The sequence below is a fragment of the Phaseolus vulgaris genome, chromosome 6 (assembly GCF_000499845.2).
Source record: "Phaseolus vulgaris cultivar G19833 chromosome 6, P. vulgaris v2.0, whole genome shotgun sequence".
Lineage (NCBI taxonomy): Eukaryota > Viridiplantae > Streptophyta > Magnoliopsida > Fabales > Fabaceae > Phaseolus > Phaseolus vulgaris.
Genome location: NC_023754.2, coordinates 12,973,127 through 13,043,331, shown reverse-complemented (window position 1 = coordinate 13,043,331; position 70,205 = coordinate 12,973,127). Strand labels below are relative to the sequence as shown.

The 70,205-nt window shown below is 30.8% G+C and overlaps 6 protein-coding genes across 10 annotated transcripts; 2 read left to right on the top strand and 4 right to left on the bottom strand.

Annotated features, from left to right (window-relative positions):
* Positions 1–13,126: 13,126 nt before the first annotated feature.
* Positions 13,127–13,882, bottom strand: LOC137831150 (GCN5-related N-acetyltransferase 1, chloroplastic-like). Its single transcript, XM_068638708.1, has one exon. The coding sequence runs from the start codon at positions 13,851–13,853 to the stop codon at positions 13,269–13,271; it is 585 nt and encodes a 194-aa protein (XP_068494809.1). The 5' UTR covers positions 13,854–13,882; the 3' UTR covers positions 13,127–13,268.
* Positions 13,883–14,858: 976 nt separating this feature from the next.
* On the top strand, positions 14,859–22,070 carry LOC137831148 (ruBisCO large subunit-binding protein subunit beta, chloroplastic-like). Of its 4 annotated transcripts, none has more exons than XM_068638704.1 (14): positions 14,859–15,231; positions 15,297–15,422; positions 15,918–16,055; positions 16,295–16,390; positions 16,560–16,802; positions 17,022–17,256; positions 17,617–17,786; positions 17,909–17,986; positions 18,093–18,164; positions 18,245–18,349; positions 18,526–18,618; positions 19,307–19,399; positions 20,812–21,031; positions 21,122–22,070. In XM_068638704.1, the coding sequence occupies exons 1-14, from the start codon at positions 15,073–15,075 to the stop codon at positions 21,142–21,144; spliced, it is 1,851 nt and encodes a 616-aa protein (XP_068494805.1). In that variant the 5' UTR covers positions 14,859–15,072; the 3' UTR covers positions 21,145–22,070. The 4 variants fall into 4 exon arrangements, 3 of the variants coding, with proteins under 3 accessions (XP_068494805.1, XP_068494807.1, XP_068494806.1); XR_011084354.1 differs by having other exon boundaries at positions 14,881–15,231; positions 20,674–21,031; XM_068638705.1 differs by lacking the exon at positions 18,526–18,618 and having other exon boundaries at positions 14,947–15,231.
* On the bottom strand, positions 21,289–21,998 carry LOC137831149 (GCN5-related N-acetyltransferase 1, chloroplastic-like). Its single transcript, XM_068638707.1, has one exon. It carries the CDS (start codon positions 21,996–21,998, stop codon positions 21,414–21,416), a length of 585 nt encoding a protein of 194 aa, XP_068494808.1. The 3' UTR covers positions 21,289–21,413.
* Positions 22,071–25,857: 3,787 nt separating the features above from the next.
* On the bottom strand, positions 25,858–27,623 carry LOC137831147 (HVA22-like protein f). The gene is made up of 5 exons (XM_068638702.1): positions 27,501–27,623; positions 27,040–27,066; positions 26,754–26,876; positions 26,187–26,439; positions 25,858–26,080 (listed from the first exon to the last, which is right to left on the bottom strand). The coding sequence occupies exons 1-5, from the start codon at positions 27,545–27,547 to the stop codon at positions 26,054–26,056; spliced, it is 477 nt and encodes a 158-aa protein (XP_068494803.1). The 5' UTR covers positions 27,548–27,623; the 3' UTR covers positions 25,858–26,053.
* Positions 27,624–28,098: 475 nt separating this feature from the next.
* On the bottom strand, positions 28,099–31,975 carry LOC137831146 (large ribosomal subunit protein uL14mz-like). 2 transcript variants are annotated; one of them, XM_068638700.1, is made up of 4 exons: positions 31,780–31,975; positions 31,605–31,665; positions 28,873–28,964; positions 28,099–28,656 (listed from the first exon to the last, which is right to left on the bottom strand). In XM_068638700.1, exons 2-4 carry the CDS (start codon positions 31,636–31,638, stop codon positions 28,282–28,284), a joined length of 501 nt encoding a protein of 166 aa, XP_068494801.1. In that variant the 5' UTR covers positions 31,639–31,665; positions 31,780–31,975; the 3' UTR covers positions 28,099–28,281. The 2 variants fall into 2 exon arrangements, with proteins under 2 accessions (XP_068494801.1, XP_068494802.1); XM_068638701.1 differs by having other exon boundaries at positions 31,605–31,693; positions 31,780–31,909.
* A 6,496-nt stretch (positions 31,976–38,471) lies between these two features.
* On the top strand, positions 38,472–42,327 carry LOC137831145 (zinc finger BED domain-containing protein RICESLEEPER 2-like). The gene is made up of 2 exons (XM_068638699.1): positions 38,472–38,652; positions 40,165–42,327. Exon 2 carries the CDS (start codon positions 40,174–40,176, stop codon positions 42,163–42,165), a length of 1,992 nt encoding a protein of 663 aa, XP_068494800.1. The 5' UTR covers positions 38,472–38,652; positions 40,165–40,173; the 3' UTR covers positions 42,166–42,327.
* Positions 42,328–70,205: the final 27,878 nt, after the last annotated feature.

The window sequence follows — 70,205 nt, the reverse complement described above, 5'->3', positions numbered from 1 at the left end:
CTCAATATGCTTAGTCCTTGAGTGTTGAATCTGATTTTTGGTAAGATTGATGGCACTTGTGTTATCACACATTAAAGGGACCTTGTTGATTTGCAATCTAAAGTCTGCAAGTTGTTGTTTGAGCCACAGAATCTGTGCACAACAGCTTCCAGCAGCTATGTACTCAACCTCAGCAGTAGAGAGAGTTACACATGCTTGCTTCTTGTTATGCCATGACATAAGGCTTGAACCAAAAAGGTGGCAAGTGCCACTTGTGCTCTTTCTATCTAGCTTGCATCCTGCAAAGTCAGAATCTGAATAACCAATTAAATGAATGGGAGAGTGAGAAGGATACCATAACCCAACAGTTGATGTTCCTTTGAGATATTTCAGAATTCTTTTTGCAGCTTTGATGTGTGACTCCTTAGGATTTGCTTGATATCTTGCACAAAGACACACCGCAAACATAATGTCTGGTCTACTTGCTGTTAGATATAACAAAGAGTCAATCAACCCTCTGTATTTGGTTTGATCTACTCCTTTTCCAGCAGCATCTGCATCCATGTAGCAGCTTGATGGCATAGGAGTGCTTGCTTCTTTGCAATTCTCCATTTCAAATTTCTTGATAATTTCTTTGCAATACTTTGATTGGCATAGAAAGATCTCATCCTTTGTTTGCTTAACCTGCAATCCAAGAAAGAAAGACAATTCTCTCATCATAGACATTTCAAACTCACCTTTCATAGCAGCCACAAATTCTTCACACAGACTATCTTGTGTTGCACCAAAGATGATGTCATCGATATAGATTTGCATAAGGATAATTTCAGAATTTGACTTTTTGATGAAGAGAGTCTTGTCTATCATTCCCCTTTCATAGCCATGTGACAGCAGGAAGTTGCTAAGCCTCTCATACCACTGCCTTGGAGCTTGCTTCATTCCATACAAAGCCTTTTTCAAGTTGAAGACATGATTAGGATGTTGATGATCTTTAAAGCCCGGTGGTTGATCCAAATACACTTCCTCATTGATGTAGCCATTCAAGAAAGCACTCTTGACATCCATTTGGAAGAGTTTAAAACCACTCATACATGCAAAGTCCAACAGCAACCTCACAGCCTCCAATCTAGCAACAGGAGCAAAGGTTTCACCATAATCAATGCCCTCCTCTTGATTGTAGCCTTTGGCAACTAGCCTTGCTTTGTTCCTTATGATCACACCATCTTCATCCAACTTGTTTCTGAATACCCACTTCGAACCTATGATGTTCATCTCAGCTGTTTTAGGGACAAGAAACCATACCTCATTCCTTATAAACTGATTTAACTCTTCATGCATAGCTTCAACCCACTTTTTATCCTTGAGAGCTTCATCAATTGACTTTGGTTCAATTTGAGAGACAAAAGCAGTGTGCTTGCAGAAGTTTGAGATGGAGCTACGTGTTGAGATACCTTCCTTTATCTGCCCTATGATGTTTTCCACTGACAGATCTCTAGGAATCCTCCATTCTTTGGGCAACTCACTCTGTTGCAGAATTTCAATCGGTTGTTTCTGCGAATCAATCGGTTGTTTTTGCGAATCAACCGGTTGTTTTTCTGCACTGATGCCCAGCTTTTCCAAACTGATGTTTTGCTCATCTTCTTCAGCACTGGTCTTCGGGATTTGGATGCTTTTGTGATCTACCTCATCAAAGACAACATGAACAGACTCTTCTACAGCCATTAGCCTCTTGTTATAGATTCTGTATGCATGACTTGTGAGAGAATAACCTATGAAGATGCCAAGATCAGCTTTTTCATCAAACTTCCCTAAGCTTTCCTTTCCATTGTTGAGAACAAAACAACTGCAACTGAAAACTCTGAGAAGATTGATGTTAGGCTTCCTTCCATTGAAGAGTTCATAAGGACTCTTCTTAAGAATTGGCCTAATTAGCACTTTATTCATCACATAACAAGAAGTGCTAACTGCATCAGCCCAAAAATACTTAGGAAGAGAAGATTCACTAAGCATTGTTCTTTCTAGCTCTTCAAGGGACCTATTCTTCCTCTCTACCACTCCATTCTGTTGTGGTGTTCTTGGAGTAGAGAAATTATGCAGAATTCCCATCTTTTCACAGAACTTGCTGAACTTTTCATTTTGGAATTCTTCTCCATGATCACTTCTTATTGAGCCTATGTTGTTGTTCTTTGTGTTTTGCAACCTTTTTGCAAGCTTCTTGAATGCAGAAAAGGCATCACTTTTTTATTCCAAGAAGAGAGTCCAAGTGAACCTAGAAAAATCATCCACAATAACAAGAGCATAATAATTTCCACCAAGGCTCATGGTTCTTGAAGGTCCAAAAAGATCCATGTGAAGTAGCTCAAGAGGTTTTAAAGAAGAAACAACATTTTTTATTTTAAAAGAGTTTTTCACTTGTTTCCCCTTTTGGCAAACTTCACAAATATGATCCTTCTCAAACTTGAGCTTTGGTAGCCCAATCACAAGATCCCTTGAAATTAGCTTGTTCAAGGGATTCATGTGAATATGAGCAATTCTTCTATGCCAAAGCCAAGACTCATCTTGATTGGATAGAAGACAACCAATTGAACATAGTGAAGAGATATCTAGAAGATAAACATTATTGATTCTTTTACCTACCAACATTACCTCTTTAATGTTGGGGAGACAGATTTAACATGTGTTTGTTTTGAAGATAACTTGAAATCCCTTCTCACACAACTGACTAATGCTCAGCAGATTGTATTTTAAACCTTCTACATAGAGCACATCATGGATGACCAAGATATCTTTGTCTCCTATGGATCCTCTCCCAAAAATCCTCCCATTGTTGTTGTCCCCATAGGTAACGTGCCCTTCTTGCTTAAAGGAGATGCTCAGGAACTTTGAATTGTCCTCAGTCATGTGCTTGGAGCATCCACTGTCCAAGTACCATTGTTGCATACTCTCCTCCAAGTTTTCCTACAAAGAAGATTTTCAAGTACAAAGATTTGGTCCCCTTATGAATGTGGATCCATTTGGTTTACATTCATCATTTGAACCTTTACTGCACTTAGGAATCCACTTCATAAAGCCCCTAGGAACAACATATTTCCTGATTTTACAGAACCTAACATAATGGCCTTTTTTCATGCAGTAGAAGCATGTAACAACCGGTTGTTTCGATGGTCCAATCAGTTGTTTTTCTGGCATTTTCGAAAATGACTTTGAAAATCTATCTTGCTTGTTTTGCGAGTTAAAGCCCAATCCAGCTTTTCCAAAAACAAAATTTTGAGATGCCAAGACATTCTCAAAGTTGGATTGACCTTTAGAAAGCTTATCCACAGTTTTAACAAGATAGTGGACTTTCTTTTCAAGATTTTCGCAATTTTCACAAACAAGAGTGTCACACTTGCAAGAGGAGTTTTTGTAAACTATTTCAAGGTTTTCAAAATCTGTTTTTGAATTTTCCAATTCCGGTGTCTTGACTCTGTTTTCAAGCCAACTATTCATTCCCTTTAACCGGTTGTTCAAGAGGGCCAATCGGTTGGCTTCTTCATGTGTTTCTTAAAAGGCTTGAAGCAATTGACTATAGTTTTCAGAGTTTGAGGAGTTAGATGAACTTACACTACTTGAGTCATCTTCCTTTCTGGACATGAAGCAGAGGTTGAGGCTTTTCTTGTTTTGCCTTCTTTTCCTTCTTGCTTGACTTCTTGACCTTACTTCCTTTGATTCATTGATGTTCCCATGAGTAGCTTTGAGTGTGTCCCACATCTCTTTAGCAGTTTTGCATTTTGATATCCTGAAAAACTCATTAGTATCTAGTGCAGAAGCTATTATGTTTTGAGCAGTACAATCAAGCTTGGCCATTTTACATTCTTCATTGGTCCATTGGGACCAAGGTTTTGCAATCAAAGAACCATTCTTTTTAAACTTTGGAATGAAAGGACCATTCTCAATTGAATCCCAAATTCCTTGATCAATAGATTCCAAAAAGATTTTCATTATGGCCTCCCAAATACTTGTAATTCAATTCACAGAATAAAGGTGGTTTGTAGATGGAAGCACCTTCCTCAAAAGATAGTTTTCCAGCCATAGAAAAAGATTTTCGGATCAAACATGATTAACTTTCAAGTACCAAGCTCTTGATGTCAATTGTTAGAATGTATGGCTTTAAACTAGAGGGGGGTGAATGGTTTAAAGAGGGTTTTCGCAAACTTTTAAGCCAAGAATGAAATTACTTCGAGAATAACTTGATTAAGAAATCAGTTTGCCAAAACACAAAGCAAAAAGCACAATACAGAAAAACAATCAGTTGTTTCACAGAAACAATCGGTTGTTTATACCAGTTCACAAATATAAAACTGAAAATAAAGAGTTAAAGGATAGAGAGAATGCACACAGAGGTTTATACTGGTTCACTCTTAACCAAGAACTACATCCATTCTTCCGAGAAACCACTGGGGAATCCACTAAGTAATCAACCCTATATTACTTACAACACAACCAAAGAAGTGACATTGATCCCCTCAAGACACACACTTCCTTTGGTCCAACACAACACCACTAAGAATGCTGATCTTGATCCCCTCAAGAACACACAACACTTCTCAGCTATACACACAGAGTTTCTTTCAAAAGTACAAAGGATTACACTTGTTACAGAACAAATCTGAAATCAATACAAGATCAAAATCCTATCTCACACTCTTTGATCAATGCAATCTCTAAGCAATTCTCAACTTTTCAAAATCTTAAAATCAGTTCAAAACTCCAATCTGTTTTTCTGTATTTAATCAAAGTTGTTTGTTGCATAATCTTAACAAACTATTAATTGCATTTAAAGATTGGTCAAAGCATTAAAAACTGGAGCGTAAACAGTTAGAAAAACATTTATTGCTCAGTCAAAGCACAAAACAGTTTTCTGTTATGGTCCCAAAACAAACAATCGGTTGTTTCCACGAATCAATGGTTGTTTTGGTTTGACAACAAGTCAACCATCAAAAACAGTTTTCAACCTTTCTAAAAACACCTAAGTATAAAACAATCGGTTGTTTTGACAAAACAACAGGTTGTTTTTCACTTAGTTTGAAAAACACTTTTCAATTAAAAGGTTTGAGAATGCTTATGCTTTGGATTCAATCAAGAGTGGATATATACAATTAATCTACCCCAGATCCTATCTACAGACAGTTCAGCAACAACAAGCACATTCATCCTTTCATCAACCTTCAAAGGGTTTGGATTCTTCAAAGCTTGAACATACTTGGTTCAACAGTGTCTTCATCAAAATAGCATATTTTGGTTGAAAGTATCAAATCTCCATGCTTAAAAACATAAAATTTTCAAACTCCTAACTTCTACGTCAAAGTGTTTTCATTGATAGAAAAACAAAGAATCATACAACCTCTCGAACACCTAATAATTCTTACTTCAACCCCTTATTCTTCACAAGCAAAATTAACAAGCCAAAACTATTAACAAAATTTTAATAAGTTTGAAAAAAAAATATTTTATCATTTATTTTATTATATTTCAAATCTAGTAATATAAAGTTAGTTTAGTTCTTAGTATCACATTAAAATTTTGATAAAAAATATTTATCATTTATTTTATTATATTTTAAATCTAGTAATATAAAGTTAGTATAGTTCTTAGCATCACACCAAATTCTTGTGAATTTGATACTTTTACTTACTTTTAAAACTAGTGACAACAATGATAAGTAAAAAAAATCAATATAAATTCCAATTAGATTAGTTTTAGAATAGATTTTGAAGTATCAAATTAATATCAATCAAAAGATTAAGAAATTAACTAATATATAAATGATATTAAAAAATATTCAACAACTAATATTCAAGGATAATATGGTCGAACAAGGTCATTTGGTGTCTCCAAATCCAAGTGGAATGCATGAAGATCCTTGTTGTTGGTTGTGTGTGTGTCTAGAAGTAGTTCAATTTATTAATTCATTCCCTGTGATGATCAAAGGTTAAATGAATCTTAATCCATTTGAAAAAGATGTTTTCTAAAGAAAGTGAAAATTCAACCTGTTGAAATGTCGATTCAACCGGTTGTTTTACACTTAGTGGTTTTTCAAAAGGATTTGAATATCTTGATTTTGTTTGACTTTGTTGTCAGGTCAATTCAACCGGTTGATTCGTGATTTCAATCGATTGATTTTCTGAAAACCTTAACAGAATTTTGCTAAGCTGTGCAAATCTGTTTTATATGATTCAAACTGATTTTGGTTCTTGAATTAAATGCTTTGACCAACTGATTGGAGTATAAAAATGTTGTTTTACGCTCCTTGTCATTAACTAACTAAGAAAGATCAATCAAAATCAGTTTTCAAGATTTCAAAGAGCTTTTGGATCATTCTCAAGTGTGGAATATGATTCTCTGTATTCTCTGTACTTTAATATTTTATTGTACCCAGGTGTATTCTATTCCTTTCTTTCTTAATCACTGTAATTAATTGTGAGTTGGTGTTGTGCAGTTTCAGAGGTGTTCTGAAAATTGTGTTGATTGTCAAAGGTGGTGTGTGTTCTTGAAGGGTTTAAGATCATCACTTTAGTGTCATGTTTGTACTCAAGGTTTGATTACTTAGTGAATTCTCATTGGTTAGTTGAGGACTGGATGTAGTTTTTGGTTAAGAGTGAATTACTATAAATATTATGTGTGAATTTCTATTTCCTTACACTCTTTAAATTGCTTTTTATAAACTGCTGGTATAAACAACCGGTTGTTTCACAAAAACAACAAGTTGATTTTCTGCAATCAAACTAAAAACAATTTTCTAATTGGTTGAACAGTTTTCTCATTGATGGATTCCTCATAGTCTTTCACTTTACCTTTTATACTTGCGAAAATCTTCCATAAACAATTCACTCCCCCTCTTGTTTAAGGCCTACAATTATAACGATTAGCATTAGGAGTTGGGTTCTTGAAAGTCATTCAAGTTTTCCATCCTTAAACCTTTTTCATGGCTGAAAAACTACCCTTTGGGGGAGGGTGCTTCAATAAACAGGTCACCTCTATTTTGTGGATTGAATTATCAGTTTTGGAAGGTCAAAATGAAAATCTTTGTGGAATCAATTGATAGAGGAATCTGGGATGCCATTGTAAATGGCCCTTTTGTTCCAAAATTTGGAAAAGATGATGTTTTCATAAAGAAACATTGGTCCCAATGGACTGATATTGAAATCAAAAGAGCTCAATTTGATTGTATTGCTACAAACATCATCACATCTGCCCTAAATTCTTATGAGTTTTTCAGGGTCTAACAATGTGTTTCAGCAAAAGAGATGCGGGACACTCTTTAGGTTACCCATGAAGGAACCACTTATGTGAAGAGAGCAAGAAAGCATGCTTTAATTCAGGAGTGTGAGATGTTCATAATGCTTAAAGGGGAGACCAATACTGATGTACAAAATATATTCACCCACATTGTAAACCATCTCATTAGCCTTGACAAGATCTTCAAAAGGGAGGAACTTAACATGAAGATCCTCAAATGCTTGGACAGATCTTGGCAACAAAGTCACTACTATCTTTGAATCCAAGGATTTGACAACCTTGACTACAGCCTCCTTGTCTGGTAAGCTAAGGGAGCATGAACTGAGATGAACCAACTGAATGATCAAGAGCATGAAGAGAAGCATGTGAGGAGCATTTCTTTGAAAGTTGTTGGTCATAGAGGTGGTCAAGAATTAAGTGAGAGTAGTGATGGAGAAACTCTAAACTTGCTTACCAAAAAATTCAGCAAGTTCTTGAAGAAGAACAACAACAAGAACCAGTCTTCAAATAGGTATAACAGTAAGAAATTCAATGATTTTAATTCTAATAATTATACTTATTTTGGATGTGGTAAGAAAGGTTATATTAAGGCAGATTGTCCCAACAATGAAAGCAAGGAGAAAGGAGCAAACAAGAAATTTGAGAAGAAGGGAAAAGTTAAAAGAGCCTACATTGCTTGACAAGACAATGATGTTTCTTCCTCTAGCTCATCATCAAATGGAGATGAAGAGGCAAATATGTGCTTAATGAAAAAGGGAGAATCAGAAACAAGCAGTGTAAGTTCCAACACCTCAATAAACTTTGAAAATTATAGCCAACTTCTTGATGCTTTTAAGGAGACTCATGAAGAAGTTAATAGGCTGACTCTTTTGAACAACCGCTTGAAAGGCATGAATAATTGGTTGGAAAATAGAGTCAAGACATTGGAAGAAGAGTTGAATAATTCAAAAAATGATTTTGAAAATCTGGAAGTGATTTACAAAAACTCTTCTTGCAAATGTGACTTTAGCTATTGTGAAAATTGTGAATCACTTGAAAAGAAATTTCACTATCTTGTAAAAACTATGGATAAGTTTTCAAAAGGTCAATCAAACGTTGAAACTGTTCTTGCATCTCAAAAATGAGTTTTTGGCAAAGCTGGATTGGGTTTTAATTCAAACAGTAAAAACATATCAATTTCAAAGCCATTTTCTAACTTCTTTGAAAAATAACCGATTGATTTGTTGAAACAACTGGTTGTTTCGTGCTTTTACTGAATAAATAAGGGTCAATCTGTTAGATTTTGCATAGTAAGGAAAAAAAAAATTCCTAAAGGTATTTTAAAGTGTGTTCCTAAGAATTCCAATGATCCTAATGTTCCTGTTAATGCCCATGGACCCAAATTCACTAGGGGACCAAATCTTGTCTCTTGAATCTTTCTTGTAGGTACCCTTGAAAGCCAAGAATCAAATTGGTGTGAAGAATGAAGCCTCAAGGGAAAAGATCTAAAGTACGCTCTTATGTCTGCAGTTCAAAATTACACATAGCAGGATTCAAGTGATAATCTTGGCTCATGAGAAGTGGTTGGATAAAAGAGAAACTTCAACACCAGAGTTGTTGTGACTGCCGACTTCAATTGTCGCATGGCTGTCGTGCTTTCTGCTGTCCACACAAAGTTTCCCTTTTTTAACAATTGTGTCAGGGGTCTAGCCATTCTTCCATAGTTATAAATGAACCTCCTATAGTAACCCGTGAGGCCCAAAAATTTTCTTAAAGCTTTCAAGGATTTGGGTACTGGCCACTGCAAGATGACTGAAATTTTTTTAGGATCCATTTGAACCCCCTATCCCGAAATGATGTGTCCCAAATACTGCACCTCCTGCTTGCAAAACACATTTCTTGTGATTTGCATAGAACTGGTTGTGTTGCAGAGTCTTTAGAACCTGCTCTAGGTGTGTCAAGTGTTCCTCCCAGGTTCGGCTGTAAATCAGAATATCATTAAAGAAAACCAAAACGAACTTCCTCAAATACAACTGTAATATGCCATTCATGGTGCACTAAAAAGTGGTTGGCGCATTAGTTAGTCCAAAAGGCATGCCAAGTGTTTCATAATGATCATGGTGAGTGCGAAAAGCAGTCTTATGTATATCTGATTCATGCATGCGGATCTAGTGATACCCCGCCCTAAGATCCACCTTGGAAAATAGTGTGCCCCATACAATTCGTCTAACAATTCTTCTATTAATGGAATAGGGAATTTATCCAGAATGGTCGCCTTACTCAAGACTCTATAGTCCACGCAAAATCTCGAGCTGCCATCCTTCTTCTTTATGAGGATCAGTGGACTCGAGTAGGGGCTATTACTTGGTCTGATTATCCCGATCTTCATCATTTCCTCCACCTGTTTTTCTATTTCCGTCTTCAGTAGATGGGGGTATTTGTATGGTCTTACATTTATAGGATTTCCCCCTGCTTTAATGGGAATTTTATGGTCAATTTCCCTGTTGGGAGGTAGTTGTTTGAGTTCTTCAAAAAACCCATTCATACTCCTTCAAAATCTCCTCCAAATCCGCTACTTCTGACAACGTCAAACTAGGGAGCTCCTGGTGAATCGAGGACTGATTTGGGCTTGACTAGTCAACGTTTTCCATCCCCCGTACAAAGGACACTGCCTCGACCTCCTTCCCTCTTTTTTAGTGCTTCCAGAGTTACCAACGTTCTAGCTAACCCGTGGTCTCCTCTAATGTGCACCTTTTTACCTTCCATGCAGAAATTCATGGTCAACTTCCTCCAATTTACTTTCACTTCCCCCAAAGTTGCCAACAACGCCGCCCCCAATATCTCGTCAACCCCCGTAACTCAAATAGGAAGAAGGTCTCCCTGACCATATAGTTTCCCAGTTGTACCTCTACCTCAAGACAACACCCGCTTACTATCTTTTTATGGTCATCCCTTAGCCTCACACTATACGTAGGTGTGTGTTCCACATGTAATCCCAATTGATTGACCAGTGTTGCGGAGATAAAGTTGTGACTAGCCCCACTATCAATTAACACCATTGTTGATCTACCCTTCACAGTCCCATGTAACTTCATGGTATGAGGTTATGTTAGTCCCCCAGCAGAAAAAAGGGATAAATCCATTTATTGATACTCCCTCTCCTCTTCTTCCTTGTCTACATTTTCCTCAATCTGCCCCAGCAACCCCTAATTCTCCTCCATTGGCCCTCCCTCATCTTCTGCACAAATAATTACCCTCAAATTCTTCTTTTGACAGCGATGCTCTGGATTGTACGCCCCTCCACAGTGGAAGCATCTTCCTTCTTCCCTTCGTCTCACATACTCTGAATAAAGGAGTGTCCTGGAACCCTTGTTCCTTGATCCTTCTCTTGGTCGAAACTCTCTGTTAGCGGAAGTAGTCTCCTTCCTCGCATTGCTAGCCACACTAGACGTCATCGCCCATTGTTTCCCCTATACAGTTCAGTACAACCTGTTATTCCCGAACACCCAAATGAAACCATACTTTTGTACCCATTGTTCCCCCCCTTTTCTTCCTTGAAAGCCTTTTCTACATCAAGAGCAATCTTCATTGCTCTCATCACCTCTTTTGGATCGTGAGGTTTGATCTGATTCTAAATCTTGGGGTGTAATCCAACGAAGAAATATTCAACAATTTCTCCTCCCCTCTCTGTTGAGCCTGTGACACTAGCCCCTCAAATTCTCGAATGCATTCCTCCACTCTCTCATTCAGTTTGAGTTTGGCCAGCTTCTAAAAAATGGAACACCTCTCCTTTCCGCTAAACCTCCAGTTCAATGCCATGGAAAATTCTTCCCAATAATGGTTCTTGGAGTCTTTCTCCAAAAAGTGAACCACGAATTGACACTGCCCTCCATGCCGATAAAAGCTAGTTGCAACCTTTCTCGAACTGAGACACTCTACACTTGAAAAACTTCTCAGCTCTGGCGAACCATCCTACAGATCCGCACCCTCAAAACTAGGTAACTCCACCCTCCTAGTCCAGGGTTTCCAGTCCCCTTCCTCTTCCATATCTGATTTGTTCCTTTGTCTGGAGCGGTCTTCCCTTCTTTCTTGCCCATTCATCGAGCTTTCACCTCTATCGGGCACTTTATCTCCCTTCTTGAGGTCCCACAACAATTCTTTTATGTCCAAAATGCTCTCCTTTATCCCAATAATGTTTGTCTTCATCTCCACCATTAACCTCCTGATGACTCTCTACGGCAAGTGCACCGCGTTTGTCAGAAGTAATAATTATCCCTAAGGACGGATATCGATCCCACAAGGAACAGTGAATTATCAAGTACAATATTCGTTAAATATAACAACAGAACAATAAAAAGAGTTTTTGAAGTGATTGTGTTGGCAGTGATCAATAAGAAAACAAACAAAGAATTAGTTGCTTCAATTGGAAATATAGGGATTAGGTTTCATCTCTCTCACTCTCATGTGTTTTGATTAGCATGTTAATATTGAGTTCTTTGATTGAAATTGATGCCCGTAGAAAATACATTTATATCGATCCTCGCATATAAAATCCTTAAAAATGTTTCTTAAATATCGATCCCTCGCATATTTATAAAAGCAACTTAGAATCACACTTATACGTTAATGGCAATTAACATTTCAAGTCTATCCTTAGCACCCAAATATGTTAAGTATTGTTGTTCAGGTCCGAACCCTAAAAATACCTCCCGGTCAGATTTAAGATTCTCAATTTGTCACAGAAAGTTAAAAGTAAAACATCAATACTAATAATCAATCAAGAACTGAATATTAATATATAAGATATCACCTCAATACATAAGAGTTTGAGCAAACTCTCAATCCCAAAGGTAGAATTAGTCACGCATACTTCTACTAGCACCTTCCATTCTCCCAATTGGGTCACGATTCACTATATGGTGTTTTCCTCTCAATCTGGCACACTAGGGTTGAATCTCTAGCCCCTTATTTATCCTAATTTTCTAGGGTTAGGTGGCTTCCTATGTCACGCTAATGGGCTAAGTGATAAAACATAAGAAAGACTCAATCTTTCTTGCATCATTTTCCATTCTGGACCTTCCAGTTTTCTCTTTTTAGCTCAAATTATTCTCTTTTACTCTTAATCTTCAATCCTCCCTAAAAATCTACAATTAACACCAAATTTGAGAATAAAATGCTCTTATTCAAATAAAGCTCATAAAAAATGTAAAATGGTATAAATTCAAAAATTAAGAATTATTTTATATGTAAATTAACAATAAATCCTCATAAGTACTTATATTTAATATGAAATATTACTGAAATTAGACACATATATGTTCGTTGTTTGCTCTTTCTAACGCCACTATCCTCTATTTCATCCTCACTTCCTTTTCTTGAATTTTCTTTTGGATCCGACAAGTCAGACCCATTTGTTACAAAGCAAGAAAACACACTAGAGATAAACCAAGAGCATAGAAAAACTACTACATAACTACATGACCATTGTATTATTGCTACTACACTTTACACTCAAAACATCAAAAAAAAAAAACTGATTATTCCTTTTTCACGAAACTTTTCCTATTTACAAAACTGTACTAAAAAAACGTAACCCTTTACTAACCCGGACCAACCCTGCCTAACAATTAACCGCTACCTTATTCTTTACCATTTATTCTTTACATTTTTCTTATAATATAGCTTCCAACTCCCTTCCTTATTTGTCCTAACATAATGACTCTGGTTTGCCACCAGAGGGCTTCTGAAATGGAAAATTGTAGACTTTCAGAATCATGGTTTTGCTTAGAGTGGAAGCCTTCAGTATGAGCAATGAACAAACACTGCTAATCAATGCACAGATACTTTGTACAGATAAAGGCATTCATCAATCCTAGGAACCACAATGAAGTTACTAAAACCTCACATTTGTAATGAATTTTGAAATTTTGAATATTGAAGCACTTTTACAAAGAAAAAATGTGAAAGACTGTGATACATGGAAAAGGGGAAAAAGCTTGTTGAAAGACAAGTGAATTACAAAAATAAAAATCCTATTTTTTTTTGTTTTGTCTTTTGGAGTAAACCATTCCCCGGATGCCATCGGGATCGGCAATGAAGCCCAACGGCCGGTAGAATCCGAGAACGCGGGGCTCCGAATAAAGGGCAATATTGGAAATTCCTCTTCCCAGAAGCTCCTTCACCAGCCTCTCGATCACGGCCTTGCCGAGCCCGATGCCCTGGAACGACGGGTCCACCACCACGTCCCATATGATGGCGTTGAATACGCCGTCTCCGGTGGCCCTCGCGAACGCCACCGGCCGCTGCGTTCTCCTGTGCTCCACCCATAGCACCGCCTGCGTGTGCTCCAGCGCCAGGCGGATCTTCTCCGGGTCCCGACGTGGGAACCCAACCGCCACGAACACCGCGTTCAGCTCCTCCAGGTCCAGCCCCTCCACGCCGCGCCGCAACAAGAAGCCGCGCGACTCCAGCGCCGTGTCGGAGACCGAGAGCGGGTAGTCACCGCCGTAGGGGGAGGAGGACGCCACGGAGAGTTTTCGGGGAAGGGTTGGCACCCGGACTTGGCGGAAATTGAGACACCGTGGAAGAGGAACGGAGATGGCGCCACGTAACAACATCTTTTTATAGAAAGAATGAAAAAGTGCTTTGAATTTAATTTATGATGAAAATTTTGACTTTGAATTCTCTTCTTCTCTCTCAATTTTACTTTCAAACTAAATTCATTTTGATATTTTAAAATGGAAAAAAAAAATGATTCACTACACTATATATTTCATTTTTAATATATAAAACAATAATTAAAATAATTAGACAGTGTTTAGTTTTCAGTAATTTTTTATTAAACAGTAAATTAATGTTAACATGTAATTATTTTTAAAAGAAAACTTTTATTCTTTGTTTTTATATTAAACTTAATACTGATTATTTTTTAAATTAAAAAAACAAAAAAAATCTAGCTTAAATCATATTTTAAAACTATTCTAACTTGCTAAAATAATATGCTTTAATAATTTTCTATTTCTGTCTTGAATTTGTTTTTAAAAATCTTAGGGTAAATAAATAGATGAAAGTATATTAATTAATGTTTTTTGTTTTTAAAAAACGTATGGGTAAATTAATAGATGAAATTATATTTTTTATTTTATTTTTACCTTAAGTTCATTAAAATAAGATATCATTTTATTGGTAAATTATCATATTTGATATATTATTGTTTTGAAGAAAAAAAAGTTCGAAAATACACATTTGTTTTCTGTTTTTTATTTGAAGGATGTTTTGTTTCAATACGTTTCAAAAATCTTAAAAATAATGATGAAAGTGAAACTAGTATTTCTATAAAACAAATTATACAGCGGTTAATAATAATAATAATAATAATAATAATAATAATAATAATAATAATAATGATGATGATGATAATAAAATGATAATTATTATTATTATTTTATTTTTTTGCATTCTGATGGTGTGGCTGGTTTGTGGCTGAGAGAAAGCATTGGATAAGGTGGTTAGATGCGAGTTTTTGTTTTGTTGATTAAAGAGTGACTAACCAAAAAAATGAGAATGAAAAATACAAGAAAAAACGAAATAAGTAGAAATAGTTTTTGCATGGTGACAAAATTAAGTGTAAGATATTTTTCCTTTGATTTTGTTCACAGAATACAAGTGTGAGATATTTTTGTTCTTTACACCATTTCTCTTATCCACTCACATTCTCCAAACTCAACATTTCTTCAATTTATCATTGTTCAAGTTCAACCTATTGCACTCAACACCTCTAATAGCTGTTAGTTACTTACCTCAAACCATCCCAACCATTGAAAGATACTCAAAGCCATGGCATGTTCTCCTTCTCCAATATCTTCTTCATTCACATTTGCCAATCCATCATCACTTCCCAGGCCCAGAAACTCACTTTCTTCTTTTCTAAGCCCAAGAGCTATGGCCAAAGAGCTTTACTTAAACCATGATGGTTCAGCAACAAAGAAGTTGTTGGTAAGGATTAATAGTTTGTTTTGGTTCTTCACAAGATATGAGTGAATTGGTGTGTGATGGTGCAGGCAGGGGTGGACATGGTGGCTGAGCTGCTTGGTGTTACATTGGGTCCAAAGGGGAGGAATGTTGTGCTGCCAAATAAGTATGGACCACCCAAGATAGTAAATGATGGAGAAACTGTTCTCAAAGAGGTGTTTTTTTCTTTTGGGTGATTCATCATTAACCATGTGCTTCTTCTCTTTGATTGATGTTCTTTCTTTCATCGTTTTAAGGTTGTGGACAAGTGACAGATTTATGCATTGTTTGATTACTGTTTGGAAAAACAGTTCTTCATTTTCTAAAATATACAACAAGAGGTGGCTATAAGAAGATCATACTGTTTATATGTCATCCACAAACTTGAACAAGAGCATTGGAAGAAAACACAAGAAGAGAATGAGAAAACATTTCCCAGTTGTTTTCAAAATATTTGGTTTTTAAAAATAATTTTCAAAATATAATAGATGTTTGATGAGAAATTGATTGTTGAGCAGTAAATAATTGTTTTAAAAAAAAAATTAAAACAAAACAAAAAAAGTAAGAAGAAAATCAAACATGTACCTATTCTTTTTCCCAATTTGGTGGTGTTTTGCATGTTACTATTAATATGATTTTGTGATCAACTTCTCTTTGCTATGTTACTTAAGATTGAATTGGAAGATCCATTGGAAAATGTTGGTGTTAAATTGGTGAGACAAGCTGGTGCTAAAACCAATGACCTAGCTGGTGATGGCTCAACTACATCTGTTGTTCTTGCTCATGGCTTAATCAGAGAGGGGACAAAGGTAAACAAAACCACCTAAACATGAGTATCCTATTACATCAATCGGAACAAAATTATTACATGTTAGCACATATGAAAAGTTGACATGCATTGCTATATTAGAAATATACCTATGTTTTCAAATATGCAAATAAAATTGAAGAAAGATTAGTTTTTAGTCCATGCTTTTGTCACCATGTCAATAACTTCAAAGGGGTGTTCTTAACTCTGAGTTCTGAAGCTCCTTTTTTCTTTCTCTAGGTTATTGCTGCTGGAATGAATCCTGTTCAAATTGCTCGTGGGATTGAGAAGACAGCAACCGCACTTGTCTCTGAACTCAGTTTCATGTCTAGGGAGGTAAGATCAGTCCATTTCCTTATAAAAATTAAAACATCTGAATTGCTAAAATTTTGAGGATCATAATAAAATTATTTGGCTGTAGATGTTGATTTAATTATGATTTTTTCTTCGTGCCAATTGTTTCTATTATAGTTGCAAAGTCTAACAACATTGATTGTACTTGCAGGTTAAGGATCATGAACTTGCAGATGTTGCGGCAGTAAGTGCAGGGAATGATTATGCAGTTGGAAACATGATTTCTGAGGCACTGCATAAGGTAGGCAAAAGAGGAGTAGTGACAATTGAAACCGGGAAAAGTACTGAGAATAGTTTAGAGATTGTGGAGGGAATGCAGTTTGATCGCGGATATATGTCCCCATACTTTGTCAACAATAGAAGAAAGATGACAGTGGAACTCCACAATTGCAAGGTATCACAATTATTTTGGAGTTTGGAAGAACTTGTACAGTGTATAAAAGTGCTTATGATTATGAAATATTTAAAAGTATTTTAAGCTTGATTTAACAAGCTTCATGGTTGAGTTTATGATATCTTCTCTAACGTGGTAATCTTAATTAAATAATGATATGAGTAATAAAATATGTAATTAAGTTAAATAATTACATGATGCATAGTTATTTGGTTGCAGTTGCTTTTGGTGGACAAGAAAATCACAAACACGAAGGAGTTGATCAACATACTAAACAATTCTGCAAAAGAAAAGTACCCAATTGTGATAGTTGCAGAGGACATTGAGCAAGAAGCTCTAGCTCCTGTCATCAAAAATAAACTTCGAGGGGCGCTTAAGGTAGCTGCCATTAAGGCTCCAGCCTTTGGTGAACGCAAGACTCACTGCTTGGAAGACATTGCCATCTTGACTGGAGGTAGAACATCCAATACTTCGACTTATAAGCTTCAATATGTTTTGCTTCTTCATATGTTTAGACAACAAGAAACTAAAACTTCTATTAGGTGGAAGTTCCATTTTTACATGCATAGTCTTCACTTATAGTTCATTCTGTAACTATGAAATGTCCTTAAGATGGTATTATCATCTGATAAGACCAACAAAACAAACTCTCACGTAATAAGATCAACAAACTCTCACTACAAATAAACTTTAAATGACTTTGATATCATATTAAAAATAGACTTTAAACTTAACTCAATTTTACTTTATCACTAGTCGATCTGGAATCTCCCAACAAAAACATGTTTTTCATAATTCATATGCTGTTTTTCAGGTACTGTAATAAGAGAAGATATGGGTTTCACCCTAGAAAAGGCAACCAAGGATGTTCTGGGTTCTGCTACAAAGGTAGTCATAACAAAGAATTCTACCTTAATAGTTACTGATGGGAGTACAAGATCAGTTGTGGAGAAGAGGGTTAATCAACTGAAGAGGCTCGTTGAGGTGCATATAGAACTTTCAAAACCATCCCATCTCACACTTCACCAATGCTAAATGTTTAAAGTACCATGATATATGATTAACATATTCTGTGAGAATCTATACATCTATTTCATATTTCACAGAATACAGTGGATAAATTTCCAAAAAAGATATTGAATGAAAGGATAGCAAGATTATCAGGGAGCATTGCCATTATTCAGGTATCATAAATTTCATCTTATTTTGTTTGGAGATTTTGGAATTTAAGAATTCTGTTTCCATGAAGATAGTTCATATACCTTTTAGCAACTTGAATACAAATCATAGGTAGGAGCACAAACACAAGTAGAGTTGAAGGATAAACAACTAAGAATAGAAGATGCTTTAAACGCAACCAAGGTATTTCCTTTTCATGACTGTAATAACAAGTTGATTTTCCACCATTTATATGCTTAACCTTCTTAGTTGGAACATGGCAGGCTGCAATAGATGAAGGTGTAGTAGTTGGAGGTGGTTGTAGCCTTTTAAGACTATCCAAAAAGGTGGATGCTATAAAAGTGCTTCTAGACAATGAAGAACAAAAGGTTTCATTCCATTCCACTAAGTTTTATGTATCATGTTTGAAGTTTATACTTTAACCAAGATCATGTTTTAAATATCCATGCACCAATACTTCAATTTGTGTCATGTTTTTGTTCATAGTTTTATCTTTTTATTGGCTGTTTAAGATATAGAAAACTTATTTGTGTATTATGGACAGATTGGAGCTGAAATCTTCAGAAGAGCTTTAAGCTATCCTGCAAAAATGATAGCCAAAAATGCTGGTGTAAATGGCAATGTTGTCATAAATAAGGTTGAAAAACTATTTCTATAAGATATTGTTAATAAACAAAAAACATTGCATAAAAGAAGTAGAAAAGAGCAAAACTGATCACTTGATACATCAATTTTGCACTTAGATTTTTCATGCTTTGTAATTTTACAAGAAGAAAAATGGTGGAAAAGCTATAAAACTCCTAAAGCTAAATAAAGTTGTTTTTCCAATTCATTGCAGCTTTCATGACCCCATGAAAAATATTTAATATAAATTCCAAAAGTTTCAAAAACTTGGTTTCCTTTTCTTCCTCTTCCTCAAATTTTTCCTCAAAATTTTTTTTGTTGAGGTTCATTTGAATCAATCTTAAAAATTTGAATACCTACTCAAGTGATATCTTTTTTTTTTTCCAAAATCTTCATCTTTCATAAAAATATAATGTATTTTTTTTCCATTCTATTGGAAAAAATTTATCTTTATTTTGATTTTGATGGATACAAACTCACACTTTGGAAGGGTCAAATATGCTGCAACTCAAATTTTCAAAACTAAAATGAATAATTCTTTTCTAACAGTTGTCCCATGTTCAACCAGCTTTGATTTATCAATTAAAAAAATTCAATTATCAACAATTTTAATTACCCAAAAGATTTTTTTTTTTCAGATTTTAGTTTATTAAATAATATATTCAATAAAATGAAAACTTGAGGCAACTTATGTTTTGCAGGTTTTATTGGAAGATAACATGAATTTTGGTTACAATGCTGCTAAGGACTGTTATGAGGATCTCATGAAGGCTAGGATTATGGATCCAACAAAGGTGTGATCATTTTGATGATACCTTTTACATATGGAGATTTTATATCTAGGAATCTACAAAATAAATGTTTGAGTAAAGGTCAAATTAAATTATCAAAACAAAATTTCAATTCTAATTAGAGAAAAGTATAAAAAAAATTTAAAAAACTTCATTTAATGTGCAACCAATCAATATAATGTTTGTTTATCTTGTGTTCCAATACACAATAAAGTTTAAATATATATATATATATATATATTAAATTTTAACTAATTTGTTTTCAAATATTTTTTTTTGGGAAAAAAGTAAGTTTATAGCATTATTTTTTTAATAAAATACTCAATTTCCATAAAATATAAAAGTTTATTTTAATATTAAATAATATTTAGTAATTTAAAAATGTAGTTAGTAGTATTTTATGTTGGCCAAAGTTCAGCATAAAGTTATTTCAAGATTATGAAGAAAAGAAATATAAATGTGAAAGATAAAAGAACTTCAAGAATTTCAAATTCTAATATTGCACTTGACTCCTTTAAATTAATACTAAATTATATTTGTATACATGTAAATTTAAAATATAAATTTAACTCCTTTGTATTTTTAATAAAATCACACGCTTCTCATAATTTTTAAAAAATAAACATTCACCTCTTTCATTCTTCCATAACAAATTACTCTCATCTTTATAAAACGACAAACACTTCGCTTATTTTATTTAAAACTTTTTTATAAAAGATTCTTTACTTTTTACGTTTTAAAATTTTAATTTTTAATTCTCATAATTTTTTATTTATGTTTTAATAAATATGATATTTTAAAATAAAATAAGTAATTCAATTTAACATATAAGAAATGAATATCGTTTACTGAACATATTTATTTAAAAATTAAAGGAGTTATGGATGTATTTTACTAAGAATATAAAAAAAGGTAAATATTAATTTTACAATTTAAAATTATATGAATATTATTTAATATAATATCAAGAAATTCGGTACGATTTTCATATTTATTTTTTTTAATTAGAATTTTTAATAATTTTATTATTTTATTGAAAATGATTTAACTATTTTCTTATCCCTAAATTTTGCCACCATTTTAGCTTTTACTCTTTCTAAAAAATATATATCACACTGCACTTACAGCACCGTGAAGTTTCTATCTAGTGTTTGCACCAGGGATCAAAACTTGATTTGTATGCTTCTGCGGAAACTAAAACCTAAAGTTTTCTTGAGTAAGAACTAAAATTTAAAACAAAAACAACTATACAAACTAAATAAAGTATCTAATAACAGATGAAAAACAAAATGGAGCAAAAGCAGGAATGTGAATTAGTGAAAACCATGAAGAACCATGCTAATTTGGCAGTGGAGGTGCACTGAGATTAGCACACAATGACCAACTCTGTCATATCATCTTGAAAATTGGTGCAGGTAGTTAGATGTTGTATAGAACATTCAGCTTCTGTGGCCAAGTCATTTCTCACATCTCATGCTGTTGTGATTGAGCATAAGGTATTGCAGCCCATAACATTGCCCTCAAGAAAGGCCATGGCTACCCCAGATCTTGGTATATCAAAAGATCGTTCCTTTTCAAAAGGTCCTCCTATGTCAAAAGGTCTTGCTGTGGCAAAAGATCTTGCTATGTCAAAAGGTCATTTCATCATTTCATTATGTTTACTTCCTCTGCTACAATGTTTTCCCCTGTCGGTAGTAATGACTGTGTTGAAATTTGGTGACTCAGGTTTGGTACTAAAGGGCTTCTGAAATGGAAAATTCTAGACTTTCAGAATCAGTGTGTCTGCTTAGAGTGGAAGCCTTCAGTGTGAGCAATGAAGAAACACTGCAAAACAATGCACAGATACTTTGTACAGATAGAGGCATTCATCAATCCTAGGAACCACAATGAAGTTACTAAAACCTCACATTTGTAATGAATTTTGAAATTTTGAATATTGAAGCACTTTTACAAAGAAAAAATGTGAAGACTGTGGTACATGGAAAAGGGGAAAAAGTGAATTACAAAAATAAAAATCCTATTTTTTTTTGTTTTGTCTTTTGGAGTAAACCATTCCCCGGATGCCATCGGGATCGGCGATGAAGCCCAACGGCCGGTAGAATCCGAGAACGCGGGGCTCCGAATAAAGGGCAATATTGGAAATTCCTCTTCCCAGAAGCTCCTTCACCAGCCTCTCAATCACGGCCTTTCCGAGCCCGATGCCCTGGAACGACGGGTCCACCACCACGTCCCATATGATGGCGTTGAATACGCCGTCTCCGGTGGCCCTCGCGAACGCCACCGGCCGCTGCGTTCTCCTGTGCTCCACCCATAGCACCGCCTGCGTGTGCTCCAGCGCCAAGCGGATCTTCTCCGGGTCGCGACGTGGGAACCCAACCGCCACGAACACCGCGTTCAACTCCTCCAGGTCCAGCCCCTCCGCGCCGCGCCGCAACAAGAAGCCGCGCGACTCCAGCGCCGTGTCGGAGACCGAGAGCGGGTAGTCGCCGCCGTAGGGGGAGGCGGACGCGACGGAGAGTTTTCGGGGAAGGGTTGGCACCCGGACTTGGCCGAAATTGAGACACCGTGGAAGAGGAGCGGAGATGGCGCCACGTAACAACATCTTTTTATAGAAAGAATAAAAAAGTGCTTTGAATTTAATTTATAATGAAAATTTTGACTTTGAATTCTCTTCTTCTCTCTCTATTTTACTTTCAAAATAAATTCATTTTGATATTTTAAAATGGATAAAACATTTATTCACTACACTGATATATTTCATTTTTAATATATAAAACAATAATTAAAATAATTAGACAGTGTTTAGTTTTCACTAAATGTTTATTAAATAGAACATTAATGTTAACATGTAATTATTTTTAAAACAAATCTTTTATTCTTTGTTTTTTATATTAAACTTAATACTAATTCTTTTTAAAATTAAAAAACAATAAAAGCTCATTTGAAGGATTTTTTGTTTCAATACGTTTCAAAAATCTTAAAAATAATGATGACGGAGAAACTAGTACTTCTATAAAACAAATTAATAATACAGCGGTTGGTATTTTATAATAATAATAATAATAATAATTTATTATTATTACTATTATTATTATTATTATTATTATTATTATTATTTTATTTTATTGGATTCTTATGGTGTGGCTGGTTTTGCTGGTTTGTGGCTGAGAGAAAGCATTTATGGATAAGGTGGTTAGATGAGAGTTTTTGTTATTAAGTAAAGAGACAAATAAAAAAGAAAATAAATACCAATGGTACGAAATAAACATGAGGGAGAGAAAGAGAATTATTGAAGAAACATTTTTGTGAGTTCTTTTTATGATTTTAGTCATAAAAACTTAGGTGAGTTTTGTAGCTATATGGATATTGAGGACTGAGTAATGTTGATCCACGACGATATAAGGTGTCTGCTTTACTCTTAATTGTCTTGTTCTTCAAGTCTCCTTCTTCTCCGCGTGCCTCGGTCGGCCAGTGGGGGTACCTGCAATTGTGCTCCGACGCTCAAGTCAGCGATCTTTCTCAATGAGAATTTTCTGATCATCTAAAAAACGTACCTTTTTTCCTTCCAGAAGTTCCTTTAATGGGTTGACCTGGGCCTGGGCCATCTGGGTTAGGCAGTTGATGGTTAGAGACATGTTTAGTGATTCTTGGGTCGTGCTTGATGGTGTCCTGAAAATTAGGGGAGTGGTCCAGAGGACGTGCTTCGACTTAGTCAATGGTCATCGTAATCGCTTTCCACTTCACGCGAAATAATCGTAGTGGATTTGATTAGATTTAATTAGGTTTACTCGACGTAAACCACTAGGTCGTTCGGTGCCTACCGGTACAATTAGGTTTACTCGATGTAAACCACTCGGTCGTTCGGTGCCTACCGGTACAATTAGGTTTACTCGACGTAAACCACTAGGTCGTTCGGTGCCTACCGGTACAATTAGGTTTACTCGATGTAAACCACTCGGTCATTCGGTGCCTACCGGTACAAGTTTAATCATGATTTATTAAGATTTAGACATTAGAAATATATCAATAAGAAGCTCTTAGTAGGGAAATGTAAATCTATATTTCTGTAAAATGTGAATATAATTCTTACTAAGATTTAATAAAATTATTTTTGTTTCTCATTGTTTGGATTTTATTTGATTTTCATCTATTTTCATTTATTTGCAATAACTTCATACGGAATATCATGTGGAGACAGAATTTCTCCTACAACATTTTGTTTAAATTATTTTGTCTCTAAGTCGGTTTAAGGTATTTTATTATTTTAACTTTAGGATGTTTAACTATTTATAATGATCGAGTTGGATTTTCTGATCTACGAATGGTTAAGTCGAATCCATTAGGGTTCTCGAGTAGTCGGGTAGTGTTTGAGACTCGATACTTAGTACTCGATAGTACACTGACTCTAATGCTCGAGTGTGGTGAAGAGTTTGAGCTAATAAGGGGAGCGGTTCAAGGTGTAGCTTTTGGGTGGTCTTGTTGGGGTGAAATTCCTACTACAACCTATTGTTTGGAATCTCCGATCTTCTTGGCCTCCTCGGTCTCTTCGGTCTTTTCGATCCTCTCAGTTTCCTTGGTAGAGTACCTTTAATGATACTCTGAAACCCAAGTCAATTTAAGGTTCGAGTAAGAGATAGTTTAGGATACATATTTCATTACCTTTAACCTTAAGGTGTTCATCTATTTATAGTAATGGAGTAATAGAATCCAATTATCTATTGATTGTAGTTTGTAAATGCTTATTATGTAATGACTATTAACGATGTTACTAATTACTCTCTACACCATGTGGTAGCAAAATTGTAAGGCATATCGAATTGTCGAGTAGTCGGATAGTGTTTAACACTCAGTAGTTGGATATATTCTTTAGTCCAATATAACTTTGATATATAATATAATTTTTAAGTTTTTATTTTCAAATTTAATTTACTAAAATTATTTATTCTCTAAAAATTAAAAAAAAATTATTGGATAATAATTGATAGTTACATTTTTAAAATTGAAAAATTATTTTAAGAGTATCCATGACAATTTTTCTAAATTATACTTACATTTTTCTGAAAGTAATGAAAGACAACTTTTATTTTCTTCTCTCATATTTTTATCTCCTAAAAATATATTAAAAAATATACATATAAATGTATTTTATTTTAATAATTCATACTTTTTATTGCATTTTATGTTTTTATTTTTTATAATAAAATAAATAAACATAACATTAATATTTACATTAAAAAAATCATTAAAACAAAATATTAAATATCAATTAATTTTAAAAAAATAATTAAATATTTTATAAACTAAAAAATTATTTTCTTATTGATATATAAAATAGTTTTTATTATTAATAAAAAAAATTAACTAACCGCACATAGTATATTGTCATCCCTTGTGGTTGATATTTTTTATTAGTTTAAAATTTATTTTTTAACTTGGTAGATTAAGTTTGAAGAGGAAAATAGATAATATAAAAAAAAATTGGTAATTTGTAGAAAAATGAATAAAAGTTGAATGTGCGATAACTTTTTAAGATAACTTTTTAAGCAGAAGAATAATGTTTATAGTATTAATATTTATTGGGGAAAAAAACATCAAATATGTGTACTAATGAGAATTTCTTTATAAATTATATATTCAAAATTATGTCAAATAATTTTAATAATCAAAAGATTGATTAAGTGAATTAATACCTTTAAAATAGTGTACAAAAATTTAAATGAGTTAACCATCAATTTAAATCTTTAAATTATATTTACCAGTCATTTTAGTTCCAAAATTATAAAATAAGTTATTTCTTTTTTAAAATTTTAAATTATCTATATGTTATTTACCTAAAACTAAAAATCCATCAATTTGATTCATAACTTTAATCACAATCAATCAACTTCATTGTTGACTTTAGTATGCAAACTATTCATCAAAACTGTGCCATGACAGTTGTGAAAGTTAAGCAACAAGTTTACCTTTTTATATTATATCATAGACTAAATTAACTGATACCAATAAATGTTCAGTGTGTTGTTGCTGGTTTTTTCCTTTCTTATACATTTTGCTGTCAGCTTTTATGTGCTTGAAGGTTTTTGGAGTTGATGAAGTATCTTGTTTCATATAGAACATCCTTAAATACTCTTTTTTATTTATTTATTTTTAATTAATAAAAAGATAGACTAAATTAACTAGTGTGTTTATAGTTTAAAGAATTAATTTTGCTACATTGCTCAAATTTAAACAATTCATTAACAATTGCATGATTCAGAAGTGTTTGATACCAGTAAATGTTCAAAATGGGGAACAAATATGAACTGAACAGAAGTGGCATATTAGAAAATGACTTCCTAGTTAGTTAGTTGTTTTGCATTGCTTATCTATTTCACTTCTTGAGTAAAAACCCAAATGTGATCTTGACTTGTGCAGTTAAATTTTCAATGGAACAAATTGTTGTTAGAATAGCAGTAATAACATAGAAAAATTAAAACTAATCTATGAATAAAAGCCCCTTAGTTCTCATGTCAAGGAAAACTATATACAGAATTTCATTTTCAGTGAGAAAAGCTCAAACTGTTGATTATATGGTTCTGAAACCTTGTTATATATCCATGCACAGCAATAATTATTGATTACAAGATATGTGAATTCTTTGAAGCATCAAATTAATCTTCAGTGCCTCCTTGCTTCTCTATCAGCCTGCAATTAAATTCAAAATGCATGCAGTATTATTCATAAGGTAAAAAGGGTATTTATGTGATCAAAAGAAATATAAAAGTTGAAGAGAAGTTTATATATAACATACTGCTTTGACTACTCTCTCAAAGGCTTCAGAACCATGTGTATCTATATAACGTTCAACAGCTTTCCTTGCATCAAAACTCATCATCTGAAGAACCTTCTTTTGGTCCTCACGATACTTAGAATTTCCATAGAAGCTTCCTATATTCCTGACATATTGCCTCACATAGTTTTCATATATGTAAGCAGCCCCATTGAACATTGGCAATACCAGCCAGAGACAAAACACTAGCTTCATGTATGGCCAAAGTGGAAACCTAAACATATATACATAAAAATGTTAATTTCTCTCACAATTCTTCTCATATCTTATTCAATTCAACTACTTAAAAGAATAACTATCTTTCTATTAAGTTTCATGAAAGAACTTCAGAAAAATTCAGAGATTATAAACATGCTTGCCAGTAAAATGTGTTATAGGATAGGATCTCAAGAATAACTATTTTTGAAGTACAACAACTTTTTTTGACAGAATCTTGAGAAAAGTAAAACACATTTTACCCAATATTATATATTATATATGTACTTGTGTCTTTCTTGGTTATGATTAAATTGAATTTTAGGCACCTACCATGCTAGGATCTTGTAGCATGAAAGCTCAAAGAGGGTGATGAAGGAGTATAAAATCCAATATGTTAGCCACTGTTGATCATCCAAGGTTGAAGGACTCTCAATTGCCCTCATTGATGCGTATCTATTACATTTACTCATAACACAAGACATTTAGTTTTTGTATCCAATAATAATTCAAACATCAGATTATGTGCATGGATCAATTTGTGCATTCATATGTTTTCTTCTTGTTTCAATTAAGAATCAATTAGGAGGATAAAATTACTATGTGTCCATGTACTTACAAAGGATAAAGGAGCAACACTCCAGGCCTGGTATACAGAAAAAAAAAATAGAATGTTATTTATTACTGATAGAAGAATGAGACTACATTATATATACACAATTTTATGAAACTATGGAAAGGGAAATTTGTAAAGTATCAGTTCATGAAAGATAGACATGATGATTGTAGTTAGCCATTGGAGCAGTAGACTAGAAATAGTATGTGCTTGGAACACCCATTAGAAGGAAAAAATATAAAACAAGTTCCTTGTGTTCCTATCCATCAAATTCTGAAATTAATTATATGATAGAATGATGATTTATTTTCTAACATAAAATAGCCTCCATTAAGAATATGCTATGTAATTCAAAAAATTACATATCATTATTTGGTTTGAAAAATTTATGGTTAGAACATAATTTGATGTCTTGGTAAAAAAGATAACCTGCATACATGATAAAGTGATAGAGATTCATTTACCCCACTATTGTGTCCAAATGTCTTGCCATTGTTCCAAGGATGCCCATGATGAAGAAGCTGTTATTAAGATCTTTTGTTGGGAGCAGATTTGGAGTGTAGATTAAATCTTTGGAGTGTAGAATTAGATATATTTGCAAGCAGTTTGGAGGGTATATATAATGGAGTGTTAGCAGGGTGAAGAATGCAAGCAAAGAATGTTTGAGGGCCAATCCAAAAGCCTTCTTTTCCTTTACGAGAAGAAATAACCATAAAGGCCAAGTATATGGAAGAGAAGGGAAGGATATGTATTGTAAAAGATTAAGGTTTGCATGTGCTTTTGAACTTGTAAATAGTATATTCTACTTCCGTATTATATTCCTTAAATTCTCCTTTTTCTCTTGGCTTTTCACATCAATTTGTAAGCATGTGTTCTCACATTTGAACCCTTTCGTTCTACTCATTAGCAAGATACTGAGGTAGGCTAATTGTTGATGATCAATGAAAGCATTTCATTTAATATTTATAATACGTTGGAAAAAGAAAAGGAGAAAAAAACTATAATCATAAATGGTCGATATGCTACACATGGTAAACATATCAAATTTGTGTCTCTAGTTCCTTTTTAGGTCAGAAACCAAATAAAGTTGCAGTTATTTAAGTAAAAGACTTCTACACCTGTTTTACTTCTCATAAATAGAAAAAGTACTAAACTTACACATCACACCAAAAACCCAAAACATAAAAATGGTAGATGTGATATTGGAATTCATAACAAAGTTTAAGGATGACCCCTTTTTCTCATTTATGCAATGTGCCCTGCCAAGGTAAGAATCTTGACATGTTTCTTCTGTCTCAGCTCATGAGGCACTGGTCCAAAAACTCGGGTTCCAATAGGTTGGCCTTGCTTGTCAACAAGCACCACAGCATTATCATCAAACTTGACCTCACTGCCATCACAACGCCCCTTTTGCATTGCTGCACGCACAACTACCCCGCATACAACCTTTCCTTTCTTCACTTTTCCATTGGGATGCGCTTCCTTCACCGATGCTTGTATTGTGTCACCTAATCTTGCCCCTTTCTCCCCTTTCAATGCCTTTATACACATCACCTTTTTAGCCCCCGAGTTATCCACAACCTTGAGAACGGTCCCCATCTGTATGAAGGTGCGTTGTTGCTGCAAAAAGGCAAGAGAATTTTTGTTAGGGGAAAGAGAAAGTATAGACTTTTTTCGAAACATACATTCTTTGCAGAACAAAGAAAATGTGTTGTTTGCTACAGCCTACAATATAGGTTCACCAAAACCATGTTGGGCAAACATCAGTACAGTGTTGATGAGAATATACAACTAACAAATGTCCAAACATGATCTGTATTTAGTTCATGCACTGACCTGAGTAAACAAATTGTTGCATGTTATCTCATGTGATGTGGTAAATAAACCAGGGGAACTGTTGCTTAATCCACCAAACAGAGAACGACCCACTATTTCAGTTTTTTTGACACATCAAACAAAAAAAGTAGCAAGTTAGATGTCAGAATATCAGCTGGTCAACATAAAAATATTCACTTCATGGTTCAAGTATAAAAGAAAATGACAGGAGGACTGAGAACAAACAATATAGAGCTTTACACATGAAATTTAGTTCTGAATGCAGTTGTTGAACAAAAAGATTATTACAAATGTAACATTCGGTCACTGCTAAATGTTTCCAAACGACAAAGTCATCTTGTAATAGTTTAAGTACATAACAGGAGGGTCAGGAAACTTCTCAGTGCTACAAATGATACTACAACAAAATGAACGGAAAAAGAAAAGGCATAGGCACTAAACAGCAACAATTTCTTAACATGTTAGGCATAGAAAACATCCTTTCAGAAACCGCTTGCATAAACACAAAAAAAAAACTAAATGTACAAATGCATGCCACTCTTGCTAAAATGTGAAATTCCAAAGCAACTTATTAACTTTCCAAGTCTATATATAAACTTGTCTCATTTTCGCCCAGTGAAAGAAAGCTTCAACAGAGGCAAGAAGAAGAAGCTGAGCTTGCCTAGTGAATTACTACTTCAATCATTGCTATTCTTAAGTAGAATCTGAGAACCAATTTTTCCCAAGTTTACTACTTCATCTTGTGAATGTGCAAGTGAGTGGGTACTTATGAAATTAGCTTCATTTCTTGGGTTCTAAAAGCTGTTTTACGCATGTCGAGCTCTTACTAGACAGCTTATTAAAGTGAATTTTTTTTTCAGTTCCTAAGTTTTAGTCATTAGTTCAAGTTACACAAATGATAAAATTATATCAAATTTAGAGTCTGTTTGAACGAGTTTTTGCATAAGCTATTCTAGGAGAGAAAAATGAGAAGAAAAAAAGAAATTAACTTCTCCATAAGCTAAATTATTATGCATTTAATAAAAATTTAGCGAAGTTATATGAGAGCTTCTACAAGTTAGCTTATGCATGTGCTAGTTTTAGCTTATAGAGAAGCTAATTTCAATTTCTCCTCTTATTTTTCTCTCCTACAAATAACTTATGGAAAACCCGTCCAAACAAACCCTTATAGTTCAATTAGAAAAAGGCTGGCAGATATCTAATATTGTGCAATTGTTTTCCTAACCATGAAACTTTCGCCACGGTTTGCAAAACGGGTGGTAGGAACACAAAGTATGAGTGCAAGGTCACAACTCAACTGCACACAATGTAAAGTTCAGTTTCCAGACAAAGCTTATTGACTTGACAGTAAAGTGAATGGGCTTTCCAGACTGCTAAACCAAAAAAAAAAAAACCTTCTTAGGCAATCCTAAGTATTTCAAGAATTACATGAACTTTACATATCTACCACTATTCATAACTCGGTCTCCATGAAAAATAAAATATCTAACTTAAAGATGCTAGCAAATATATTAGATAGGAACTCAAATTCAATGTTAAAGATCCACCTAACATGAGAAAGGAATGGAAACCGCATACCTATAACATAGGTATGCCCATATGGCTACCATGCCCATACTAGGTACATATTCAACGCCAATATTCATTTGGTCCATGTGGTATGTAGTTAATAATACCCTTCGGTAGTTTTCCTAACAAATGTTCTATTAGTCTGTTTGGACAAACTTCTCTGTAACAATTTCTAGGAAGAAAAATTAAGAAATAAAAACGAAATGAATTTCTCCATAACTTAAAATTAGTTTATGGACAAGTTAAAAAATAAAAAATTTAGAAAAGTCATATGAGCTTCTACAAATTTTCCATAAGTATACGCTAATTTTAACTTTTGAAGAAGTTTGTTTAATTTTTTTCTTCTAATTTTTCTCTCCTAGAAGTCCTTATGGAGAAATTTATCCAAGCATGCCCTAGGTACATGATAAAACAGATATCATAGTTCATAACAGTGAGAAAAAAGTGGTTTTTACTTCAAGAAAAAGGGAAAAGCTCCCTAGAAACCAATACACTGCTCAAGATATTTCTTACACGTTGCTCAATTAGCATAAGTCTCTTAAACTATTTACAAATTTCCTATTTAAACGCAGCTTCTTGTCTGCTAACATAAACCCACCCTCAATGGGCCAAATCAGTTGCAGGCCAAGTCCCCTTCTCTCTAGTACAAATCCTTGTATTTCTTTGGCCAATTAACCTAACTAGGATTAAATAATGAGTGTCTATCAGTACATTTCAATATAACTCAGTTCTCAACTACCAAACTAAATCAATATGATTCCAGTACAAACCAATCAGTGTGAATCTCAACATGTTGCCACTGAGCATTATGCTTTGTTACTATGTAAAAAAATACACAACACAATCGAAATAAAATTTCAGAAAAGCCAAACAACAATTAACACATAAGTGGAAAAAGATTAAAAAAGAAAAAAAATGGATCTGGGCAGGGCAATGTCCATTGGAATAAGCATCTGCCACTTACACAAACATCAATTAACACTGGAGACAGCATTCAAGCTCATAACCATAAAGCATAAAATATTATATAATTGTAATAAAATAGACTCTAAAGCTCTCCATTAAACTCGGAGTTCCAATGCATAATTATCAGGTTTGGGAAACAAAAATTCAATCTATGAAATAAAATAAAAAAACACAAATTGGGTTGTGAAATAAGATACCGCGAGAGCATCTGGAAGCGAAGGTTGCAGCCATATTCGAAATTTGAAGTCTTCTTATTCCCTATCAAAGTAAAGACACGAACTTTTCACTGAAAACGAAAAACGAAGAATATCCAGATGGGAAAATTTGCTCAGTATGCAAATACTAAAGAGATTATGGGTTGAAATGTCTCACCCGAACCTAAAACGAAGAGGGAGCAATGATGGTCAGGCTCACACGGGTCGGTGCAGCAGCACTGCAGCTTCCGATTCTTCTACTCTTGCCCAAAGCTAAACGCACCGTTTCGTAATATATAATGTGCATATTATTTTGAATTTTGAAGTCCATTGTAATGTAGCCTTTCGTTATTTTTTTGTTTATGGGCTCCTCCTCTTATTTTGAACCAATCACCTCTAAATTAACGTGTTTAGACACGAGCGGAAAAGATTAGTTTGTAGTATTATTATTTATATATAAAGGATGGTCCACTTTAACTTCTCAAAATTATTTTTTTTAATAATTTGTTTTAATTATTTGATAGTTTTTTAATTTTAAAATTTTATTTATTCTCAATTAACTGAAAGGAAAGAAAAAGTGGAGAGATTGATACGTTAATTTTATTTTGTTGTCACCTAACTGACAGGAAAGTTGAGATATTGACTTTTCTGTTTTAAACTGATATTCTTTTTATTAAATAAACCGTTTTTTAATTTAAAATTTTATTTCATTTGTTCTCACTTAACTGGCAAGGAAAGTGGAGAAATTGATAAGTTAATTTTATTTTATTTGTGATCACTTAACTGGCAGAAGAGAGTGAGACATTGATTCTCTTATTTAAAAGAGTTATAAGCAGTTTTGAATGTAGAACAGTTTTTTAATTTTTTCTCTTATTTTGTCTCTCTTATTCCTTAAATCTCTTGAAACCCAATAACATAACTCTCATATATACAAATAAACATAAATTTATATTTAAATATATATATAATAATAATAATAATAATAATAGTAAAAATAAAAACTAAAAAATGTGGATGCACATACGCTCCTGCCCATGTGTTCCCGCTAGTTACTAGTAACAGGAATACAACACACATTTGTATTCGCATTTTTTATTTTTCTATTTATATATATTTATGTTTAATATTAAAATTCAAATAAACAATGATATTATTTGTATACTTGTATTAACAATATAAATTTATAGTATATTATGAATAAAAGAATGTTATTATCATCATGATTATGTAAAATCATTATATTTTGGTGTGAATTGGCTTAACCAATGCAAGTGATTGATCGTCCTTCTAAGTGTTTCATTCTTTACAAATTTTGTTTCCTACGAAAGAATGTCACTTATGAATAAATTGCAATATATATATGTGTGTGTGTGTGCGCAATATACATATATTGTCAGTTTGTGTAGATAAATGTGTGAATACTTTGGGTTGATATCTTCATTCAACTGTAAGAGCTCCTTGTATATTATGTTACCTTTAATATATAATAACAAATAGTGTAAGTATATTCACATATACTTATATTTATAAACATAAATAAAATAAACAATACCTGAGTTTTAAGATAACAAAATATCTTTATAAATAACATATTTGGTAAAATTTCCATTTTCTCCTTCATGGTGTCCTTCTTTAATAAGAATTTTTGTTGAAGTTTGGGAAACACCTCTTGATAATACAACATATAATTGACTATGACTAAAAACATGTCATGAAAGGTAAATTTCAACATTAGGTATAGTTTGTCCCTATGATTTATTTATAATAATGACAAAACTTAATTTAACAGGAAATTGTTTCCTAATAAGCACAAGTGGGAGGCACGCACTTTCTGTTGTTTTATGTTTAATTCTTGAATATGTTTAATCCATTATATTTTATTATGTCATAAATATTAATAAAATATTTAAAACCATAATTAATTTTGTAATTAATATTAACATTTTTTTATTATAATAAACTTAATAGTTAAAGTAATTTCATAAAAATAAAATTAATTGAAAATATTCATTACAAATAAATATATTTTTTTCATTTTTACTTTTTTATTCTAAATCTAAATTTTCATGTTTCTTTTATTTCTCCTTTTTCGAATCTAACAATTAATCAATGTTTATAGATTTTGAACAAACAAAGATTTAAAAGAAAATACAAAGACTAAAAAAAACCCACCCATTTTAAAAGAATAATTAATAATTTTAAATTCTAAAAGGTGGAAAATCTCGTTTAGAAACAGAAAGTATTACTTTATTTTATAAATTTATTTGTTGAATTTTTCTCTTTTTATCCTATCATATTATTTATTACTTTTTCCCTTTTAATCTACCATGCTTCCTTTTATTATTGTTTGGTTGCTTGAATTTTTTATACATAAATTAAGAAATATTTAATTATGAAAATTAAGCTAATTTATTATTTTATAAATTTCTATTAATAATATTTTATCAATCCTTTTATGAGATGGTGTGTTTTATCAATGTTCCTCCTCCAATAGTATTTTATAAAAATAGTTATTGATATCTCACTAAAAATAATATTACTTACTCATGTATCTCTGAAAGTATAATTGAAAAATAAATATACATTTATGTATATGCTAAAATTATTCTTATAAATAAATTTGTGTCACACTTGCTCTCTTGAGTGGTGAGATGAAAGGTGTTACCACCATGTTACCACTTTCATCAACATCAAAAACACGATGAATTGGTTTTGTTGGCAATCTTTGTAGGGAGAAAAAGGAAGAACAATTTATTTTGGTTAGAGTCTTCCTCTATAGTTCTCCATAACTTATCATCACATGCATTCTCACAGTAGAAAATCTCCACAAATCAAATAAATAAAACACACACAATTATAAGATCCTTAGCATAATTATCATGTCTCATTCATAAATCCCAACAACGCACAAAGACCATTTATACTATAGGTTTACACCTCATACTCTGAAGAAAAAAAAAACATGTTTTCAATCATTGACAATTCGGCAAAAAATAAAAATTTAACCCTCTAGGAAATAAAATAAATCACCGCAGATCAAAGAACACTTTTATATTCTATACAAAAAAATTATGATTTCTATTATTATCAATGAGAGCAAAGAGGGTAAAAGAAAAAAACCCTAAGAAACGAAATTTAAGGGGAAAGAACCTTCATGTTGTACAAATTAACGTTGGCCTTCAGGGATGCGTTTGGCGATGATACCATCAACAAAGATGATGAACTCCTTGAAGATGTGGTGTTGGAAGTAGCCAAAGTGATATTTATTGTCGGAAGCGTTCATGAGAATCATGGGATCATAACCTTCACCTATGCATCTAAGCACCAACAATGTTGTGTGATCTTCATTGTTTTCTTTCTCGCTCTAGATTTTCTCTCTCTCACACTTTTTTAGTTAAAAAACTCAGTAAAAGTTCAAAGAAAATGAAAGAGAATAGATCAAAAACAAAAAATTACACAAAATATTCAGATATGTACTTGCATAATATTGATACGAAAACATACCTAGGAATAATGAAGAAGAGAGGGAAAAAAAGTGCACGAAGATACGAAAGAAATTTTTTTTCAAAGAAAAGAACAAATTTGCAAAGAAATGTACGTATTCTCTAGTTTTAAACTAACAAAAACAGTTTAATATAAATACCACCACAAACAATGTAAATAAAATACATAAATTACTGAGATATTTTAAAACAAAATAAAATTTTCAAAATCATCCAATTCCAAAACAATGTAGAAATTTCAAAATCAGCCAATTCCAAAAGAATGTAGAAATCATACTATAGTTAGTACATTTGCTCTTACCTTTCACTTCAATTTTATAAGGATCTTGAGTTGTTACATTTAGTCTAGTTCAGTCTCAAACTCCCAAAAGAACTAATATGTTAGCTCTCACATTTTGCTTCATTATTATAAATATAATAAATTTTAACATATTCTTTAGTCTCAAACTCCCGTAAGCATGTTAATATAAACACTACCATCACAAATTTTGAAGTAAAGGTAATGATAGTATAAATATATTAATGATATATTTTTAATATAAATAAACCTATATTAAAAAATTAAGAACAATTTAATTCCAAAAGTATGCATAAATCACAAATTATATTAAAAAACATATAATATGTTTGCTCTAACTTTTGATGTAGTTTTACAAAGACTTTAAATGCTTACATTTACTTCATCTCCAAAGTAATAGAAGCAAGTTAAGATAAATACCACCAAAAAGTCTAAATAAAGAAAACAACATAAATACATTGTGAAGCATCTAATTCAAGAAAAAGATGCAAGAAACATAAATTGTATTCAAAAGACAATTAGTTTGTTAGCTCTTATCTTTTGTTTCATTCTTACTAAACCTCAAAGTTACAAAATGAAGTGAATATAAACACTCCTAAAAAGAGTCATAATAAAGGCAACAATGCAAAAACATTATTGAGACACTATTAAAAAAAAAGTAAAACTATATTAAAAAAGTTAAGAACACTCTAATTCAGAAGGAGCAAGAAACACAAATTGTAATTAAAGACTAGTTTGTTGGCTTTTATCTTTTACTCCAGTCTTATTAAACTCATGAGCTCTTACATTTATTTAAGTATCAGACTCACAAAATAGGTAATATAAACACCATCATAAAAGTTAAAATAAACTTTTATTAAAAAGATCAGAACAATCAAATTCTAAAAAAATGTAGAGGTCACACGTTATATTGAAAAATAGTTAATACATTTGCTCTTATTTTTTGTTTTATTTTTTCAAAGACCTTGAGCTTTTACATTAATTTTAGTCTTCAAACCAAAAAATCAGGTTAATGTAATTATCACCATAAAGGGCCAAGTAAATGTAACAAAGATCATATTATCTTGTAATAAGATTCATGTGTATGTTTGGAGACCAAATATATGTTACCATAATATGAATGGATTGATAAGCTTTTTGGATGAACTTGGCAATTATTAACTATTTATACCTTTAATAGTATGAATATAATACACATCTATTGTAAGAAATATATACACTTTCTTTTGTATATGAGTTGGCACAAAAGTAGATTAATGTGAACACTACCATAATAGTATAAGTAAAGAAAATAAGTATTGTTGATTGATATGAATGTTTGGAAGTCTAAGTAAAGAAAATAAGTATTGTTCATATTATGTTGTGATGTATATAAGATTGATATGAATGTTTGGAAGTCTAAGGTGTGTTGTTGCACTATGAATTCATGAGTAAGTTTTTTTTAGATGAGTTTGATGGTTGTTAATTTTGATAGTATAAACGTACTATATCCATCTATTGCACAAATTTGTACAAAGATTTTGTTTTGTATATGGGTTGAAATCACAAACAATATATTTTCTCTTATCTTTTACCTGAGTCATATAAAGACTTTAAATTCTTACATTTACTCAGTATCAATTCACAAAAATAAATTAATATAACACCACTACAAAAGTGTTAATAAAAGTAAAAACAATGTAAATACACTACTTAGTATATTCTTAAAACAAAATAAACTTATATTAAAATATTAAGAACCATCAAATTCCAGTTTTAAAAAATCTTAAATTCTTAAATTTTTATTAAAAAAAACACCAAAAAAAAATAAGTAAATAAGTAAACACAACATATACACATTACTTATATATAAAAACAAAACAAGATAAAACTATAAGAATTTTTTTTAAACATTATTACCACACTGATATAACTGATATAAACTCAACCACAAACTTTATTACTAGAAAGTTATCACATTAAAAATTGAAATAATATAGCATACACGTCCTAATAAACACAAATACTAGATGAAAGCATGTTACTGTAAAAAAACAATAAAAGAAAATGAAATCTCACTATATAAACTATACCACACACTTTTTTTACAAACACACTTAGGACATTAGTAGGTCAATTATTAGATCACCATACAAATCCTAGTAAAACAAAAGAATCTTATAGCAGAAGTTTCAGAAACATAAACTCTATCATCAAAAGGTTCACTTTAACAACTAAATGAACATTGCATCATAAAAATATTAATAAAACAAAATAAATTTATATTAAAATATTCATAACCATATAAGTCTAAAAAAACAATGAAAGAAACATACTTAACACCTAAACTCACAAACACATGTTAGTATAAATAGGACAACAGAAATCTTAGTAAATGCAAGAATAACAATGTATAAATGTACACTGTAAAATCTAAAAATTTATAATGTTATATTTTTCAGACACAATGCATTACAATTGTATTATTTATAAATATTTTTTCTTAATATTTGAAATAAAATAATATAATATAATACGTATTAATTTTAAAATAAAAATAATACTAATAAGTATTAATTTTAAAATAATAATAATAAGAAGAATTAATTTTAAAATAAAAATAAGTATTAGTTTTAAAGGAATAATAATGATAATAATAATAATAACTATTAATTTTAAAATAATAATAATAATAACAATAAAAATTATTAGTGTAATTATTATAATAATAGTTTTATTTTATTTTTTATCATTATGAAAAGAATGAAACATCCACATGTAATTTTATTAGTTCATTAATAAAAAGATCCTCTTTTTATTTTTTTGTAAATATTTTTAGTATACTCAATTTGTTCTTAAACTTATTTTTGTCAATATAATTTATTTTATTCTTTAAATTTTATAATAGTTCTTTTAAATTCAATTAACTACCCATAATAAAAAAAATGATTATGATAAAATTATAACATTTTTTATTTTGTAATTCATTTTTATGAACATAATTTTGTTATAAATTTAATAATTCTTTTAATTTTAATAAAAGAAAGTGGATGTAAGATATAAAAAGACTGAATGCACATATATGAAACTGTGCGTTTTAACTTTCCACAATAGCAGATGAATAGGAGGCTTCTGCTTGTGTGACCACCTTGCTGTCTCTTCTTCCTTTTTCTTCTTCTTCCCTCTTACACCTTCCAATTAGGGTTTTCTTCAAAACCCCTTTTCCATTCTTCCTACGCACCACACCGAATCCAATCCATTATCTGACGCGGTACGATGTTTCCTTCTTTATTCCTACGACTCCATTCTCTCAAGAATTTTCGTGTGTATATATATTACTGATTTTTCTATTCGTAAATAAAATAATTGATTTATGCTTTGTCGGTTGTAATTGGGAATTCTCTGTTGATTTGACCAGAATTTCTTAATGGGTGTTTCAAAATTTTCTCAAAATCGTGTCTTTGTTTATACACAATTTGTGTAGTTTCTTTACTTCTTGAAAGATGGAAGTGTTGTTTTGGATGTACCTTTTTTGTTATTATTATGTTTAATTTGTTACCAGAGGTTGGATTGGATGGTTGCATATTGATCTCATGTCAGGGATGGGAGTTTGCTTGCTGGAAAATGGTGAAATTTTGGTGATGATGAATCTGAGGGGAAGTGTTGAAGATAAATTTACTTAAGATATATTGTTTTTGAGTCTTAAAATTTGTAACAGTAAATTCTTAGGTTTTGTGTATCTTATTTTATTTTATTTTAATTTCAACAGTGTCCTGTGTACTGACCAAAAGTGTCTGTGACTAAATTTTAATATTTTTGAGCATGGATCACTATTGACATGGAAAATGAAAATAAACTAGTATCTTACAATCTTTTGTTTTTTTTTTTCTTTTTGCTACATTTGTTTTGAACTTTTGAGATTGGGTTCAGCTGCATGTTATTTTCCATCAATCTGGGCTGAGTAATGAAACTAGGAACTTTGTGTAACTTTGTCTGATCTTCTTGACTTTTTAGTTTTTATTTTTGGATTTTATACTAGTAGTTCCTCTGGATTGTGTTTCCCTTTAGTGAATGAAGTACTTGTCTTGTGAGAAAGGATCATTCTTCCCTGAGAGAAGAATCAAATGTCATTAAAGGATAGCTGTTAGCCTCTATGAAATTGTGAAAAAAATCCTGACTTTGTCTTTCTATTTTCAATTTTTAAAATACAAATAAACTTTCTTGATGTGATTGTTTTCATTATACAGTTCTTGCTTATTAAACATGGACAGTCTCAGGTACTAAATAATAGTACACTACATAGGTTTCCAGTGATGAGTTAAGATACTTTATAATGCTTAGAGGCAAGATTAAAAGTTTAAGCATCTATTATTTTGTTTGTCACTTATTGACATGAAGATTACTCAGATTGTATCTGGAACTTTGGTTCTCTGTAAAACTTTTATACTAGTAGCATTTGTATGCTGGGAAACTTGTGAATATTGTAATAGAGTTTTTTTGTAACTTTAGGGCTTAGGGACATTGTGTCCTGTTGTTCCATCCCCTTCTGAATCCTTTTGATAATGTCCTCATTATTTATTAAACTCTTTATGAATAATAGTTCTGAAAACTGGACTAATTTGTACTAACCTCCATGCATTAACATTTTTTTACAATTTAGATTTAAATCTCCTTGCAGTTTAATCATTATAAGTACACAGTCAACCACAGCACATAGGATACATTACATTTTGTCCCTCTAAATGGAAATGTTTGAATTGAATTTAATTGACACTTTTTTCAGGTTCATGCGATGGACATGTCTGATGCTGTCATTGTCAAATCTAGTAGGTTAAAATCGGTGGTGTGGAATGATTTTGATAGGATTAAAAAAGGTGACACCTGTGTGGCTGTTTGTAGGCATTGCAAAAAGAAACTAAGTGGTTCAAGTACCAGTGGAACATCACATCTAAGGAACCATTTAATTCGGTGTCAGAGAAGGTCTAGCCATGGCATAGCACAATACATTTCTGCAAGAGAAAAGAGAAAGGAAGGAACTCTAGCAATTGCAAATTTCAATATAGATCAAGATACAAACAAAGATGATAATACCCTTAGTCTTGTCAATATTAAATTTGAGCAGACACAGTTGAAAGATGACACTGTCAACACTGGGACTAGTAACTTTGATCAAAGACGGAGTCGATTTGACCTTGCTCGAATGATTATTCTACATGGATATCCATTGGCTATGGTTGAGCATGTTGGTTTCAGAGCTTTTGTAAAAAATCTGCAGCCATTGTTTGAGCTTGTGTCGTTGAATAGGGTTGAGGCCGATTGTATTGAGATTTATGAGAGAGAGAAGAAAAAAGTTAATGAGATGTTGGATAAGTTGCCTGGGAAAATCAGTCTTAGTGCTGATGTGTGGAATGCTGTGGGTGATGCAGAGTATTTGTGTTTGACATCAAATTATATTGATGAATCCTGGCAGTTAAGAAGGAGGATATTAAATTTTATAAGGATTGATCCTTCTCATACTGAAGATATGGTTTCAGAAGCTATCATGAATTGTTTAATGTATTGGGATATTGACCGTAAATTGTTTTCCATGATACTGGATAGTTGCTCTACCTGTGATAACATTGCTGTTAGAATTGGTGATAGACTTCTGCAAAACAGGTTTCTTTATTGTAATGGTCAATTATTTGATATACGTTGTGCTGCAAATGTTATTAATGCCATGGTTCAGCATGCTCTTGGAGCTGTAAGTGAAATAGTCATTAAGATTCGTGAAACTATTGGTTACATTAAAAGTTCACAAATTATACTGGCAAAGTTCAATGAGATGGCTAAAGAAGTTGGGATCCTGAGTCAAAAGGGCCTGTGTCTAGATAATGCATCCCAATGGAATTCCACATACTCAATGCTTGAAGTTGCCTTAGAATTCAAGGATGTTTTAATTCTCTTGCAAGAAAATGATGCTGCCTACAAAGTCTATTTATCTGATGTAGAGTGGGAGAGAGTTACAGCAGTTACTAGCTACTTGAAGCTTTTTGTTGAGGTTATAAATGTTTTCACTAAGAATAAGTATCCAACTGCAAACATATATTTCCCTGAGCTCTGTGATGTTAAGTTGCATTTGATTGAATGGTGCAAGAATTCAGATGAGTATATCAGTTCTTTGGCATCAAGATTGAGAAGCAAGTTTGATGAGTATTGGGAGAAATGTAGTTTAGGTTTGGCAGTTGCTGCGATGTTAGACCCTCGATTCAAGATGAAGTTGGTAGATTATTACTATCCACAAATTTATGGCAGCATGTCTGCAAGTCGCATTGAAGAGGTCTTTGATGGTGTGAAAGCTCTATACAATGAACATTCAATAGGCTCCCCATTAGCATCTCACGATCAAGGTCTGGCCTGGCAAGTTGGCAATGGCCCACTTCTCTTACAAGGCTCTGCAAAGGATTCCAGGGATCGATTGATGGGGTTCGATAAATTTCTCCATGAAACTTCACAGGGTGAAGGTACAAAATCAGATCTAGACAAGTACTTGGAAGAACCCCTCTTTCCACGTAATGTTGATTTCAACATACTGAATTGGTGGAGAGTTCACACCCCCAGATATCCTGTCTTATCTATGATGGCACGCAATGTTTTAGGAATTCCAATGGCAAAGGTTGCGCCTGAACTGGCGTTTAATCATAGTGGAAGGGTCCTTGATCGTGATTGGAGCTCACTTAATCCTGCTACTGTCCAAGCTTTGGTGTGTTCACAAGATTGGATAAGGAGTGAACTGGAAAATTAGATTGCTTTTTCCATGCATTCTAATTGTACATGCCAATCCTCCCCATAGAAATATTCCCATGTAAGTTATATATCTTCTAACTCTACATTTCAATTTTCTTGACCTTTTTAATATTCTGGTTCTATTTAGCCATAGCATTATGCAACTTAGCAAGTTCTTTTATGATTCTTTTACATTCCTTACTAGTAATTGTTCTGGTAGTCTGTGGCATTTTGAAAACTTAATTTCTTATCATGCAAGGCAATAGAAAAGTGTTAGCATCATACTTTTTTTTATCAGTAAGTAGGAATTGAATGCATCTCAGGAGTTTAAAACCAACTCACACACCCTCTTCAACCAATTAAGTTAGACATCCTTAACAAACATCATTCTTTTCAACAGTCTTGGTATCTAATTGAACACTGCATAAATTTGTAACTGAACTATTTTTAAAGTTGATTTGATGATAATCATTCATTTTACCACTTTCATTTGTATCTCACCATGTCATTGTGAAGTCAAGACTTCTGCAATTTTGTTTGAGTAATGGCCCGTGCACGTTATGATAGTTTGTATTAGCGATTTAGAAGACTATTTTATAGGAGTATATTATAAAGTTCACGTCAAGCATAAATAAATGGTTTGACTATAATTAAAATTTTAAACTTGTTCAACAGTTTAGTATTGAAAAAAAGTTAAAATTAGTTTTTGAGCAAGTGAATTTTTTACGGAAAGTTTGAAATATACAGCTTCTGATAAGTTAAAATTTATTCGTGAAGTGTGTTAAAGAATTATGAAAAAGCATATTAGTTTTTATAAATTTAAGTAAACTAAACTATAATTTGTTCTTTCTTCTGTCTTTCATATTGGAATTGGTTTATGGTCCAATTTTGGATTGTTAACAAATAAACTTCTATTTAATCGAAGTTAAATTTGAATTTGATATACTCCAATTGTTGACTGATATTGAATCAACCACATTCTTCAATAAGTGAAGGAAAACCATAAACATATCTTTCATATTTAGAAGAATTAATGCAGAAGAAAATTTTCACGAATTAATAATTTGATTAGGTGGGAGATATCATGAGTTCACAATTTTTTAATATTAATCATTTTAGTTCTTAATTTTGTAAAACGTAATTTATGTTTGTCCTTTTTGTTGTAACATTATAGTGAAAATGAAGAAAATCTAATATATTACTATTATTATTGTGATTATATTATTGACAGGGGACCCACAAATATCTAATAAGAAAATTATTATTGTTCAGTAGAAACACAATTGACTGGACCGTACGTAATATGAAAATGCAGAAATCAAGAATGATAAGGTAAAAGAGGGTATAATGCAGTGCAAAAAATCGCACAAAATAATTTATGATTTGATTATAACCCGTTTATGTCCACGACAAAGTTAACTGATAATTTATGAGATTTACAACTTAGAAGTTTCTCTATAAATCCTCAGACTGAAACTCTCAACTCAACTTTTACTTTTAAGCATTAACTGTGTCAAGTTCAAGTTTTTTAGTACAAGACAAAAGATAATTATCTTACAATTTTTCACTAAAGACAGTTTATCATACAAATCAAACACGTGTACAATTGTTAAATACTTGTCTTACAATTTTTCACTAAGGAAGTTTATCATACAAATCAAACACGTGTACAATTGTTAAATACTTGTCTTACAATTTGTTCAATTTTAAAATAACATGATGAGGTGTTAACAGTTAGAAAAATTAAACAAAAAGGATTAGACGATCTAAAATAGCAGTTTTTCAACAAATTTTGATACTCATTAGATGGTCTTGAACCACTACAAAGTTTGGAAAAAGTAGATGATAACAAACCACTAGATGATCTCAAACCACTAGATGGTCTAACACCTCTAGATGGTTTAGGAAAACTTGAACTTAAATTTTATTTGAACCAAACTTCATAAATCTCCTCCAGGGTTTAGTACAAATCTCATGTGTGATAAAACATTCAAAATTTATCTAAGTCCATTATAGGCACTCATAATTGGATAAAATCCAAACAATTAAAGAACTTATTGCCAGACAATACCTTCGTGATCATATTAGACAAATTTGATATGTTGAGACCTTTGTCACCTTCACAAATTCTCGAACAATCTTTTCTCTCATGAAGTGCAACTTCACATCAATGTGCTTCGTTCCTTCATGATAAACTTGGTTCTGAGAGATGTATTTACTATTATCACAGTGAACAATTACCACTTGGTCTTGCACCACCTTTAAGCCACAAGGCTTATTTTGTTGCTTTTGTCATGGAAATATACTATGCTTCAGTGATTAATAAAGCCATTGCCTTCAAGAGACTAGCCTTGCAACTGATGACAGTACCTTAAGCATTAAACACATAACTTGTTAGAGATTTTCCTATGTCCATGCACCCAACAAAATATGAGTCGACATACCCTGATATGAGAATATATACCCTTATATGAGAACATCTTTGGCTGATCGTCTAGCTTCACCATAAACTAAGACTTTTTCAAGTAACCCCTTCAAGTACTGAAGGATCCATTTAAGAGCTAGGTAATGAGCTCTTCTAGGATTAGACACAAACTATGGAAGCTATGTAAGGTTCCATGTTCTTGACATAAACATAAACTATGGTTCATTGATGTAATGTGCTAGCGTGCTAACAACACTCACAACATAAATTATGTTAGGCCGCATGCATACCATTACATACATCAGCGAACCAACCGAATTTGCATACGGAATACCATCCATATAGCGTTGTTCCTCCATCTTTTTAGGAGACTGTTCATTACTCAACTTGTAGTGGGAAGCAAACGGTGTAGAAACAAGTTTCAAGTTTGTCATGCTAAACTCATCAAAGAATTTTCTGAGATAGGTCTCCTGAGACAAATATAGACGCTTCAACTCACATCATCTAGAGATCTCAATCCCCAATATCTTTCTAGCAACCCCCAAGTCCTTCATCTCAAACTCACTATTCAGTTTAGATTTAACCTTTCTCACCTCAGGTTCACTGTTGTTTGCTATCAAGATATCATCAACATACATTAACAATATAATGAATAGGGTCTACAAAGATAAACAAAAGCCAATTAGACCCATATTTGCAAATAAGTTCATAAATAGACTCTAAGTCTTCATCCTCCTTATTATGTGGTTGTGTGTGACTGAGGGCTTTACCATCACCAACACTACTCGAAACCATGAGGACCTCTAATGATTTATAACTGTCTTCCACTAAAACTGCTTTACCAGACATAAACGATCCATTAGACAATTTACCAGACCTAGAATGTCTAGCAATATTTTCACCCTTTTGCCTCAAAGGACAATATTTTATTGTGTGACCTTCCTTCTTACAATGATAACATATGAGAGAATTCACTACCTTCCTATCATGAATCTTAGACTTAGATCTCCATTTAGCCCTTCCCCCAATTTTGCATGATTAGACGATCTTCCTTTTGTTACTAGGTCATCTTTAGAATTTGACGTTTTCACATCAAACGTGTCATTCAACACTTTCGAGTTCAAAGCATCCTGAACCTCCCCTTGAGAAAGACTTTCTCTCATATACAAAAAAGTCTCCTTGAAATAATCATGCGTCTTTGACAAAGCACATAGTAACAACAATGCTTGATCTTCATCATCAATGTTCTCAAGATCAATTATCAATTTATTAAATTCGCCCAGTTGTTCACTAATAACATTGTCACTACTCATCTTAAACGAGTATAACGTCTGCTTCATGTTAACTAAGGAGTTGGTCATATACAAGCTTTCAAGCTTCATCTATAATCTTGCTATAGTCTTCTCTTCGAAACTTGTCTTAGGACCTTGTCACCAAGACTCATAACAATTACATGATAAACCTTTTTCTAACAACCCAATTTTGTCCTTTTCAGTTATGGGTTTGTCAGACTTGAAATATCCTTTCAAAGCCTCAAGAAGGCCTTGTTGAACCAAAAAAGCACGCATCATCAACCACTATAACTCGAAATCATTCAAGCCAATGAATTTCTCAACCTCATACATTGTAGAAGTCGTCTTGATTAAGTTTCTTCATTCCACATTCACCACACCAATTTGTTGAGCATAAACACAATTCACTGGATCGTATAAACAATTTATTTAATACAAAAATGCAGAAATTGAGAATGAGAATGTAAAATAGGATAGAACATAGTATGGAAAATCACACACAAATAATTTACGTGGTTTGACTATAAGTAGTCTACGTTCACGATAGAGTTTATTATGATAATTTCTGAGATTTACAACTCAAAGTTTATCTTTGAATCTTCACATTGAAAGTTTCAAAAGTAATTGTCAAGTTCAAATTCCTAAGTACAAGACAAAAAATAATTGTCTTATAACTTCCCACTAAGGACGTTTCTCATACAAACCAAACACATGTACAATAGCTCGACTTCAAAATAACATGAGGTACCAACAATTACATGGAAATTAAATAGAAGAGTTAGACGATCCAAAATAACAATTCTTCAACAAACAATAATACCCAACAAACGATGATACTCATCAGACTGTTTTGAAGCACTAAACGAATTGAAACCACTAAATGGTGACAAACTACTAGACTTAGCACCTTTAGACAATCTAAGAAAACTTCAACTTAAATTTTATATCAACCCGTCTTTACATTTTTTTACATTAGATTTAGTTTCACTAAAAAAAACTTTAACTATGAGAAAAAAAAATAAGAAATCAAGAACATAAAGAAATAGAAGAATTGAATTTACCTTTAATTTATTTTATTAAATAAGAATAAAAATAATATAGTTTTCTAAATTATATTTTTTAAAGCATAATTATTATATAAAATAAAACTAAGGATATTTTAATTACTACAACCATAACTTTTTCTCCCGATTTGATAACCATGACAAATTATTTACAATGAAGAACATGCCATTTCTCTCTCTGTGTCCATCTCTCTATGTTTCCATTTTATGGGAACTTCATTATCCGATCTTCACCAACTACTTAAACTGTTCTCCACAATTTTAGTTTCACCAAACAATTATTATTTTATTTTGTTGGATTATACAATTGAATTGAGCTTTATAGTGTGCTTTGATTAGAATTATATCAAACAATGAATTTATCAGCATCAAATCTTATAAACTCAATCAAATATATAATAAATATATTATTATTTGTCTAATAATTTTACTTATATAAAGAAAACAATTTTATAATGGATAAAATTATTACAATATATTTCATATTACGTATGAAACATGTTTATGGTTATTATTTTCATATCTTAATATTTTAAGATTTTTTATGTTAGTTTTAAGTAAATATAAAGAAATATTAAATATATTAAAAACATGACAGCTTCAAATTATCTAGTTAGCAAGAAATTTTTGCCCCTCTCGCTACGAAATCTCCTTCACGTCTTGAGTATAAAAAAATTGGTCTTTCGGAGTTGATATAAAATATAAATGAATTTTACTTTATTTTGTGATATTAATTCTAAAATACCCTTCATTGATTGGTGTTGGATTTTAATGGCCTCTTTTATTCTTGTTATTAAATTTCAATATTTTTTCAGAAACTACTTACTTTTGAAATAAAGTAGTATAATTAAATATACAAGTAACTTAAATTGGTAACACTTATGAATTATATTTTAATTATTAAATATAATAGATTAATTTAACATATACAAGTATTAATTTTTTTAATTTATAAAATGAGAAACATTAACTAAATAAATTAAAGACTTAAATTCTTTTACATGATTAATTATGTTTTAAAAATAAATATATATTTTAAATACAAAAATATAAGAAAGAAATGACAGGATGGGCTGTACGACTTTCAACTTATCTATCTATTATGAGCCAACCCATTCTCTTCCACTTTTGATAGAAACTGACTTATTTTGTCACCTTTATTTGACAAGTGTTTTGTGATACCTAAACAAAAATTAAGGATATTGAAATTATTTTAAAAAATAATTCACAATGTGCTCTTGAAGGGTTTTTTTTTTTATTATTGTGTGGACTTAGATGCTAAATGATCCCCTATATGCTACACATTCAAAATTGGTATGTATTTAGCTAGTTAACCAACATTGACTTTGTTAATTACAAAAGCTATATTGTGTTGGTGAAAGTGGCTAAAGGGAATATGATTGAAGGGTTTGATTGACAAGCTAACTATACTTAAGGGAAAACAATAATCAAGGACTATGTGTGTGAACAAAATATATTGTCATCAAATATCACTTCACACCAAGTAGAGAATCAAAGTTAAAAAGATTAACACAAGGAAAATCCAACATATGTCTCAGTCTATTTATGTGAAAAATAAGGGTGCCAAAGTAGGTCTTGACCTGTAGGTCAGCCCGCTAGCCAACAAATTTTAACGACTAGGTTGGTGTTTTCAACCTACTAGCTCGCTTTGACCTGCCAACTTATATTTTAAAAGATTTTTTTTTTGGTATTATATATGGGTGGCAAATGTGGAGTGGTTCGTGCAGGCCGATCCATAGACCGCAACGAAAAATGTGAGGCAGACTCACTATTTTAGCAAGTTTTGATCAGTTTAGGTCTGTCCAACATAACCTGCAACCCGCATGGACCAAGAACAAGACAGAGCGACCCAACCCGCAAAACATTAAAAAAGGTGTTTTTTTCTAATAGTTGTTCTAGATTCCGGAAGCTAAAATAGTTGTTCTAGAAAGGTTATTTCAAATTTTTTTTTCTCTTCTAATTTTTTTTTTGGAATTGACTTTTATATTATGGAAATTAAATTTTGAAATCGACAAGGTGCAGAAGAAATTTGGTGGATTGCAGGAAGAAACACCTTAATAAAAAATTAAAAATTAACTCTTTAACTTTTATTTTTTTATATATATTACAAGTGAATTAATATTTTTTTATTTTTAATAAAATTTTAATTTTTTATGTGGGTTGACTCGTGTGCAATCTCATATACGAAACAAATCAATAGATTGAGCTCAGATTACTTAAGTGAGAGAGACCAATAAATCAACTTGTATGGTCCCTCCTAATATTATATTGTATGGTCCCTCCTAATATTATATTATTTGAAGAATGTAAATATGTAATAGTATATAACTTTTTATGTAATATGAAAAAGTTATAGCAAACCAGCCCACTAGTTCGTCAGTCCAAAATTTTCAACGACTGACTTGTTTTGCCATTTATAGTGAAAAAGGTTGTATGGAGTCTGTAGATCTTGGTATATTTATGATCGTTTAATGACTTAGTTTTATGTCATTTGATGAATCAATAGTCTATTGTACCATTTTTTTTTATGTTAATTATAATTATTGTTGTGTAGTTATAACTAACATGTAATTGTTTTGTAGCCCTTTATAAGACAACCTATACTTGTAATTATCTTTATTCTGTTTTGCGTTTTCAGTTGCTTTGATTCACAATAACTATTTTACTATTTCTCTTTTTCTTCTTTGGCCTCGTTTTCATACTAACTGCACAAAATAAAGAATTGAGTTGAATGTAGTTGGAAGTTGAAATAAAGGCAAATTTTCTCATCACCTTCGTACCTTCTCTTACACCTCTATATATATTTTTTTTTAATTTCAACTAAACCCTTCAATTCTATCACAAACTAAAATTAACAAAACATCTAATCTACATTACTTCATTTTAATGAGAATATGTATAAATAAAAAGAGACAAAAATCAAGATGTCTCAAATAATTTTTCCTATAAAAAATAACTCAGTAAAATGTCACGTTTAAATTAATTACTTTTTATTTTAAAAGATCTGTTTGATGTTGCTTATTTTTAAATACTAAAAAAAAGTTGAATAAGAGTTAAATTATTTGAATTAATTTGTGTAATAAAAATATAAGCCACGATTAAATTATTTTTCTTCAAATAATGAAGAATCTGTATTAAACAAAATAGAAAGATATTTAAAAATTATGTTTACTTTTATTATTATAGTTTGAGTGAAATCAAGATTTTATTTTTCTAAATTTTTTAGTCATTCTAGATACCAAAATACCCAAAAAATTAAAGCAGTGAGGTGCAAAATGGAGTACAAAACTCAAACAAAAAATTATATTCACTGAAAGGAGGTATGAGAGTGCAAGGTGTAAATGGGATTATTTAAAAGTGTTAGGTTGTATTCATTTAGGGTTATTTAAAACTTTTAAAAAGGTTAAAAACGATCTTTCATAATTAATATGGAAGTGCAAGAAGAAAGTATGGACGTGGAGGGAGAATTTGCTGAAATAAATTAATATAAAAATAATCTCTTTCTTCCCACTTTTTTATTCTTTTCTTAAAAAATATCTTTATCGTTTAAAATATCTTTTAAATAAATAAGATTTAAAAGAAACACAATTCAACTTTTTTTCTTTCTTTTGGACAACATGTTCCTTCACATAGTTAGGCTATATAATAAACATTCTTTCTACAATTTGAAGGAGGAATTAAAATTAATGTCCCCATATATTTGAGAGTCTCTTCAGAGTTAGAAACCAGTTCTATATAAACTCTTATTTTGAGTTTCTTCTCCAATTAAAATTTTTCTCTTTGATTTTTGCTTAATCTTGTGTTATAGATAAGCATCATTTCCCTTTCTTTTAACGAATTGTGTAACTGATAGTTTGAAAATGTTTCTTCCCATACTTCTCAGGTATTTATTCTTTGTTTTTTTTTATGATATATATATATATATATCATTTTGTTAATTTGGTTCTATAGTAGCATATTTTTAAAACTATTTATACCATTTGTCTTTTAAGTTTCTTTTATTAAAAAATATTATTTTTTGATATATAATTAAAATATAGCTTTCTTAAATATTATTATAACAAGTAAAGACTTATTTGACAATTAAAATTTATTTTTTGCTTATTTCTATACATATTAAATATTTAGTACGTACATTGTCTATCATGGTTTAATATCATATAAAATATTTTTCATAATAATAATTTTAAATATATAATGTAATAATATAATAAAATTATAATTATGAATCTCATTCTTATATGATAATTAAAATAAAAATAATATATATATATATATATATATTGTTAGTTTTCAATCTTATATCATATTCACTTTAGAAATACAAATGAAAAGTTTCCTTTACATGAAAATTTCACATCTTTCAGATGGGCTGCGTTCTGATTCATATCCATATAATTTTAGCTTTCAATATCAAAATATATTGTCTTTTACATTTTTAAATAAAAATAATAATACATTTTTAGTATATACTTAACTCTCAGAACTCTAATTTGATTCCAAAGATAGTTCTTTGTTTATAAATTTTATAACTTTTTAAATAAACTATGATAGAGACTCTTATCATTTTTAAATTCTTTATGATATCTCATATTAATTGCCACAAAATGGTTATATATATATGTGTTATATATTTTATTATAGCATATTAATTGCCACAAAATGCTTATTATAGCACATTAATTGTTTTTACATATATGATAAAAAATAATTTATAGAATTTCTTTTTTAATCAACCAAAATATGTTTTCAGAGTCATTGTAAGTGAGATGGGTATAGTGTTTTTGCAAATCTACACAGCAATGCTCTCTCTTAAAAACAACTTGTTTATATTATGAGTAACAAGTTCTATGAGATTACATTGTTTATTTATTTTTTAGTTAATGTACTATATTATGTTATTTCAGATGTTTCAATTAATAACTAATTCTTTTTATATATGGATTTAGAGATCTTTAAAATGTCCTAATATTTTTATTTATTATTGATAAAAAAAATTATAAGTGAGCAACTAAACACCAACCAAAGTGATCACTCAATACAAGAAAATCATGACATAGAAACTAATTTTAAAGACAAAAAGTAATTAGTTGCTATAGTGACTAAATTAGAATCCATTTTAGGGACTAAATAAATTTTTGATTTCTAAATTAGTTTATATTATTGTTAAATAATTTCTAAATTGATATCTAATTAACAACCAAGGTTTTTGCTACCAAATTTAGAATCTAAATAATTGGTAGTTAAAACCTTGATTGCTAATTAGATACCAATTAATAAATTATTTAACAATAATAGAAACTAATTTAAAAACTATTTTTTTTTAGTTTCTAAAATTGTCTCTAATTTAGTGACCTAGAAATATTTATAGACTTATACAAAGATAATGTTACGAAAGGGTCTAAACCACATGAATTTCTTAATATAACAAATAATTTTTCAAGAACATAATGGTAACAAAGCTATAAATACAGCATATCCCTATTAGAAGAAAAAATAGAAACATACACAACACTGAAAGTGAAACAAAAACTAGTTAAAAGTATCTAAGGTTTCTGAAGTCATATCTAGATAGAAGTAAACTATAATTGTAATCATATCCAGAAAAAGCTAAACTGTATTGAGTTGTTGTTTGGCAACATCATAGACCTTTTGTAGTGTTCTTCATTTTCTTTCTTTTTTTTCTTCTTCCTTACACGGTATTATATGTTTTTAGCTATAATTTTTGGTACGTGTTCTCTAACCAGTGGTTGAAGAGGAATAACTCAAAAATTGAAGTGGATGGACCATGTTTTGATTCTTATCTTGCCATGCTTAGTAAATTTCCAAACAAATTAAACTTTAGCTACGCTAGCAAGCTTTTCTACGTTGGAAAGTGTGTAGATCATTGGGTTGGGTTACTTACTATATGCATTTTGAAACTAATGGATGATTATGGTGGAGTTTTCACATGTTTTTTTCTATCTCATTACTTTTCATGCATGCTTGCGTGTGTTAGTACCACACACGGAAAGAAAAGACAATTAGTTAATGTTTGACACCAAATTTGTACAATTTAGTTAGGGTTATTGACTATCTTTTAAGTTTATTGATTTTATCACTACTTTTTCTTTTTATCCATTATTTTGTCTTTTTATCAATAAATAATAAACTGAATAAATAAGAGTATTTAAGAGATATTTTAATTCTTTAAAAAAACTTTTCTCATTTTTTTTATCTGTAAGAAAAGAATGAATAAATATAATCACTTTAAGGATGATCCAACCCTTATACATAACATGATACAACAAAACTCACCAAACCCCTTACAACCTACCAAAAATCTACTACTCTCTCACATAGTCTTCAAAGATAATAGTACATTAGGGTTCTCCAAAACAGAATCCATATATAACATCATGAACATTCTCGCAACTTGTATAAAAAAACTATATCTTATACTAATTTAGAATTGTTTTTCAAAATGATTGAAGATGTTTACAATACCAATAGAAAAAAAATTAGAATTTGTCAAAAAACGCATTCATTAATCCCTTTTCCAGAAATGGTACAAACACCAACTTTCCTAGCCTCCTTCCGGTCCGCACCATTGTTTTGTCTTGAAAAGGCATATTAATAAGTTAAGTGTTAAGAAATGAACTTTAAGTATAACTCAACCTCATAAAACCGACTTATAAAGTAAGGTTTGCACCTATTTATAAAGAATGAAATATTTTAATCTCTAGTCGATGTAGAATCTCCAACACACACCCCTCACGCCGACACTACCAACTCGTGCGTGGAAATATATGTTGTGGGTGGTCCGATAACGGTCCGATAGCGGGTGGTTCGATAGCGGGTGACCCGATAGTTGCAACAAACTCTCGTTAGGATAAACTTTAAATGACTTTGATAACATGTTAAGAAGTGAACTTTAAACCCAACTCAACCTCATAAAACCAACTTATAAGATGAGATTTGCACTCACTTATATATATTATGAAATGTCATAATTTCTAGTCAATGTGAGATTTCCATCATTAAGAGAAGAAAATGCTTCTAAGTTAGCAGTAATATCTGTGTATATGCAAAAAATTTAGATGTTTTTTGGTATAGTAAAACAAGTTGTTAGTTGAGGTTAAGAAATTAGTGATAGAAAAACATTTTTAATGGTCTAAATATGATGAAAGATTATAGAAAAACACATTAAGATAAAAAATGCGAAAACTTAGAGGGAATAATCTTCCATCATTGCTGCTCTCGTTGCTCACTTCTATTTTCTTGAACCTTTTCTTTTTTATACACACGATGAAGATAAGAGTAGACTCACTAACTGGAAACATGAGCATGCATCCAATTTATAGAAATTCAATCAATCATGGAGTTACAAATGTAGGAAAATTTAACGAAAAGTATTATGACAGTATAAGTTAATATTATTCCCACATAATAAATAGATTGAATCTTTATTAAAAAAGGATCACATTCATTAATAGTAAAAAAACCATAAATATACCTATAGCAGAGGAAACACACGTGTTACAGAGAAACGCACACATGTTCTTTGATTGTAAAACTGTCTTATTAGTTTGAAACCATGTCTCTCGTGGTTAGGTTTGGTGTCGGCTGCTCCAATTGATCCCTTCTCAAATTTTATTCAGTTCTCTTTATGTAAGGTATTTGTATCTGTCAATTCAATTTTGGGAAGCGTGTGGATTGCTGTGATAAGGGAGATATGGAATCATAGGAATAAGATTATTTTCAACGGTGGAGTGGTGGATCACCTTGAAATCTTTTCTTTGGCCCCACTGAATGTTTGGTTTTGGGTTATCTCTAAAGTTTCCGCTGCTCATTTTTCCTTTTCTGATTGGTGTTTGACCCCTATGTATTGTCTCAATTTGTTATAAGTTGTTCGATTATTGTTTTCTTTGGTTGGTTTTCTTGTGTGGGTTGAGTGATGGATGTTTGTGAGTTTGGGTTGAATGTTCTTTAGGAGACTTTTAGTTTGTTTGTTTGTTGGGTTACCTTGTTATACCTTTTAGTGGCTATGGTTGTTTTCTGTTAGGTAGTGACTTTTTTCCTCGTTTGGGAGAGAGTATTTTGGAGAGGTGTGCTACAGTGTCTTGATATGTATAAGGGTTGAACCACCTCTGAAGTGGTTCTATTTATTTATTAAAACAGAGATATGCACACATGTTTTGGTTGGTTAATGTATTATCTATACCTATATATAAAGAGGATTTCTCTTTATAACAGTTTTTGAATATACAGAAAAAAAGAAAAAAAGAAAGATAATACTCTCACATTCATCCCATTCACATATCAAATAAAATAATCCTCATTTCCAATCATTCTCTTCACTCCATTTCAAACAACTCTATTATTTGGTAAAATCATCATTCTTTTTGTATCTACGATCAAGTCCGATCCCAAAACTACGAATGAAAGAAAAAAAAAATCTTAAAGAATAAGAAAAACTAAAACTAGAGAAAAGAAAAGTTGATTAATTAATTCATCTTTCTTTTACATATTTTTTTTTTTAATTTCGACTCATAAAATTATGTATGTATGTTAAATTTTTATGATGATTTAACAGATAAAGAAAAAGCGGATGCACTATTTTCAATTTCTCTGCTAGTATTCATAAACTATTTTTAAACGATGTAAAACTTCTAAGTGTATTATTAGACTAATTAATGATTTAATTAAAATTAAGATTATTAGAGTAGAATATTGTGAAAATGGAATATTTTTTTTTGGGTTTAAAGTAATAATGAGAATAGAAGATTCTTAATCGTCGGTTTATGTGAAACCACAAAAGGAATAAGCTTTTTCATGAATGAATCTCTTTACTTGGTGGGAATTTCGCATCCAATAAAGTATTTTATTTCCCAAAAATAAGAGGGAATAAGAGTCATTCCACTTCGATCTTTTTTTTTTCAAAGGTCAAATCATAAGTTTATAGGGTAAAAAAACATGATATACAGTTTGGTTAAAAATTGTAACTGTACGTTTACTTCTCGATCAAATATATTTATATTAAATAAAAAATAATTTTAAAAATAAAAAATAAAAAATTACTATATTTATTGATTAAGTTAATTATCATTTTATAAATTAAAAAACTACTTATATTTAAAATACTTTTTATTATTAATAAAATATTATAAATTAATTTATAAATTGGTATTTGGCATTAATTTTTAAAATTTTAACTACTAACTACTTTAAATTCTAAATTAGTCATTAAAATAGTTAATAGCTAAAATTTTGATAGATAATCTTCCATACCAATATAGAAAACTCTAAATTTTTATTAATAATAAAAATTATTTTAAATATCAATATTTTTTAAGTAACTAATTATTTTTGTTATTTAAAATTAATTTTTATTTAATAATTTAGGAAGAAATAAAGATTGTTACTTCCTTTTGAATAAAGTTTGATATCAAAATTTTTATAAATGCTTATACCAAAATGAAAAATCAGAACATATATTAGATTGAGCAGCATTAATGAGAGGCTCGAGTTTAAACCATACTAAATTCTGTAAAGTTTAATTTATAAGCATTTAAAAATAAGTTAAAATGGGATAGTTTCGGGAAAAATAGAATTGAATAGCTGTATTTTTTATTTGCATAAGAAGTTAATACATTTTATTTTTTATAATTTAAAAATTTATCTGAATTTAGTCGAATATTAGTTTAGTTGTAAATAGATAGGAATATATAGAACAACGTGTGGGCAATATATAGAACACTTCCGTAGTCTGGATGTATAGAGATATAAAGTATTTGGCAATGTATGTTTGGACAAGATTTATAAAAAAAACATCTATTGAAAAAAATGAGTTTTCTTATAAATTAAAAATTAGTTTATAAATAAGTTAAAAATAAAAATTTAGATAAAAATGATTAAAACTAGAGTATGTAAATTAATTTTAATTTATAGAAAAATTCTCTTATTTTATTTGATTTTCTTAAAAGTGATTGCGAACAAAATTGTCCCCTACACACTATTGAAAAAGATAAAATTGATTAAATAAACTTTAATTGGAAGTTAAAATAGTTTTTAAAGTTGATATCTAAAATTTTAATAGATAAATAGATTTTAATTTAAAAATCAGTATATAATTTTTTTATTAATAATAAAAAATATTTAAATATAATAACTTTTAGTTTATAAAATAATATATAATTTAATTATAATTAATTACTTTTTGTCTTTAAAGTTAGTTTTTATTTAATAACTATTAGTAGTAGTAACAATTTTTTTTTCTATTTTGTTCCTTTACGTTTATATTTGGCTTTTTATTTTTTTCTATTTCAATTTTATCAACATTTTTCCAATACGCGTTTTCGTTATATATTGGTGAAAGATTTTGGCATTTTATTTTAACTACTTTGAGAGGTACAGATGAGAGTTTTTTTTATCGGCCGGTACAAATAAGAATGTATTGGGTTGAATTTAATTAAGTTATGCAAACTAATCAAAACACACTGATAAAAAAAATTATGGTATGTTTGGATTTTCGTTTTTCTATGGAAAGACAACTAATCCATTTAATAAAAAGTAACGAGTTAGTTTGGGTCAAATTGAATATATTCAATTAAAAAGGTTAATTTTTATATTTTAAAAAATATAAATAAATACAAAAAATATCAAAAAAATGAGTTGGATCATTATATTTGTAGGTTTAGAAATAAAAACCTGTTAACAAATATATCAATGCTTTGAGCCTAATTTCACCTATTTAAAATAACAGCAAATTTTGAAATTTAAGTTATTTATATAATATATTTTCTTTTTCAAGTATAACGTTAACTTTATTTTTACGGAAGTTTAATATTATTCTGACTAGTTATTTGTTGATTTATGAAATTTTGATATAATTGCATTTATAAGGAATTGTCTTTAAGCAAGGAAAGATTGATGTGGGGGAAATGTTTCATAGAATTCCATGGATTTAGACGAAGTTGTATAATGATGTCGAACATGAAAATTTTATATAAAAAATTATGGATTTGAATGAAATAGAAACGATCAAAATTTAATTTTGCTTCTTCTTATTGGATTATTAACCCACTCGTTAGTTTGGAAAATTGTTAATACTATGCAAAAGCATCCATATATTCAAAGAAAGTGTTTGACAAAAGAAGAAGTGTTTGATAGTGCAAAGAAAGTGGATTCTAATTGCAAATATGTAGAATTGTAATTTGTGTGAAGAACTAATATCTCATTCTTATTGCTTTTGGTTGTTGATAAAAATCATTGGGATTCATAGGTTGGCTTATTTGAGGAAGAATGGAGGAAATTATGGAGAAAGGAAAGTGCAGGAAGATAGGCGTGTAAGCTGCAGTTAGAGCAACACAAATGCTTCTTAAGTGCTGGCTAGTGTTTCATCAGTAGTATCAGAGTGTTTTTTGATGGTTTGTGGCAGAGAGGATTTTATGAGAATCGTTACTCTACAGTGTAAGCTACTGTTAGCAACAATGTTGCACCTCATACTTCATACAAGGTTTTCGGCTGAGTCTATGCTTATTTGTGTTTTCATGTTTACTGCAAAATTCTGCAGGTTTAGGTTCTGTTTGGTAGTAGGAAGCATAGACCTCAAAATGTAGTTTCTTTTTTGGTGTTGGCAACATTTTAATTGCTCTGGTCTGTAAGCAAGATGCTTAGATTGTAGGTTCTTGTATAAGGGCTGGAATACCTCTGAAGTATCCCTTTTAATTCATTTATTCTTTGCTAAAAAAATGCAAAAACATCCACATGCTAGGGTTGGAAATGTATTTGTGTTCAATTTTGCATAAATTTTGTTGGAAGTGGCATGTAAGAATATAATATTTTTTTTATGTTGCAACTAGGAGTTATGCTACAAGTTATATGCAATCGGTATAGGCAAAGTTGCAAAAATGATGGAAGCATACGCGATTTCTATAAGGACCAAATACTAGAAGCTACAAAGCAGTAAAGAGTAGTTTATTCTAGTCTTTTATTATAGTTGTGTTGTTATGTCAAACCAAGAAATTCAGGATAAGGTAGTATGGGTAGCCGAAGAGGGAGAAGTATTCTTAATGAAATCAACATATGAAGTCATACACCTATCTATGTCATCGATGGTTGATCTAGCTATGGAAATTTTGGGTAAATTAAAGCTATACCTAGTGCTTTAACGCTTGCTTGGAGAATCCTTCAAGGAATATTTCCGACAAGGATTAATCTTCTAAAAATTAGTCTCACATCTTTGTGCCCATTATGCAATCGAACAGAGGAAACAATACAACATCTTTTTGTGGAATGTGAGATAGCATATGTGGTTTGGTCGAAGGTATCCAAGTGGGTGGGAGCTTAGATGGTGAATCACAAAGATCTTAAACAACACTTGATCCGATTTACTTTGTTACAATTTGATGCAAATAGGAATCATGTGTGGAAAAGTATGTGGGTAGCAGTAGTATGGAGTATTTGAAATCAAAGAAATGGGGTGACTTTTAAAGGAAGAAGGGTGGAACTGGACGAAATCTTAAGTTTAGCCCAATTACAAGTATGATCTTGGGTGAAGTGGAAAATATCAAACTTTAATTTTACTTATTCTGATTGGGTTATGTATCCTTTAAATTCTATGATTGGGTTCTGATTGGATCTCTTTGTTAGGAATTAAAAGCTTAAATGTTATTCTGTGGGAGTGTATTTGTTATTATGTAAACTTTGTCCTAAACTGATGCTACTGCAGGGTACTCGATGTTACAATGCAGGTGGAAGAAGTTAACAGAAGATAGTTGAAAGGAGAAGTAAGGATAAAAAGAGAAGGTGGAATATAATGTTTTAGGAACCCGAGAATTATCCTTGGCTTGTGTACAAAAAGTGAGAGTTGGAAGGGTTCGTTGGGGGAAATGGGTGAAAGGAAGGAAGCAAGGTGGCTGCTAGCATTGAGCACACTACAAGAAAAGATGGTTTTAATGGAAGTTATTTAGCGGAGGTTAATATAATTCTAGGAATTGATTTAATCAACGAAAGTTTTTTTAACCTTCGTTAAGTTCCAAAGGTTATTCTAAAACATTAGCAAAATATCAGAGGTTTTTTAACCTTCGTTAAAGTTTATTTTAAAATCTCAACAAAATAATGAAGTTTTTTTAACTTTCATTAAATTTCAAAGGTTTATTTTAAAACCTCAGCAAAATAACAAAGATTTTTTTAACCTTTGTCAAAAATTTATTTTAAAAACTCAGCAAAATAACCTTGGATAATAAATATTTCAACAACTAATATTGGATAATAAGTATTTCAATAGTATTTGCATATTTATTATGATTGATGGTAGATGGTTTATATAATTTCTAGCTTTTTTTGTTACGAACTCATATTTCAAAAAACTGACTTATTTTATTTTAGCTTTTGATGTACGTATATTTTATGTGCAATTTTAATTTTAGTTATAATTGTTAATATTTAATTCTCATAACTTTGAAATATTTTAAACTAAGGCCTTTATTTTTAAATGCATTTAATAATTGATTCATTGTAAAAGTGAGAAGTGATAAAGTTAATTTCTCCTTACAATATGTTCTTGCAATCTTTGAAGCCCTCATAGCAAAGAACACACATGACTTTGAAGCCCACATCTAACAGATAATGCAATTATTTAGGATCTATAAAGTAATGATAAACACTCGTTCCAAGTTGGGGCAGTAAGGTGATGGTAGAAGCAATATTGAAGTAAGAAGAAGATAATGCCTTATTTAGTGTTTCTTTTCCTTAGATATAATACACATAAATGTGGCTGAATTGTGATTTCTTGCTAGGACTGCTGTTGACGGCCATTGAGTCGGTGTCAGAGAGCAGTGTGTCTACGATGGAAGAGAGAAGTCAGGAGGATCGTTAGAGATGGTGGAAAATGAGGTTGAAGGTTATTTCAGATGGCAAGCCATTTTATGAACATTTTGAAACTCATGGTATTTTACGAAGGTTATTAAACCCATGGTATTTAAAGGAGGTTTTGAAACCCATGATATTTTACTGAGGTTTTTAAACCCATGGTATTTACAAAGGTTTTTTAACCCATGATATTTAGTAGAGGTGTTTAAACCTATGGTATTTTACAGAGGTTCTTAAACTCATGGTATTTAACTGGGGTTCTGAAAGAATTTTCCCTAAGGTTTAAGAAAACCCCAGGGAACATGTTCCATAGGGATGGTATAGCGGGGAAAACTACAACCCTGGGTAAATGACTTAATAGAGGTTTTAACCCTAGATAATATAAAAATAAACCCCCGTTAAAATCATTTTTTCTTGTAGTGGCAAGGTGTTCTGCAACTATGTTAAACATTGCATAAAATATTTGCACAGTGTAAGCACTTAGGTGAAAAAAGGGAATTAGGAAGAGAAATAGAAAAAGGTGACAATTATGCAGATCACGAAAAGAGAGTCACATCCCACTTTCTTGATTTTGTTAGGCATGCTATCCTGGAAAAATCTCATGCGGGCAGTGGAGACATTTACGTCACATCCAACACTTTATATGCAACATCGAAATACTTTTACAGTTTCAATAGTATGCAAGGAGGAAGATGATTAACTGTGGCATGTTTCAAAGATATGCCTAGTTATGTTTTATTCTTCTATTGGTGCAAATTAACTAATCATGTAGTGCCTATTGGAAACTTTCAAGATTAGGTGATGAGTAGATCCTGCACTTTTGTATAAGGGTTGATACATCCTTGAAGTGTCTCACTTAATCTTATTTATTTTTTGTTGATAAAAAAAGTAGTAACTATTCGATGACGAGGTAAGTAAGTGGGCAGGGTGCACTGATACACTTTGTCTTGGAGAATTGATGAGTGTTTCAGGTTTTGTTTTTTCATATATAGTGAATTGTAAGCTTACAAGTTTGTTTTTGTAGTTGTGCCAATGCCTTTATGTAAGTCTTGGACTTCTTGTAAGACTTTTTAGCCTATCTTTTGTATATGGGTTAGAGTATCCCTTAAATATTATCTATTTATTTATTTATTATTTTTTGCTAAAAAAAAAAATTATACCCCTAATTTATTTTTGTTACTAAATAAAAATAAATTTATTGATAGTAGACCTTCATAATGGGTTACCATGCTCTTGCATGTCGTGTGTACAACAACTTGTCCCCTAAAATTAACCACATTATAATCCCCTCCTTCACCAACATTGCATTAATTGTTCAAAATCCGTGATATTTTCACTGTTCAGCCTTTGACATTGTGAATTGTTCTAATTTTAGAATAAAACAAATTAATTTCCTTCCTCTTAAATTTAGTTTAAAAATTCGAAAAAGTAGGAAAAGGAAAAATCATTTCCCTTTCCTTATTGGACCCCAACCAGCAAAATGAGCTAAGAATCAGGTTTGCAACCTAAAAAATATTAATATAAACTCATGTTTATCCAAGGAATTAATGCAAAGATTTATATAATTTTGTAATAGTCTTTACCATACATGTAACATGAAAGCACCTATAAAGTATCTTGCATTGAAAAGAGTTTTATTTAAAATTTAGTGAATTTTGTGTGATATTTCTGCTTATAAGAACTAGAAGTAATTTTTCTTTGATAATACATAAATTAAAATACGTCTTTACAAAGTTGTTTAATACATATTTATGTAATTTATATTATTCATAAGATGTTTATCAAGGTTTCTTAAAATTAAGCAACATAACTAAAAGTGTAGGAAATACTCTTAGACATGAAAAAATGTACATAAGATTCATTCGGGCCATTTTCCCGATAAATACTTTTTTTAAGTAAAATATTTAAATATAATAATAGATTTCTTTTGTTGTTTAAAAACATAGTGTAGTGTGAATTTGTACGCACAAAATTTATGCTATAAATATTGCCCCATAATATAATATTTCTCACCACTGCTTTTAGAACATTTATAATGTATGATTGTTGAAATAAGTTTTTTTAATTGAAAATAAATAAATTTGATAAAAGAGAACAAATGTTTCAACCTTTATACAAGTAACTAATCCAGAAAAAACCAGAACATGAACAAGTGAGAGTATAATCAGTTAGATTTAATTACATTTTTACTAGCTAAAAACAGCATATGCATGTAGCCCATCCAGCTCTATAACTCTTCTACTTTTCTGCTCATATGATTGTTGAAATAAGTTACATATATCTTATTTTTGTGGATCTTATAATTATATATAAATATAAGTACTTTACACAAAAATTAACTCCAATTATAAGATTATTAAAAATGAGTGATTAAATTTTTTTTATGTAAATATTACATAAAACCCCGTGTTTAGAAATGTTTAAGGTTTAGGGTTTAATAGGAAAAATGTATTTGATAAAATAAAAATATTGTCTGAATTTTTATGAGTTGAAGCATTCTTAAAATATTTAATTTTATTTATTTAATTATTTACTGATAAAAAATATAAAATGGTGTGTTTTGGATAAGTAATATCATATCATTTGTTTGAATGCTTAACTTCAAAACATGTTTATAAACAATTGCATTGAAAATAATCTTTAAATTGTTTCGTGATATGTACTCACATTAATTTATTCTCTGGAAAATAAAAATAATATCATTTTCAAAATATCATGTATGCATGTGGTGTGATTTTGACAGGTTAATTATTGCACCATTTGGGAACATGTATTGTTTTAATGGTTGCCAATTCACCTCCATTTTAAGGATGAAGTATAAACATGAGGTTGTAGTGGTCCCTAACCTATGTTTTGCCCTAGAATCAATACTTAGTTAGCTAGGGCCATATAGGGTTTTGAATTGTGGATCACAACACTGTTTGAATTGTGTATAATCAAACAACTTTAATTATTTCTAATACTATTCAAGTTTGCAATTAGTAAAGATAAAAAATTAAAAAGAAAAGTTACATCAATGTCTTGTTTCAATAATAGCTAATATGGGTCGGTGAGAATTGATTGTTATTACTTATTTCCCTAAATAATGAATGATTATTGAGTAATTAAAGTTATGATGGAGATTAATGACATTACTTAAATCGAAGAAAATGAAAGCTGTGGTTATTTTTGCCAATAGGGATATCACATAGCCAAAACTCAAAATATGAAGAGAAATCACTATAATTATGATATGAACACTGAAAATGTTACTAAAAGGATATTTCTGATGAAAATCTCATATTGACTAAAAATAATGATATCTCATCATAATATATAAGTATATGCAAATCTCATATTTTGAAACGGTATTGTAAAGTTGAAGTTAGACTTAAAGTCCACTTTTTAATATAATATCAGAATCACTTAGAGTTTTTCTATAAAAAAATTTATTGAGTTTATCGAGAACACCCATAATATATAATTTCACACACGTGTGACGAGTCTTTTCTTAATAATTTTTTGAATTGTATTAATTTATCTCATGTAAGTAATTATTTTTTAAAAAGTCTAAAAACATTTTTTTTTTATATTTTAAGAGTTAACTTTGGATTTGTTTTTATAGAAAATAACATATATGTTTTGAACTTTTCTAGAAAAGTCTATAAAAATAATTTTTCTAAAATAAATTAAACCAAACCTTGAATGACTAGTTGGATGTGTTTTGTGTATTAGGGAACTTCAGATCCAATTTTAGTTAAACCCAACCTAGGGCATCCTAAAATTTGAATGGTCAATATGTGCTCTAAATTAGATCACCCATGGGAGGTGGGACAAACTTTTTAATATTCTTACAGTTATTTGTATTAATTATTTTAAGCTAAACTAGACCCTCATCTCATAAAATTATATAAGAATTTTTTTTAAGGGTAAAAGACATTAATTAATAAATACATTATATAAAAAGTGTCTAAACATATAATATGTTAATGCAGGGAAACAATAATATTATAATATAACAATAAATTAATAATTATATATATACACATGTAAATAATTTTTTCTAAAAATCACCTTTTTTTAAATTTATTAATAAGTCAATAATTATCTTCAAACGAGTTAACCTGTGGCTATTATTTACCTTAATCACTTCACCAAAAAATCATTGATCTTCAACTCCAAATTCTTAATCACTTCACCAAAAAATCATTGATCTTCAACTCCAAATTCTTAATCACTTCACCAAAAAATCATTGATCTTCAACTCCAAATTCTTAATCACCTGTTTACAAAGAAGATTTGTTATCACCAGACATGGATCTTACAAATTACTTGTCACTCCTACCACTCTCCCACTTTGTTGGCTAATAATTTTTCTATCAATATTTGTACTGCAAAGTTCACTATCAAATATTATGGTGTGCTTCGTATGCTTGATGGAGGTTTTTGGAAAAATAATCACTTATTTTAGAAAACTCAATTTCTTTATTCTCAGTTTGTTTCAGGAAAATAATCTGATGCCAGAATGCCCTAATTTCTATGATTTTTTTTTCAAAGTTTGTTTTAAATACAAATTAATACCAGTTTGTTGTATATAAAGGAAACCATAATTTGCCTCCGTAAGTTAAAATTACATGTAATAAATTTTTTTTTTAAAGAAACTATATATAAGAGAGTTTAATCACATTAACTTAACTTATGAGTGCGTCAATTTTAATTTATACATTTTTCTTTCTTAAATATAATTATAGACATTATAACAGTCTCGGTTATATAAGCCACCTAAATAAACAAAGTTGACTAATTAACCTGGGTCAAACCCACTAAGTAAAAACTAATAGAATGGACCAAATCCTTGTTAAGTGGAACAATTTTGTTTACATAGGGTGTAGTCAATTCTACACAAATGAGCAAAAAGGGTAGAGTGGGCTAAGCCCTTCCTAAGTTGCAATTAAAAATTGATAAAGTCGGTTAAACTCTTTCTAAGTTGGATTTATTGTCATTTGAAACAATGATTCAAATCAAAGACACACACAATTGAAATAACATGAGAATGAAATGTAATTTGAAATTTTGAGTCATCATTTTTTTTTGAAATATATCTACAAGTAAGCTATATTAAGTCCATAACAATAGAAACTATGAGAAATTAACTTCATGTGGTTATATTTTAGTTGCTTGCAAAGTACTATATATGCAATGGGAGGGGAGAAAATGATTAAGTTAGGGATTTGGAAAAGTTGAGGAAAATGGACCACATGGAGAAATGAGACGTGTTTTTGGCTCTATAAGCCTTATTTAGCGTCGACTAAGCCTTAACAACCTCACATAACACCATGCGATGACTAAGCCCTTACACCCTCACCTAACACTTGTGACAACTAAGTGATGCAAACTGTTTTAGTCGTGTTCAATCATCAAAATAAAATTAAGTTCCCCATAATGTAGTGTAGGGTCAATCTAGGTCGAATTCAAGGACACCATTATGTGTGCAAAATTTATTGTACAAGTCTTTCAATTATAAGTTAAAAAAGAGGAAAAAATTGAGATTTCAAACAAAACTATAACCAGATGAAAAATAAAATAAATCTAACACTAGATCGTCTGCGAACGATTGAGACTCTTGAAATCCTAATTGTGCAGACAAAAAAATGATATGAAAGTAAATACATGAAAATAAAAATGCAAAGTAAATGAAAAGAGATGTGAATAACAAAATAAAAAAGACACAACTGTTATAACATCCAGCCTACAATCACTTGTTAGTTCGTCTGATGGTTGCTTAACAGAAAACAAAAGGAACTTTAATGTAAGATTATGAGCTATGTAAGATGACCTTTACTTTACTGTCAAATAATATGAGAGTAATCACTTAACATACCGTTTGACGAAAAAATGAAGATGAATAGTAACATAAATGACAGAAAATGTAAATGAGTGAAAACGTAAATTGTTGAAAAACGTAAATGACTAGAACTGTAAATTGCAGAAAATTAAAGTGATGAAAAATCAAAATATAGAGAGAGTAAAGGGCAAGAATTGTAGATTGTTGAAAACAAAAAACAATAAAGTGTAGAAAATGTAAATGATATTGAATTAAAATGGAATAGAACTAAAAAGTAAAACAAAATTATTAACTGCAAAAATGTAAACAAGGAAGAATTAAAACATAGCAAACATAAGAAAAACAAAATTCAGTATTGGAGTGAAGAACATGGGACGAAAACCATGATTTGTAATCCTTATCTTCAATTTGCAAGAGACCCAAATATGGAATCCTATGAAAACACAACCAATCAATTTGCATCTTCTTAGAAAAATGACTTTCAATCGAAAATAGAGTTCTCGAAAAGATTTTTGAAGAAGAAAATCATTAACACTGAACATCGTCTGACACGATTTGTGTTTCGTTGTTACCCATTTTCGAATCCAAATTCAACTCCAAACAATAATTACAACACATTGATCGGAACAAGAAGAAGAAACAATAGAGAAAAATATAGAAGAAAATGAAGAACTTTTGCTAAACTGAAACATCAAAAATAGAAAATGAAAGATAGAAAATCGAGTTAAACTACTTTCACACTTCTCTCTCTAACTTTCCTCGTACTTTGTTTTTCTTTATAGGGTTTCTATTTTGGAATGAGTTTCAAATTTAACATTCAACAGCCCCTAGTTCCTGGTTACATTCTTAACTAACTTTTGTCTTTTTTCTTTCTTAGACATTGTTGATCGTCTAACATAAGTCAATGTCTTTTGTTGATCTTCTACTGTAGGTTTTCCACATGTTTTCTTCAGTTAAACTTTCGGTCTCCAAGTTTTTATTCTCCAGCAACTTTGTTCATGTTTCCTAAGTCAATTTTAGCTCCAAGTCAGTGTTTCAAAAAATCAAAGCATTACATTAGAAAAATTAAACAAAATTTAAACTACAAGAAATCATATTTGTAGAAACTCTTTAATTTCACCGAAAATAAAAATCTAATATAAAAACAGAAAATAAGATCAAAAGAAACTTCAAGAAAATGCAATTAATCTAAAGAAATATAATAAAATTGAAAGTTATCACGGAGCCCTAGCGTCCCCACCTATTACCTTGCAACATTAAACCCTATCATCTCTGACCTGCCTCCTTGCATCGGTTAGGTCTATCACATACTTTATTTTCATTTTTGTTCACTTAAACGACGCATGAACCAAACAAAACTTAGTTGTATCGTAGTAGAGTGTCTTTATCATCTCTAATCACATCCGTGATTGAATCGACGTTATGCTTTGATCTCTACTTTAGTGCATTCTTGTAGTGATCAGAACCAAAAAGAAAATATTATTTCTTTATTGACACTTACAACATAGACTAATATAAGATTGTAATTAGATTTTTTTTTTTGCTTGTGACAAAAATAAAATAAAACTATGTTGATGTTATAAAAAAATGAAATAAAACAATATTGCAACGAACCGTTGCTGACACAATTTAGAACCATAAAATCGAACAATGAACTTAGGTTCTCCAACATATCTACTATAAATATGATTTTAAATTGCAGTAGTTTCATTCCAATCATTGAAGCTGTAAAAAAAACCTACTACAACATTGTAATGGTTATGACGAGAATAAAATTTATATTGCAGGTTGTAAATCATAATTTAAAACCAATCATAGTCAACCTTCTCATAAGAACCATTTCATTGCATTTTTTTTTTCTTTTTTTAATATTTAGCATTAGTTTATAAAGTGTTAGAATGAATAAATTACTTGAGTTGTTTTACCTCTGATTTAATTTTGGTGAGAAATTGTGAAGGTGAATATGAATACACCCTAATTCCAGACACCATGATTAAAGGGTTGGTATAAAGGAATGATTGCATTTATCAGCGGGTTATTAGCAAACCCCTTTCCAAGTTACTACAATGTGGTCCTCAAAGAAGAAACTTCAAGGAATCACGTTTCCTTTTTTGATGTATGGTCACCTACACATACAATATAGCCATAATAACACTGCCATTAATCTGCTTCACAACACATACCACGGTCAAAAACTGCATTTAATGTTTATCAGACAGAAGAATCACACACCAAGGATGCCAAATGTATATACATTCAACACATACCAATCACAAAACATTTTTTTTTTTGTTTTTCAACCAAAGTAGTGTATTTTTATTTGGAAATTACAATTTTAGGTATTTTTTTATAAAAATAGGTAAGTCGTATTCTATATGATACGATTTCAGAGTGGAAGTCATATTCATGAATACAATTTTAAATTTTTCCATCCCAAAGTATCCATATGACTTTTACTCAATCGTATCATAGGATAAAACTTACCCATTTTCATATTTTTTTTATATTCAAAATCGTAATTTTTGAAAAATATATTACATTGTGTAAAATTCAACATTTTTTATGAATATTCGTAGGAGAGGAAAAAATAAGAAGGAAAAATGAAATGAATTTTTATAAAAAATAAAATTAACTTATATAAGTAATTTAAAATTATCTCTTAAAATAGTTAATAAGAAAAAAATCTACAAATGACCTTATGATAAGTGAATTTAAGCAAGTAATTTTTTTCTTCTATATAATCTTGGTCTAGAATTGGACTTGTGAAATTGATGGAACTAGCAAGCATGCTATCTGTGGCAATGTGTATTGATTTAGACATTGTACCTAAATGAAGGTCATTGAATTTTGGGAAGGTAACAAGAAATAATAGCAATTGAGATTATCACCTTATATATGGTCCACATCTTTCATTCAATTACACCATGGTGGAAAATTTGGTGAAGCATTGAATCTAGTACCTTGAACCAACCTCTGCAAAAAATCAAGAAAGAGTGCAGACACTGAGAATGAAAATGATTGCTTTGCATCCTTGCTTTGAACCCTGCTATTTCTTAGTTACTATTTGTATGGAAGTAGATAAAACCTTTGTTCTCAATGCCTAAACAATTTTCTCTCTTCATCATAATTTCATTTTATATGTATTTGAAAGTTGAAGCAGAAGTATTTTGAAAGATAGCTCCAGATTTCATTAACATCAGTGGGCTTAATGAAGATAAAGAGAAGATTGTGCCTTTTAAAATGGCAAATTCTTCCAACATGTACGGTTCAACTCAATAATTTTATCAAACGCACAGCTAGTTACCCTAATTGAGGGAAACAAATGGTAAAATTCAGATTAAAATATATGCAAAATCAAAATCTTTTTGGCATATGTTATGATTGTCCCTTAAACTTAGAACATATTTTCAAAAATAAAAATAAAAAGATTGTATAAAAATATTTTAGAACATTCACTTGCTTGTATAGGTTGGTAATGAAAAAAAAAACATTTTTTTGCCACATGTGATATTATGTGATATTGGATTACTTCAAATTTTAGTATTCTTTTTTATTTGTTTAACAATTGTACTAATTATA

Bases quoted from the DNA above. Each gene is read 5' to 3' on its own strand.
- LOC137831145 (XM_068638699.1), top strand. From the start codon at position 40,174: ATGGACATGTCTGATGCTGTCATTGTCAAATCTAGTAGGTTAAAATCG.
- LOC137831149 (XM_068638707.1), bottom strand. From the start codon at position 21,998: ATGTTGTTACGTGGCGCCATCTCCGCTCCTCTTCCACGGTGTCTCAAT.
- LOC137831147 (XM_068638702.1), bottom strand. From the start codon at position 27,547: ATGGGCATCCTTGGAACAATGGCAAGACATTTGGACACAATAGTGGG. The intron at 26,440-26,753 runs GTAGGTGCCTAA...ATATATGTTTAG, and splicing joins TGCTACAAGATCCTAGCATG to GTTTCCACTTTGGCCATACA. The intron at 26,081-26,186 runs GTATGTTATATA...ATTTAATTGCAG, and splicing joins TTGAGAGAGTAGTCAAAGCA to GCTGATAGAGAAGCAAGGAG.
- LOC137831146 (XM_068638700.1), bottom strand. From the start codon at position 31,638: ATGGCTGCAACCTTCGCTTCCAGATGCTCTCGCG. The intron at 28,965-31,604 runs GTATCTTATTTC...AAACTGAAATAG, and splicing joins CGCTTCCAGATGCTCTCGCG to TGGGTCGTTCTCTGTTTGGT. The intron at 28,657-28,872 runs GTCAGTGCATGA...GCCTTTTTGCAG, and splicing joins GCAACAATTTGTTTACTCAG to CAACAACGCACCTTCATACA.
- LOC137831148 (XM_068638704.1), top strand. From the start codon at position 15,073: ATGGCATGTTCTCCTTCTCCAATATCTTCTTCATTCACATTTGCCAAT. The intron at 16,803-17,021 runs GTATCACAATTA...ATTTGGTTGCAG, and splicing joins TGGAACTCCACAATTGCAAG to TTGCTTTTGGTGGACAAGAA. The intron at 17,257-17,616 runs GTAGAACATCCA...GCTGTTTTTCAG, and splicing joins CATTGCCATCTTGACTGGAG to GTACTGTAATAAGAGAAGAT.
- LOC137831150 (XM_068638708.1), bottom strand. From the start codon at position 13,853: ATGTTGTTACGTGGCGCCATCTCCGTTCCTCTTCCACGGTGTCTCAAT.